The 72,089-nt window shown below is 43.8% G+C and overlaps 1 non-coding gene across 1 annotated transcript; it reads right to left on the bottom strand.

Moving 5' to 3' along the window:
* Positions 1-35,916: 35,916 nt before the first annotated feature.
* On the bottom strand, positions 35,917-35,998 carry trnas-gcu (transfer RNA serine (anticodon GCU)). Its single transcript has one exon. It is a non-coding gene; the product is annotated as a tRNA-Ser (tRNA).
* Between the last annotated feature and the right edge of the window lie 36,091 nt (positions 35,999-72,089).

Raw genomic sequence — 72,089 nt, 5'->3', positions numbered from 1 at the left:
TCCTCTGCACCCGTTCCAGTGCCTCCACATCCTTCCTATAGTATGCCGACCAAAACTGCACACAATACTCCAGATGCGGCCGCACCAGAGACTTAAACAACATGACCTCAGGACTCCGGAACTCAATTCCTCTACCAATAAAAGCCAGTACGCCACATGCCTTCTTCATAGCACTATTTACCTGGGTGGCAACTTTCAGAGATCTGTGTACATGGACACCAAGATCCTTCTGCTCATCCATACTACCTAGTATCCGACCATTAGCCCAGTACCCCATCTTCTTGTCACTCTTACCAAAGTGAATCACTTCACACTTACCTACATTGAACTCCATTTGCCACCTTTCTGCCCTGTTCTGCAGCTTATCTATATCCCGCTATAACCTGCCACATCCTTCCTCACTGTCAACATCTCCACAGACTTTCGTATCATCTGCAAACTTGCTCACCCAACCTTCTAGCCCCTCCTCCAGGTCATTTATAAAAATGACAAACAGCAATGGTCCGAAAACAGATCCTTGCAGAACACCGCTAGTAACTGCATTCCAAGATGAACCTTTACCATCAACTACTACCCTCTGTCTTCTTCCAGCCTGCCAATTCCTAATCCAAACCTCCAACTCACCCTCAATGCCATACCTCCGTATTTTTTGCAGTAGCCTACCATGGGGAACCTTATCAAATGCCTTACTAAAATCCATACACACCACATCTACCGCTTTACCCTCGTTCACCTCCTTAGTCACCTTCTCAAAGAATTCAATAAGGTTTGTGAGGCACGACCTGACCTTCACAAAACCATGCTGACTATCCTTGATCACATTATTCCTATCCAGATGTTCATAAACTCTATTCCTTAAAATTCTCTCTAAGACTTTGCCCACACCAGAAGTGAGACTTACCGGCCTATAGTTACTAAGGTTATCCCTACTCCCCTTCTTCAACAAGGGAATGTTACATTTAACATTTGTTGTGAGCACTGGAGGAGTGGGACTAGAAAAGAAAACAGAGACCCAAAAAGCCAGGCAACTGTAGACCGGTGAGCCTGATGTCAGTGGTGGGTAAGTTGTTGGAGGGGATTCTGAGGGATAGCATTTACATATATTTGGGAAGGCAAGCCCTGATTGGGGTAGACAACGTGTCTTTCTGCATGGGAAATCATGTCTCATTAATTTGGTTAAGTTTTTTGAAGAGGTAACAAAGAAGATTGATGAAGGCAGTTTGGTAGACATTGTCTATATGGACTTCAGCAAGGTGTTCATTTAAAGAACAAACAGCAAAAAATATTTACAGCCCAGGAACAGGCCCTTCGCCCTCCAAGTCTGAGCCGATCCAAATTTACTGTCTAAATCTGTAGCCCAATTCCTAAGCATCTGTCTTCCTCTGCTCCCCACCTACTTATGCATCTGTCCAGACGCATCTTAAATTAATCTACCATGCCTGCCTCTACCACCTCTGCTAGCAGCACGTTCCAAACGCCCACCACCCTCTGTGTGAAGTACTTACCGCGTGTATCCCTCTCACTTTGAAAGCACGACCATCCGTTACTGAATCCTTCACCCTGGGAAAAAGCCCCTCTCTATCCACCCTGTCTATACCCTTCATGATTTTGTAAACCTCAATCAAGTTCCCCCTCAATCTCCTTTATTTCTACTGAAAATAAACCTAACCTACTCAGCCTCTCTTCATAGCTAGTATTTCATTCTGATTGATAGACAGATTAGTAAGTTTGTTTCAATCACATGGGATACAGAGGAAGCTCGTCACAAGTGGCTTGAAGGAAGAAGGATATTTTTCAGACTGGAGGCTTGCGAGCAGCAGTGTGCTGTAAGAATCAGTACTGAGTTCACTACATTTCATCATTTATGTAAAGGATTTAGATGTGAATATTGGGGCCATAGTTAGTAAGTTTACAGATTACATCAGAAAGGTGGTGTAGTAGATTATCTCAGAGTACAACGAGACCACCATTAGATGGGACAAAGGGGCAAGGAGTGACAGATGAAGTTTAATTTAGATAAATACGAGGTTTTGCATTTTGTGAACACAAACCAGGGCAGAAATTATACTCTTAATGGTAAGGTCCTGGGGAGTGTTGTGGAACAATGGGACCTAGGGATGCAGGTACATTGCTACTTGAAAGTGGAGTCGCAGGTAGACAGAGTGGTGCAGAACACATTTGGCACATTTGCCGTAATCAGTCAGAGCATTGAATATAGGGGTTGTGGTGGCATGTTGTATCTGTACAGGATGTTGGTGAGGCCACTTTAAGAATACTGCGTACAACTCGGGTTTCTGCAGAAATGATTTACACACAGATGTTCCAGGTCTGGTAGTTTGAGCTTCATGGAGAGGTTGATTAGGTTGAGGTGCTTTCTCCTGGAGTGTCAGAGGCTGAGGGGTGACATTATAGAGTTTCATAAAACCATCAGGGGCATGGATATTCTGAATAGCCATGTTCTGCTCCCCAGGACAGGGGAGTCCAGAACAAGAGGGCATAGGCTGAAGACGGGAGGGCGAATGATTTAGAAGGGACCTGTGTTTCACACAGAGAGTGGTGTGTGTACAGAAAGTGCTGTCAGAAGAAGTGCTGAAGGCGGTTACAATCGCACATTTAAAAAACATCGGAAAGAGGAGGGATATTGGCCAAATGCTGGCAAATAGGACTGGATCAGATTTGTTAGCTGATCGGAGTGAACAGATTGGACTAACGCGTCTGTTTCCGTTCTGCATGACTCTCTGATTCTACGAGAAGGATGACGAATAATTCTGAATGGACCATTCAAGTCAGAACTCTCTTCACTGGAAGTTTATCGTGTCTCTATGTTCACATTGATTGAAAGCTGCATTTGTTAAATATTTGAAAGAGAAGTGAGTCATGCATAATGGGATGCAGACAGGAAAGTGGGGCTGACACCCCAACCTGATCAGCCACAATCTTAGTGCCTGGTGGAGAAGGCTCAAAGTATCTAATGACCCACTCCTGCTCCTCAGTCCCATGTTTTTTTGTTCCATTCTGCCCCTCAAACCTGCTGGACAGGAACAGTTGGAGGCCACTTACTGCTATAACCTGGTTCACAGAAACAGAGGAGACAATTCAGCCTCTCAACACTCACGCTTTGAAGTGATTGGGGAAATGTAATTGGAAAATCCAGGCACGGGTATGAAGGAGACCCCTCATCTCTCTTCACAGAGTTTCCCCTCTCTGCAACTGGTGCTTCATTTGTTGGTCATGTTGGAGACCCAGATTCACTGTGAATACAGCCCCCATACCTCACCCAGAGATGGCTCACAAAATCATCTGTTCTTCCTGACTGCAATATTCAATAACATAACATTCATAAAAATAACACCCACTAACTTTCCAAAAACAGAATGGGAGAACATCAGAAACAGGAACAGGTCGTTCACTCCCCAAGCCTTCCTTCACCTTCACTAAGATCATGACTGATCTGCTCTCGGTCTGAAATCCTCTTTAATGCCCAATTCCTTATAGCTCTCACCTCTCTGATGAGTCAATATCTGTCTACCACCTCTTCAAATACTTTCAGTCATCTAGTTCCCCGAACACTCATGAGAAGAGAAATCCTGACATTCAATCCCACCTGTTTGAAGAAAACACTTGCTGCTCCTATATCATGGTTTATTGATATGAACAAAAGAGGTTGACTCAAGGGTTCAGGTAAAAATGACTGGCCCCGATATCAAGGCAGTGGTTGGCTTCTGTTGGCATCAAGGAGCCGAACAAAACTGGACTTAATGGGAATCAGAGTAAACTCTCCAGTGTTTGGAATCAAACATGGCACAAAGGAAGATGCTCATCATCTCAGTTCTGGGTCAGCTCTGTGGGAGATCCTCAGGGTAGCTTCCACTACACAAATAGCTTCAGCGGCTTCATCAATGTATCCCCGCCCCCACCCTCCCCACCATAAGATCAGAAGTGGGGATGGTCACTGAAGATTCCACAATGTTCAGAAAATTTTATGCCCTGTCAGCTCCTGAACTGGTATGTGTACATGAGCAGCAAGACCCAGACTCCATTGAGACTTGTGCTGTTAAAGTGTCATTAACATTCATCTACCAGCACTGCCTGACACTGCACATCGCCACAGTAAAACAAGAGTTCATTCAGCACCTCACGCTGGTTTCACAGGAATATGAGGAAGCTATTCAGCCCATTGACACTATTGGAGAAGAACAGGGACAACCCATTCAGTGCCTCCAGCCTATTACTCAGGAAGAGAAGGAGTATAGTGTGATGGGGCACACCAGAGCCCCTCGAAAATATTGGAAGGCGGTAACCTAGACTCTATTTTTTTATTTTAAAGGGAATATAAAGTGGCTGTTCAGATGCAATGTGACACTTCAAACTACTTGGTGTGAAGCTAAACACTATTTATTTAATCACGGAAGATAAAATGAAAGCAAAGAAAGAGGAATTTAGAATAACGTAATTCTATTAGACAAGTTGACAGAATAATAGATCTAGGAACTATTACTAGTGAACTGAACCAATATAGGAAAATCCCATAAACACAGCCCCTGGCAGAAAGGAAAATTCAGACACAGATTGTCACAAAGATTTCTCTCATCCAGGAATTAAACACAGCACCAAGAGAAAATTCAGAGAGAGTAGCAGCCAGGACATAGTCACTGAAGCTTCCAACTCTATGGAGACCCCAATAGTTTCTGATGTTGCCAAGAAACCAAAACCCAGAGATCGTAATTTGTGAGAGCTGGCCACACCCATTCAGGCTGCATTAAAATAAAGGCCTCCCTCTCTGTTTATCCAAGTGACCTGAACTAGCCAGCTTGGTAATAATCGTTCAATATCTCTCTTCAAATTAACCAGGACAAAATAACCCCTTAAAGCTGCAACATCATCACACTTGTCAGTACATCGAGGTGTCAAACAGGAACCAGGGGTAACCCAGTCAGGCCCTTCGCCCTGTCCAATCGGACAAGGAAGAAGCCAGTCAGTCCCTTGAGTCACTTACACAGCAACAGGATGAGGCCATTCAGCCCGTTGCATCACTCCTACAGCAACAATGGGAGGCCATTCATCCCCTTGAGCCATTTAGGCAGGAACAGGAGGAGGCCATTCCCCCCTCAATACACTTACACAGGCACAGAATGAGGTAGTTGATGCTGATTCCTGATGAACTGCTTATGCCCAAAACGTTGATTCTCCTGCTTCTCGGTTGCTGCCTGACCTGCTGTGCTTTTCCAGCAATCGTCTCTCTACTCCAATCTCCAGCATTGGCAGTCCTCACTGTCTCCTAATTGATGCTGTAATATGATGCACAAGTGGAGCAGAGGCTGCACAGACAGACTGGTCCTCGTTGTACCACCTGGCTCCATTGCTTATGATACACACGTGGGAATTTAACGTGGTTTTCTAGTGTTGAGGAGGGAAGCCATATGTCTTGTGCAAAGTCTCAAGAAGGCACCTTCCATCTCCGAGAAAACAGCCTGGTGTTCTCAATGTAGGGCGGAAGTGGGTCCTGGCAACGTCCTTGTAAATTTCTGCTGCACTCTTTCTAATTTAATAGCATCCTCCCTATAACAAGATGACAAAAGTGAACACAATACTCCAAGGGCGGCCTTACCAAAGTCCTGTGTAACTGCAATATAAATTCCCAACTTCTATACTCAATATCCTGCCTGATGAAGGCCAATGTGCCAAAAGACTTCTTCACTGTCCTGTCTACCTGTGACTCCACTCTTTGAGAACCGTGTGCACCTGAACATCAAGGTCTCTCTGCCCACTGCACCCCTTAAGACCCTCCCATTCACCATGAAACTCCTACCTTGATTTGAGTTTCCAAAATGCAAGACCTCACACTTCTATATTAAATTCCATTTGCCATTTCTCGGCCCACGTCCCCACCTGATTAAGGTCCTGCTGCAATTTCTGATAAACTTCCTCACTGATCATGCTCCCACTTACTTTAGTGTCATCTGCAAACTTAGTAATCCCCTTCCCCAGCCTCAACCCAGATCCAACCGTTCAACTTAGCTCTGCCCTCTTGAACTGTGCTAACTGTCCATCTTCCTTCCCACCTATCAACTCCACCCTCCCCTCCAACATATCGCAATCACTCCCATCTATATCTTCCTAACGTCCTCCCAGTGACCCTCCCACCAGCCCAGCTCGTACCCTCCTATTTATCTTTTAGCCCCTTGTCCCCCCGCCACATGCCTGACGATGGGTTTATGCCTGATGTGTCGATTGTCCTGCTCTTCTAATGCTGCCTGATCTGTTGTGCCTTTCCGGCCCCTTACTTCTCAACTATTAGAGACTGAGCAGATCCCGTATCATGGAAAATTATAACTACTTGTCCTCCCCCCACATCCCGGTTTTCCTTATTAAGGTTTATCTACGGAGGCGAATTCTTTATAGAGATCAGGCACTGACTCCATTCCCAGCCCCTGCCTAGTCAGTGCACTCTCCTGCAGCTCCTCGGCTCCACTTGGGGTCTCCTTTACGAGGTTCACCAATGTCACTGGCTTAAACTCCTTTATAACATTTTTTTCCCAAAGTGTCTTCCTTGAATGCCCAGCACTGTGTTTCCCAGCTTACTGCAGTGAAACACCTTTTCATAGTGCCCCTCTTAAACCATCCGTTTTTTTATACGCAATTGTAAGAACACCTGAGGCCTTTCACTTCCTTTCAACTCCTTGGACTTGTTTTTTCACCTGTGGTAAACTATTGCCAGTGTGCCTTTCTCTATGTTTTCTAGCGTAGGATCTCCCCTTCTCCCAATTTCTATCCCTCACAGGATGAAACTCCTCCCAGAAGCTAAATTTCATCACATGCCACAATGCATATTTACCTGCCATTTCTGCCGTGCTTCTCACTTCTTGAACTTTCTGTTCATTCACATGAATTCTTACCTTCTCTGGAAGTGAGTCTTTCAACTCCTCCAGCAGAATAATCTCCCTTCGAGCCTCACAGGTTTTATCCATTTTTAAGGCCTGCACCCATCTATCAAAATGACTGTGTTTAATTCTTTCAAATTCAATATATATCTGACCTGGTTCCGTCTCTATATTTCTGAACCGCTGTCTATATTCTTCTAGTATTAATTCATAAGCACTCAAAATAGCCTGTTTGACATCTGCATAATCTCTTGCTCCCTCATGTGACAGCACTGCACATACCTCTCAAGCTGTACCCACCAGCTTAGTCTGAACTAGCATTACCCACAGGTTCACTGGACATGCCATCTGCGGAGCCAATTTCGCAAATGAAATACAAACGGTTTTGGCATTTTTCACACCGAAATATGGGAATGTATCAACATAGTTGTATACATCCCTACATTCTCCCTTCATCTTCATCCTGCTCATTTAACTTTCTTATCTAATTCCAACTTCTGAATTTCAATTTCTCCCTCTCTTCCTTTTTCCTTTCTTTCTCTTTCTCTAACTTCTCTCTCTTTCAGCCTCTCTCTTTATCTTCTAACTGCAGTTGTCATATTTGCAATTTAAGTTTTGTTTGAACTCGACTGCAGTTGCCTGCTTCTCTGATACACCAAAGTGCTTGACCAACTCCATTATGGTGACAGCTTTCCTTTTGTCTCTGGTGAAACCCAATCCTAATCTACATGTTAATTCTAAAAGTATGCCCTTCCTTTGTCTTTCTACACTTTCTTGGCAAATTTGGGTACCACCTTCAAACCTCAGAACCTGTTTAGTAATTTTAAAAGCCATTTCTTATCAATTAACCAACCACAAGGAAACAAAATTAAATGAATTTTGTCACCTGTTTTATTTGAAGATCTAGGTCACTAACTGCCAATTTATGGAATCTGCTGGGACCTTTTGTACCCCAAATCTGTTCAAATCCCACACGACAAGCCCTCAAACCGTTATGATGTCGATGTTGAACCCCCCTGTTAATTAAAACCACACACCCAGAAAAGCTCACCTCGCCTCATACTCTGTTAAAACATGAGTGACAGAGAAGTTCCAAATTCCACGATTAAGAGAAAAAATAACCATTTATAAGTATGTATGTTAACTCGCTGAGCTTGAAGGTTTGTTTTCAGATGTTTCGTCACCATAACTAGGTAACATCATCAGTGAGAGTCTCTGGTGACGCACTGGTGGTATGTCTCATCTTTCTATTTCTCGGTCTTGGTTTCTTAAGTTGCGTGATGTCATTTCCATTTTTTTGTTCAAGGGAAGGTAGATAGAATCTAAATTGATGTGTTTATTGATGTACTTCTGGTTAGAATGTCATGCTTCTAAGAACTTTCGTGCGTGGCTTTGTCCTTGGAAGTGTGTGTTGTCACAGTCAACGTGGTGTCCTTCTTTGTCTATATGTATGGAAACTAGTGAGAGTGGGTCATGTCTTTTGGTAGCCAGTTGCTGTTCATATATCCTGCTAGCACGACAACAGGACAGGCTGAAATGGAGGAAAAATGTTTTTTCTACACTGTTTAATCAGTGTGTGTTCAGATAACGAAGATTGTTCATATGTGTACAACACATTCTGAATGAACAACAGAGACACAGTTAACGAAAAATGATGCACACGATGTATAAAATTTACAAAGCATTAAAACATTATTTGATCCTCATCTGAAGTGATACCTTCCTTTTTTCTCAACGTTCCCCCTTTTCTGGGATTCCCAACTCTAGTCTCTCATTCTTATCAGGATGTGTGTTATAAATTCTTGGTTCTGGTTTCCCAACTTATTTCAGTTAATCCTCTTTCTACCAGGAATTAAATATGTTGGCCTGCTGGGTTCTTTCCAAAGCTAGTGTCTGTCATATTGTTGGAGAAAAAAGTTATGGCATCAGACCCAGCATTTGAACATATTGCTCTGTTGTACGTGCACTGTACAAAGGACCACAGCACACAGGAATTGCCAAAATGTTGAGGGAAGTATATCTACTTCTTTCGATAATATAGTTTTCTCATTTTCCACATCTCCATATCGATATGCTCTCTCTCTCTCATTCTCCCTTTGTATATAGTTACGAAATCCACCTGTCATTCTTCTTGGCCCATCTCTCAAAACTCCTTCTTTCAGTTTATAGGCAATGCTTTCTTTAAGATGTAATGTGGTTATAATTAAGCAATGTAACTACAAAGACATGCGGGAGGAGCTGGCCAGAGTTAATTGGAAGGGGAGCTGAGCAGGAAAGACCATGGAGCAGCAACAGCAGAAGTTTGTGTGGATAATTCGGAAGATAATACCAGAAATGCAACCCCAAGAAGATGAAATATACTCATGGGAGGACAAGGCAGCCATGAGTTACAAGGTATCAAACTAATAGAGAAAACATACAATGTGGTGAAGATGATTGGGAATTCAGAGAATTCATTGGCTCTGAAACTACATAAGGCTGGCATCACTGACACTACAGAGCTCTTAATCGTGGTCAAGGAGAGAAACAGAGGAAACACATTCACTTCAAACACAGAAGATGGTATTTCTCAAGGAAAAAGATTCAGGTGAATTAAACATTTGAATTAAGATCAGTTAAATTCTTTTGCGGAATGTATCAGATTGGAAGCATGACCCAGGGAGACAGACCCTCAGCAGAATGAGAGTTTGAAAATGGAATTATTTCCACATCAGAAACCAGGTTAGGTCACTGAGTGCAGGGCTGAGGGGTGAATGGGTCTCAGTGAGAATTGGGGAACAGACAGCAGAATTGCATTGCAGATATTGCAGCTCGAACTGCGTATTCATGTAGTGCTGTAGACCACAGCAGCAGGAGAGGCAGAACAGCATTCAACCACAACCTGTAATTTTTTGCCAGGATGACACCTCAGTCTGTCATGACCAGCAACACCATCTATGGCTCGGTGACGAGTGTGGGTGAACATGATAGAGTCAGAATCACATGAACCTTAACCTGATGCTAACTCATTCAAGCTACCGTACTTGACCAACAGATCTGATCGAAGCTCTGCAGTCCTGTCACGTTCAGTCATAAATGGCGATGGACGATTAAACAAATGACTGGAGGCGAGGGCTCCACAAACATCCCCATCATAAATAATGGAACACACATGCACATCAGTGTAAAAGGGAAGGATGTTTTATCTGCACCATTTTCTGCCAGAAGTGTTGAGTCGATGATCCACCTCACCCTCATCATGATGCCTACAAAATCACAGATGCCAGTCTTCAACTAATTCGATTTGCTGCATGTGAGAGGAAGAAACAGCTGAACACAATAGATACGACAAAGGCAATGGGTCCTGACTCCATTCCTGCAACAGGGCTGAAGCCTTGTGCTGCACAACAAGCCGTGTCCCTGGGGAAGCTGTTTCAGTCCAACTCCAAATCTAACATCTCCCTGGCAATGTGGATAATTACTCAGCTATGTCCAGTCCCCTAAGAGGGGAATAATTACAATCTGACCAATTATCACCCCCTCGGTCCCATCACGACAGTCAAATTGGTGGAAGTTCTTTTTGACAGAGATGTCACGCAGCACAGAAACAACCTGCTCAGTGTGGTTTTCGATAGATCCCCATGTGGAGATCGTGTTGTGGAAATTTCACTGGATTCCTGATCCAGACCAGGCTAATGCTCTGGCAGCGGGTGGATGTTAAAAGCAATTAATAAAATATCGAGATCTAAAATCTGGGGTCAGTAACAGTGACCTTGAAGCCAATATCGATTGTAAACAGAATTTCCTTCTCCAATGTACTATTAGGAAGTGAAGCTCCGGTGATTTCCTGGGCTGGCCGAAAACTGACTCCAATGACCCTGACATGTGATGAACATTTTAATGGTCTCTGAAACGGCCAAGCAAGGCACTCATCAAACTACTCCGAAGTCTGAAAGGATGAAACCGGACAGAACATCCGGTCTCAGCATTAGTGACGGAAAAGGGAATGGGAACACAGTCCTGTCGACCCTGCAGAGACCTCCTTCCTAACATCTGAGTGCTTTTGACAACATTTACAGAGCTTTCCCACAGACTGCACAGAAACATTGGGAAAGGAGTAGGTCATACAACACATTGAGCCTCCCCCATTCTAGTTCATGAAAAAAATCTCCTCAATGCACTTACCCGACACGATATACATATCCGTTAATGTGAGTAACCTTGAGAAACTATATAATAGGCGGTGCAGTAGTACGTTTGGTCCATCGAGTTTGCTAACCAATTCAATGAAATGATGGTTGGTCCTTCATTTCCACACCGTACTCCTGCTCTCCTACCATCCCTTTACTGTCTCTAAATCCTTATTTATAATCAGTGTCTTGGTTTCAAGGTGCGAGCGAATTCCCCAGGTTCACCAGTCAATGAGTGCAGCCAGTTATTCTCATTTCAATGCAGAGTGACCTGCTTGTACCTAATACTGTGGCCCCTTGTTTTAGACGTCCCATCCAGGGGAATTATCATCCCTGCTTCCAATCTGTCTCACCCTGTCAGAGTTTTGTATATTCGACTGAGATGTCCAATCATTTCCTAAACTCCATGGAATACTGGCCCAGTCTCCCAAACTCTGCTCCCAAAACAAGCCCGTCATCCCAGAGACGAGTCTGGTCATCCTTCACTGCTCTCCATCAATGTCAGGTTTGTCCTTTATTAGGTAAGGAAACTAAACCTGTGCACAATACTGCACAATTCTCGAGATGGGATCTCTCCAAGGGCTTTACAGCTGCAGAAAGACACCCTTTCTACTGGACTTTCATCCCCCTGAAATGAAGGTTAACACACCATTTATCTTCCTCCCTGCTTTCTGTTTCTGCAATATTGCTTTCAGTGACTGGCGTACAAGGAGATGCAGATCCTTTTCCGTGTTATAGCTCCCCACTTGGTGGGTCTGTGTACACTGGGCAGCGTGTCAATGCCATGCCAAGTATTGACTTCTGGTTACAGAACTCACTGCGCTGCAGGGACCTCAGAGGATCATGCAGAAGGAAACAACAATCAGGCGCATATGTCCCTTTGTAGATCAACATATTTCAACCAATCCCTTTCAAATGGTAGGCTGCCAAGTTATCGTTACCACCAAAGGGCACACCATCACCTCTATCCACATTGTTCTCCCTGTGTCACGTATTTACCCATTCACTCCACTTGTCTTCGTCTTCTCGGTGCTTTTTTACATCCTCCTCACCCACTCACAATCCCACATCCGTTAGTGCTGTCAGCAGGCTGGGATATATTGTATCTGATTCCAGCAACCCAATGTTTAATGAGTATTGTGAACAGCTGGGCCCCAAGCACCGATCCCTGCGACACCTCAGCAACCGTCCTCTGTTAATTTGTATTTATGTATTTCGTGAATCTGGGTGTCACTGCCTGGACCAGCATTTATTGCCTGTCCCTAGTTGCCCTTGAGAAGGTGGTGGTGAGCTGCCTTGTTGAACGCTGCAGTCCACCTGCTGTGGTTGACCTCCAATGCCATTATGGAGGGAATTCCAGGATTCTGATCCAGCGACTGTGAAGGAGCAGTGATATATTTCCAAGTCAGGGTGGTGAATGGTTTGGAGGGGAACCTAAAGATGATGTTTTTTCCATACATCTGCAGACGTTGTCCTTCTAGATAGATGTAGTTGTGATTGGGAAGATGGTCTCTGAGGATCTTTGGTGAATAATTTCATTGCAGCATGCAGAGAGTAAAACACTGCTGCTGCTGAGCGTTGATGGTGGAGCATTGTGGATGAAGGGACAATCAAACTGGTTGCTATGTCCTGGATGGTATAAAGCTTCTTGAGTGTTGTTGGAGCTGCACTCATCCAGGCAAATTGGGAGTCGTCTATCACACTTCTGACTTATGCATTGTAGAAGATGGACAGACTTTTGGAAGTTAAGATGTGAGTTACTCGCCGCAGTATTCCTACCTTCTGATCTGCTCTTGTAGTTACTGTGTTTATGTGGCGAGACCAGTGAGTTTCTCAGCAATGATTACACACTAGGACTTGATACTGGGGGATTCAGTGATAGTAACACAATTGAATGCCAAGGGGCAGGTTAGGTTGTATTTTATTGGTGATGGTCACGATCTGGCATTTGTGTGGCCTGAATATTACTTACCACTTGTTAGCCTGGATACTGTCCAGATCTTGTCGCATTTGAACATGGACTGCTTCAGTATCTGAGGAGCCACAAATGTTGCAGAACATTGTACAATCATTAGCGAACATCCCCACTTCTGACCTTAAAATGGAGGGAAGGTCATTGATGAAGCAGCCCTGAAGAAGTTTTTGGCCACTGCTCGAGGGACTCCGACAGACTTGGAGCTGAGTTGACTGACCTTCATCAACCATGACCGTCTTCCTACGTGTCAGGTATGAATCTAACCAGCGGGGATTTTGCCCCTGATACCCATTGATTCCAGTGTTGCTAAAGCCCCTTGATACCACACTTGGTCGAAGTCTGCCTTGATTTAAAAACTATCACTCTCACCCCACCACTCGAATTCAGCTCTTTTGTCCATGTTTGAACCACGGTAATGACGTCAGGAGCTGAGTGGCCCTGGTGGTGTCCAAACTGGGCGTCATTGACCAGGGTATTGCTGAGCAGGTGCTGATTAAAAGCACTGACACCTTCCACCACTTTACTGATGATCGAGAGTAGACTGATGGGGTGGTAATTGGCCCGATTGGATTTGTTCTGGTTTTTCCATACATGAGATACTTGGTTAATTTTCCACGTAATCGGGAAAAGCCATTGTTGTAACTGTCTTGAAACAGTTTGGCTAGGGGAATGGCAAGTTCTGCAGCACAAGTTTTCAGTACTATTGCCAGAATGCTGTCAGAGTATGGACCCTATGGAGTATCCAGTATCTCCAACCGTTTCTGGATATCGCGTGGACTGAATCAAATTGGTTGATGACTGGTAACTGAATTGCTGAGGACCACTGGAGGAGGCTGAGATGGATCATCCACTCAGCACTTCTGACTGAAGGTTGTTGCGAATGCATCAGCCTTATCTTATACACTGAGGTGCTGGGCTCTTCCATCATGGAGGAAGGGGTTATTTGTGGAATCTCTTCCTCCAGTGAATTGTTTCATTGTCTGCAACATTTCTCAATTAGATGTGGAAGGACTGCAGAGCTTTGATCTGATCCGTTGCTTGTGAGATCACTTAACTCTGTCTATCACTTACTGCTTATGCTGTTCGGTGCACAAGTTGTCCTGTTTGGTGGCTTCATCAGGCTGACACCTCATTTTCAGGTATGCCTGGTGCTGCTCCTGCCAGCCTGCACATCCATTGAACCAAGGTTGATCCTCTGGAATGATGGTAATTGTTGTGAGGGGGATACGCCAGGCCATGAGTTTGTGTGGGTGTACAATTCTGCTCCAAAAGATGAACCAGAGTACCTTATGGACACCCAGACTTGAACTGCTAGATCTGTTCAAAGTCTGTCCTATTTAGCACCGTGATAGTACCACCCAAAATGATGGATGTGATTCTCAATGTGCAGGTGTGACTTTGTCTCCACAATGACTATGCAGTGGTCACTCTTATCGATACTGTCACGGACAGATACTTCTGTAACTGGCATATTAGTAAGGCTGTGGTCAAGTAAGTTATTTCCTCTTGTTGGTTCCTTCACCACCTGCCGCAGAACCAGTCTAGCAGTTATATCCTTTAGGAACCGGCCAGCTCGATCATTAATGCTGTAGCTGAGATACTCTTGGAGGTGGACATTGAAACCCTCCAACCAGACTACATCTTGCGCAGGTGCTACCCTCAGTGCTTCCTACAAGTGTTGGTCAGCATGGAGGAGTATTGCTTCATCAGTTGAAAGAGGCTGGTGCATGGTAATCATCAGGAGGTTTCCTTTCCCATGAACAAACTAATGCCATGAGACTTCATGGGATACAGAGTCACTGTTGAGGAATCCAAGAGCAATTCCCCTCCAAACGTATCTCAATGTGCCGCCTGCTGATGAGACAGGAGATATCCAGGGAAGGTGATGTGGAGTCTGGGATATAGTCTGAAATAGATCATCCACTCAGCAATTCTGACCGAAGATTGTTACAAATGAATCAGCCTTATCTTATACACTGAAGTGCTGGACTCTCCCATCATGGAGGCAGGAGTTATTTGTGGAATCTCTTCCTCCAGTGAATTGTTTAATTGTCCCCAACGTTTCTTGACTAGATGTGGAAGGACTTATACCTTACAGAATCATGCCGTTCAGACAATGTCAGGCTGTTGCTTAACGAGTCTGTTTATTTCTACTCACTGTTTCCTGCCAGCTGTCCTATTCTAGAAACATGGCCATACATTAGCACCAATCCACTCAGATTTGATTTTGTAAACTGGGCTTGGAGCTTGACCAAACTTGTTCTAAAAATCCATATGATTTACATCCATTGCTTCTCTTTCATTTGTCTCCCAGTCTGTTTCTCAAACATAATTCCCATTTCAAAAATCTATGTTAGTGTTGTCTATGAGCATTGCTTTCAGTCCCAATAATTGCTCCTAAACCATTTCCTTACTATGTTCTATGTTCCATGTACTCTACCATTTTCCCACACCAGACTTGGTTTTCCTTGTATTGATAGAACGTTCTGTGAAGACAGAACTGAAATAGTGGCTTCATAGTTCTGCCATTTCCCTGTTCTCCATTCTCCATTCTCTGTTTCAGCCTGTAAGGAAACTGCACTTGTTTTCTCATATTTCTCACATTGACATGATGTATCAAGTTATTACAGTTCACTCTTATAACCCTTGTGAATATACTCTTCAGAAACTCTCAATTCCTGCCTTAAACTGCTCAATAGTTGACCTTCCACACCATACACTCACAGGAGCATAGACTCTGTGCCAACAGAAATTCAGCACGATCTATATTAGCTCCACTTTCCTACAGCAGGCCCATAGCCTGGAATGTTATTACACTTCCAATTGCTCGTCCAAGTACTTTTTAACGATTGTGAGTTTACCCGTGATACTTCCCCTCTCAGGAAGTAATCCCAGAACACAATACCCTCGAGGTGAAAAAAAGTTTAAATCCTCTCTGAACCTCAAAGTTTTCACTTTAAAAGTATCCTGGCTTGTTCTTGACACACTGACTAAAAGGAACAGCTGCTGTCTATCCATCCTGTCCGTGTCGCTCATAATCTTATCCTTCTGAATCATGGCCCCCTCAGCTTTCTCTGCTCCAAAGTAAACAACCCGAGCTTATCCAGCCTCTCTCCATAGCTGATATGCTCCATCCCAGGAAACATCCTGGTGAGTCACCTCTGCACCCTCTCCAATACAATCACATCCTTCCTGGAATGTGGCTCCCAGCACTACATTCAGTACTCCATTTTGGCCGAACCAAAGCCCTGTATTGCTCCTATAATCTACGCCCTGATTAGGAAACACAACACCCAAGATCCAATTCTTAACTAGTCCATTAACCTGTCCAGTCGCATTCAGGGATGTGTGGAGAAGCACACTCTGAGGTTCCCAGTGTGCTGCCATTCATTGAGTCCTCCCTGCCTGGTTCCTTCTCCCAAAGTGCATCACCTAATATTTATCAAGGTTATATTCTATCTGCCATTGGTCTGCCCATCTGACCATTCCATCTGCATCTTCCTGTAACTTAAGGCCTTCCTCCTCACTGTGAACCTCCCAGACAATCTTTATGTCAAACATACACTTACTCATCACTTCTCCCCCAATTCACATCTCGCCCCTCCACATTCACATTGTTTTTTTTATGAATAACACAAATAATAAGGGACACAGCACTGATCCCTGTGGTACGTCAGGGGACACTGATCTCCAGGTACACAAACAGCCTTCTCCCACTACCCTCTGTCTCCTGATACTAAGTCAATGTGCGTTGTAATTTGTCAAGTTATCCATCATATTGTGAGATTTTGCATTATTTTTTCAGTTTCCCAGATGGACGTTTGTCAAAGGCCTTCCTACAAAACTAAACAATTGATCTCCTCAAACTAATTCAATCAAAGCCATTGGATGTGACTTCCTTCTGATAAAGTCATGATAATTATCCCTGATCAAACCTTGCGACTCTGATTGGAGTTCAATTTTCTCCTTCCCTATTGTCTCCAGTAGTTTCCTTAACAGTGATCTAATACTCGCTAAGCTATAGCTACCTGGTCTATCTCTCCCACCCTTACTGTGAAGTGGAATCGTATTAGCAGTTCTCCAGTCCTCTGGCACCTCCCCTATGGTCAGATTCTAATTAAAATATTGAGTCAGGCTCTTTCGTCCCTTGACCTCAACAGCCGCCTGTAATACAACTCATTCAGACATGGAGATTGGTCCAAATTTATACAGAACAAAGCCTCAAATTCTTTCTCGTATTTTACATCAATCTGTTCAAGAGCTTCCCCATCCATCTTCGTGAATTCTGTACCTGCCTCCTCCTTCTCCCAAGTAAAATAGATGTGAAGGTCTCATGTAACAATCCATCAATGTTCTCCAGCTTGACACACAGATTGCCCCTTTGTTTCCTAATGGACACTAACTGCTGATTATTCTGTTCTACTTGTCCGTATAGAATATCGTTGGATTCTCCCTGATCTCTCCGACATGTCTTTCTCCATGTCCCTCTGTTATTCAGTCCCCCCTATGTTTCTAAGATTCACTGCAATCACCTCTCATGTTTTGAAACTCGAGATCACAGGCTGAGTTTCCACATCAGACAATCTTGCCATTTTCGGGATTATTCTGGATGATACCATTTGCAGTTCCTCTGTAGTCAGTACATTCTTTCTTAGATTGGGACTCTGAACGATACACAATACACTAAGTGTAGTCTCATGAACACTCGATTCAACTGGTGCACTACATCCACTACATTCCAATTACATTCACATGAATGTAAACCTAATTTCTACTTTCCCATTTGCATATGTTCTTCTCAATACCTCTTGCTTTAACTTTTCTCACGAGCTTACCTTGTGAGTCCTTTAAAAAAAGCTCATGAATATCCAACTATACGTTACCAATGGTTCTTCTTTGCCTATGTCCACAATAATAATCTTCAAACCATTGAAAACAATGTTTTCCACTTCTGGTTTTCCTTTCATCGATACATTACCATACTCCCCAGTTATATTATTACATTCTATATATCTAGTAGCATATTCCTTGTAATCGAGTCCAACAGACACCCGACTGCGGATAATAAGCTACTGGTCTGTAGTTCTCCACTCTCCATCTTCATCCTTTCTTAAACTGTTGCATAATATTTATAACCTTTGCCTTATCCAGATTGGCTAAATACCTTTCGGGAATGTGTCGGAAAATAAAGTGAAAATCCGCGTTGCAATCAACATGTCTATTGCTGCTTCCCCTGAAATTCTTGTATGAAGTTCATCTAGTCTGTCAGATTTATAAATACTCAATCCAGCTTTCTTTACAAAGATGACCCCAACATTGATAAGAATGATCTTAGACTTTACTTACACAAGTCCCATGGTCACTTGGTATTTCTGGAAGAATTTCTGGACATTCTTCCATGAAGATAGACACAAAGAAACTGTTTCTTTTCCCTGCGATTTCTCTGTTCTCTGCAATATATTATCCTGAACGCGCACCAACTGTTCCACATTTGACCTTGTTTTTATTATTATTTTCATACATTGATAGACGCTTTTTAGCAGTCTTTATCTTTTTCTTTCGTTTGCATGCTTTTTCTCTTTTTGATTTTCTTCTCAGTTTCTTGGTCATCCTTTGTTGGGTCCTACATCTCTCTGAATCCACTGACTTACTACAACACTTGGCATTTTTCTAAGCTGCCTCCTTTCATCTAATAGGAGGATAAAGGTGGATTTGAAAGAGATAGTCAGAGAGGAGGGTGGACCAGATTGATAGGAAGGAAGGTGGACACATAGGAACGTTCAAAAGGGCGGTGCTGACTTGGAAGTTTGGAGTGGGATAAAATGGGATTAGGGGAAATGGGGAAATGGGGAAATCCACTATGATCCCCTGTGGTTGGAGGGTCCCAAGGCAGAAGATGAGGATTTCTTCCTCCACGCTTCTGGTGGCTCCGGTTTGGCGATGGAGCAGGTCTAGGACCCTCATGTCCTTGGCAGAGTGGGAAGGGGAGTTAAAGTGCTCAGCCACAAGGCGATGGAGTTGTTCAATGTGGCTGTCCCAGAGATATTCTCTGAAATGATCCACAAGTTGACCTCCTGCCTCGCCAATGTAGAGAAGATCACATTGGGTTTAATGGATGCAATAGATGAAGAGTTCTGTTTCCCTTCATCACCTATCACTTTCAACTCCACCTTCATCTACCTACCGCATTCCCAGCTACCTACCTCCGCTGCACCCCATTCTCATTTATCTCTCAGCCCCCTTGTCCCATAAGCTTCATTCCTGATGAAGGGTTTATTCCCAAAACATCGGTTTATGTGCCCTTAGTATGCTGCCTGACTGTGCTTTTCCAGCATCGCACTCATCGACTCTGATCTCCAGCATCTGTAGCCCCCACTTTCTCCTCACACCTTCACTGTTCCCAAAAGGTCCGAAAAGGTCCTTTATAGCAAAATTTTCAATTAGGTCTTCTGATCACTCAACACCAATTCCTAAATAACCTGATCTCGATTAGATTACTTACAGTGTGGAAACAGGCCCTTCGGCCCAACAAGTCCACACCGCCCCGCCGAAGCGCAACCCACCCATACCCCTACATTTACCCCTTACCTAACACTACGGGCAATTTTTAGCATGGCCAATTCACCTGACCTGCACATCTTTGGACTGTGGGAGGAAACCGGAGCACCCGGAGGAAACCCACGCAGACACGTGGAGAATGTGCAACCTCCACACAGTCAGTCGCCTGAGGCGGGAATTGAACCCGGGTGTCAGGCGCTGTGAGGCAGCAGTGCTAACCACTGTGCCACCGTGCCGCCCGCGCTTCCCGACATAATGTTAATGTAAACCATCTCACACGTGGTCATGAAATCCATTTTTCCCAGCATTAGCATTCAATTGGGTTAACACAGTTTAGATCTAATTTAAACAGTACATTATTACTGAAGTACCCACAAATGTAAATATCCCATTTCCTGTTTTATAACACGTCCAGTATTTGTATTGCAGTTTTCACTTTGATATATAACTCCCATCATTGTTTGCTCCTCCATGCTGTTTTTGCGCTCCACCTTACTAGATTCTGTGGAATCTGAGCGACGTGGGCTCTGGGGAGATTAATGACAGACATCTCTCACATCATTTATGATCTTCTCCAACTTTAACTTCTCCAGATCTTCCGTTATGCTGATGGAGTAGAGAAGGACAATGATCTTCCAATAATGCTCTGTATTCGCCCAGAGAGCTGAGACAGCTCCAACCTGGTGGGAACTTTACAGCAGGCTGGTAAAGTGTTGTTGCTGCTGTACAGAGTCTTAGTGAGATCTCATCTGGAGTAGTGTGTACAGATTTAATGTCTTCAATGAAGAAAGGATGTTGTTATATTGGAAGCAGCTCAGAGATGGTTCACTCAACTGATTCCTGCAATGAAGATGCTAGCTTATAACAAAAGGATGATCAGGTTGACCCAGTAGCCATTGGAGTTTACAAAGATTAAAGATGATCTTATTTGAACATAGCTGACAGAAGGAGTTAACAAGTGAAGTGAATTACACAGATAATGGAGGAATCCATTCTGTTCACCAGCCTGTTACACAAGAACAACAGGAGGATATTCAGGCCTTCGAACCTGTTACACCAAAACAGAACGAGGCTATTCAACCCCTATACATTTACAGAAGGACGCCAATCAGCCACTCGAGCCTATAACAGTAGACCATGCTGCACCAGTATCCTGTTAAACAGCAACAGGATCAGTCCATTCAGCCTCCTCAAGTCTGTAACATAGGAACTGGATGAGGTCACACAGTGACTGGAGATTGTTACACTGGGATAACAGGAGGCCATTCAGACCCACCGAGCCTATTGCAAGGGAATTGGATAGGATAAAAACTATCTCAGACTTCTTTCATGAGAAAGGAAGAGGTAATTTAGACACGTGTCTGTTGTATGGGAACAAGAGAAGACCAATCAGTCCCTCGGTCCCATCTCCGGGATACATGAGGAGACCGTTCAGTATTTCCACCTGTTATGGAGAAGTATGAGAAGACCCATCAGCCCCTCAAAATGTTACATAGCAACAGGAAGATTCCATAATCTCCCAATCATCTAAAGCATCAACAGGAGGAGGTCATTCTGGCCTTGGAGATGGCAAAATGGGAACACCAGAAAGACGTCAGCCCATCGAGTTTGTACACCAGCAGGATGATGAGTCTATTCAGCCACACATGGCTCTTACTCAGCAATTGGAGCAGATCTCTTAATGCCTTGTGACCATTAAACAGGAATTCAAAGAAAACGTAAAGGTTTTCAAAAGGGAAGAGCTTGTAATAATGGCATACATTAGGGAGTAAAGTGTAACAATAAACTATTGTAATTTAAAGCAAATTTTTAGAGTCCATTGTTCAGGACATTTGCAAACTCAAACCACAATTCGTCAGAGTCAACATGGTTTTACGAAGGCTAAATCGTGTTTGAATTGTTTGATTGAGTTATTTGAAGATGTCACAAACAAGGTGGATAGTGGGAATCCTGGAGATGGAACATATCTAGTCTTCCTGAAGGCATTGGATATGTCGCTTCTCCAAAGAGTAAGTGGTAAGGTCAGACAACATGGGGTTAGGAGTAATTTATTAGCTTGGATGAAGGATTGGTTAACCAACAAAATGGAGTCAGATGCAATAAATGTGTCATTTTCTTTTGGCAAATGCAGTTTGTGCCATTGATTTCAATACTCATGCCTCAAGCATTTGCAATCGATAGCATTACTGTACTCGGTTGATGTGAGAGAAAATAAGATGCCACATTTTCAGATGACACTAACATCGGTGGGAAATCACTTCGGAGTGATGATGTCAGAGATTTTAAAACATATGGATAGGTTGGGAGAATGGGCCAACATTTAGCAAGGAAAATTAAAGTGAATAAATATAGGGCTATTCAAGTTGGCCAGTATAATAGAAAGACAAATTATTATCTAGATGGAGAGAAAGTTCAAAGTGCCTAGTTGCAGAGGGATCGGGGTATATCACAGAAAACCTGCCTGCAGGTACTGCAAGTAATAAGAAATGCAAGCATAATTTCAGTGTTTATTTATAAAAGGATAGAGTAGAAAGGTAGGGAGTGTTGGTGTAGCTATGCAAGACATTAGTGAGGCTGCAACTGGAGTACAGTTTGGGTGTCCTGCAGAATGAGGTTTTCCATTGGAGGCCATTCAGAAGACCTTCATTAGATTGATTCCTTATTTGATGTGTTTGTCTTATGAAGAGTAATTGAGCAGTTTAGGCCTATACTCTCGAGTTTATAACAATGAAAGGAGATCTCATTGCGGTCTGTAAAATGCTAAAAGTAATTGAAAGTGAGATTTGGAGTGGATTTTTTTCATGTGGCACAATCTACAACAAGAGATTAGAGTTTGAGGATGGAGAGATGGCAGGAAAGTGGAACAGAGGCCGCGTTGACATCAGCCTCATTGAGGGGTTGGATACCCCACAGATGCTCCTTGTTCTAATTCAACCCTTCGACTGCGTTGCCCAGGAATGGGGGAGGACTGGGTATCACACAGGAAGCAGGCACTCAAGATAAATCAGTTAGAGAGAACGTAACCAGTAAGGTCACACAGTGACCAGCGCTGGGTTCTCAACTATTTACAGTCTATATTAATGATCAGGAGGATGGAAGAGATATACAGATGCTGAGTTTGGTGATGTCCATAAGACCATGAGGCCATTAGACATAGGAGTGGAAGTAAGGCCATTCTGCCCATCGAGTCCACTCCGTCATTAATCATAGCTGGTGGGCATTTCAACTCCACTTACCCGCATTCTCCCCGTAGCCCTTAATTTTTTGTGACATCAAGAATTTGTCAATCTCTGCCTTGAAGACATTTAGCATCCCGGCCTCCACTGCACTGTGCGGCAATGAATTCCACAGGCCCACTACTCTCTGGCTGAAGAAATGTCTCTGCATTTCTGTTCTGAATTGACCCCCTCTAATTCTGAGGCTGTGCCCACGGGTCCGAGTCTCCTCGCCGAACAGAAACAATTTCCTAGCATCCATCATTTCCAAGCCATGTATTATCTTGTAGGTTTCTATTAGATCTCCCCTTAACCTTCTAAACTCCAATGAATACAATCCCATGATCCTCAGCCGTTCCTCGTATGTTAGACCTACCATTCCAGAGATCATCCATGTGAATCTCCGCTGGACACGCTCCAGTGCCAGTATGTCCTTCCTGAGGTGTGGAGCCCAAAACTGGACACAGTACTCCAAATGGGGCGTAACTAGAGCTTTATAAAGTCTCAGTCGCACATCGCTGCTTTTAAATTCCAACCCTCTTGAGATAATTGACAACATTGCATTCGCTTTCTTAACCATGGACTCAACCTGCATGGTTACCTTTAGAGAATCCTCGACTAGCAATCCCAGATCCCTTTGTACTTTGGCTTTATGAAATTTCTCACCGTTTAGAAAGTAGTCCATGCTTGTATTCTTTTTTCCAAAGTGCAAGACCTCGCATTTGCTCACATTGAATTCCATCAGCCATTTCCTGGACCACTCCCCAAACTGTCTAGATCCTTCTACAGCCTCGCCACTTCTTCAGTCCTACCTGCTTGTCCATCTAACTTCGTATCATCGGCAAACTTCGCTAGAATGCCTCCAGTACTTTCATGCTGATCATTAATATATAACGTGAACAGCTGCGGCCCCAACACTGAACCCTGCGGGACACCGCTCGTCACTGGCTGCCATTCCGAAAAAGAACCTTTTATCCCAACTCTCTGCCTTCTGTCAGACAGCCAATCCTCAATCCATGCCAGTAGCTCACCTCGAACACCATGGGCCCTCACCTTACTCAGCAGCCTTATCAAAGGCCTTTTGGAAGTCTAGATAGACCACATCCACTGGGTTTCCCTGGTCTAACCTACTTGTCACCTCTTCAAAGAATTGTTATGTCGCTGTGATAAGCAAGAGATTAAATTATCAAGAGAGGGTGGAGAGTCTGCAAATAGATTCAGAGAGATAAAGACAATAGATAATAGTTTGGCAGGTAGAATTTAACATGATATTACCTGTCATTTCATATACAGGAATAATGGAAGGCAGTATGTTACTGAAATAGAGAGAGATTACAGGACTTTATGAAACTGTGTACTGGGGGGGTTCACTCAGATCCGTTCAGACATGGGAAGTTTTGCTCCATCCCTGATCGTCAGCTCCCAGACACTCCAAGTGACCCCATTGCTCTCCGTACACATGGAATACTTTGATGTGGTTGATTGGTGGTGGGAATGGTGTTTTGAAACGTGCATCAAGGGGACGGCCTTTATCCAAGATATATTCATTTCTTTCCACGTGGAGACCCGATGACGATGGGAATGGCTGACTGCTTCTGAATGAAGAGGCCGTGACTGCTGCCAGGACAGTGGGTATTCACCAACATGATGTACTGTGCATGGGTACACTGTACCATGAATAGAGAGAGAGCTCCTATAGTTCCTCTACCTCTCCCCATTGACATGAGTACTCTGCAGGTGCTATGTACACCATCGGGAATCCCACTGTACTGGATACACCCGGCAGCTCCCTGCTGTGTGAGAAGCAATCTATTTACCTCATCCACCAAATATATCCTCCATCACCGAATGGTGACATTGATGTTGAGATACTGGCAGATGATGGATATGTCACCTAGTCCTGCCTGGAAAGTTCTGGATCATAGAAGCTGAATAAAACAATGACCCCACTGGCAGCAGCATCCTCCCCTTGGTGTGAAGCTGCAGGTCGTGTTGAAGGAGGTGACACCGCTCTGTTACCAGCTCCTTGTTCAGTCAGGGTCCCCTCACACTCTGCTCCTGGGTTAAGTGAAGCTTGGGAAGCTGTTCCTGGAAAACCCCAATGTGGATACAGCAGATCCCTTTCCCCACACACACTCACTGCGTGGTTTCAGAGCTTCCCCTCTCTGCAGCCTCTCCTTCATTTGTTGTTCATGTTGCAGACCCAGATGTTGTTATTACAGTCCCCAATGTTCCATACAGAGTTGGGTCAACAAATCCTCAGGTCTCCCTGAATGTCTGAGGCAGCTCACAGCACAACCTCCAGAAAAACCATCCCCAGCCCCTCCACTAACTTTTCAATTACAGGAGCCAGTCAGAAACCACTTGGGACCAATGTTGTGGACCAGACCAGATCCCCCCAGAATGTTTTAAGAAGGCCGCTTAGACACAAACCTTTCCTTATTTTGAATATAGATGGGAAGTGTGCCTTACAGGTCCATTATTTATTGCCCATAGAGGAGTTCAGAATCAACCACGATTTTTGGATCTGGAATCGCATCCCAGCCAGACTGGACAATTATGGCAGTTTTCTTCGCTGACAGGCATTAGTGAATCAGATCTACAACAGCTGATTCAACATCATCATTATACTCTTCAGCTCTAGGTATTTATTGAAATAAAATTCCAGCATCTGGCATGCCAGGATTTGAACCCGTGTCCACAGAATTATATCTGGACATTCGTATTAACAATGTAGTAATAATATCACGAGGGCATTATTAAGCCTCAGCAGTTACAGGAGCCGTCAGATGCGACTGTTTTATTTTGGCATGATATTCAGTACGAGCTGGTGAAATGCCCGTTTCCATGCTGTGTGAGTCTATGACTATGAGTCTATGGAAATGGCAGCTGGTTGTGATAAACAGGAGCATTGACAGTTTAGTTCATCTCCTTCTCGGATATGTAATCTTGCTAGTTACTCCGGAGGTTCGTTTGCACACTGAGCCCTTTCCACACACGGGACTGTTGAACAGTCTGTCCCCAGTTTGACTGAATAAATGAGTTTCCACTTCAGCAGTCAATTGAATCTCGCATTTCCCTGGTTTCTCTGTGATATCTACCCAAGGGGGAACGATTGGTTCAAATCATGTCCATGCAGACGCAAGTCCCGTTGTCCATGTTGTGAATGTGTTTTTATTCTTCCTGATATACCCACAGGGTGTGGTTGTCACTGATCAGGACAGCATTTGTTGTTCTTCCTGATTCGCTGCTGTCTTGCTGCATGAGAGACATGGATTTTATCCCAATCTCGTGTGACTGTGTGCAAATTCTCTCTTTGCTTGGGTGAGATTCCTCCCATAGTCTGAAGGTGTGCAGGTTACTGGGATCAGCCATGAGAAATGAAGGGGAAAAGGAATAGGTATACAGTGTGGGTCTGATAGGATGTGCTTCGGAGGGATGGTGTCGACTGGAAGGGCCAAATGGCCTGCTTCGCCACACGATCAGAATTCTCGGATTAAGGGTCAGCTATGTTGTTCAGGTCCTGGAGTCACAAGTAGCCAGGATTGGGTAAAGATGGTAGCATCCCCTTCAAAAGAAACATGCATGAATGGGATTGCAGGAAATTAAAGTCATGTTCTCTGTTCCTGAGGTCAGCCTTTAATTCCAGGTTTTATTCGTCGAACTTTAGCATTACCAGTTTCGTGTCTGAGTCTCCAAGGATGACTAATTTATTATATAACCACAACACTACCTTCTCCAGGTTGCAGCATTTACTGGGAACAAGAAGCTGATTCTGAGCTGATGCGAGCAAAAGCAGCTGCTACTGCCAATGTCAAAAACACTGATCCAAATAGGAAAATGAACTTTCGATACTTGCCACCTCAAAGCTAAAGGCTCAACACGTTTTAGATGCGCCAATCGGCTGTCTCAGCAACATGTACTACTTATGGCTATAATACTATAAATGTTGGCTAGTATTCCTTTCCGTCCCGCTTTTGACCAGGAGAAATCCCACCCTCGGAAATACACGCACCTCTCTCCTGTCATTCCATCCCAATTTCCCATTGGATCTTCGTGGCTGCTTCACACCGTTTCTACGATTCCGGGTCTGGAACTGGGATTATGTGTGATTGCCTGCAGCAGTTGGTAGTGCCTTGTGTGGGCAAAGTGATGGAGTAGCCGATGTTAAACTATAATGCTTCTGAAACATACGTTTCAATAATATCCTGTGCTGTCCCAGGACTTTGGAAAATGTCATTAATCCCATTCTCCAATACTCTCATTCATGGAATCTTCATAGTCTCTGAGGACGTTAAAGTTAAAGATTCAGCCCATTCTGAGTTCCCACACGCCTGTCGCTAAGGCCTGATATTGTACGTTCTCCCTGTGTGGAGTTTTCATGTTCTCCCCGTGTCTGCGTGGGTTTCCTCCGGGTGCTCCAGTTTCCTCCCACAATCCAAAAGATGTGCAGGTCAGGTGAATTGGCCATGCTAAAATTGCCCGTAGTGTTAGGTAAGGGGTAAATGTAGGGGTATGGGTGGGTTGCGCTTCGGTGGGGCGGTGTGGACTTATTGGGCCGAAGGGCCTGTTTCCACATTGTAATTAATCTAATCTAAGTAATCCCTGACATTTCCTCTGCTACAAACTGGTGGCAGTTTGCAAAAGTGCTCTGTTGGAGTGCTGTAACTATTTAGTAATTCGTGTTCTGCGTTGTGATTGCAGCGTCCTCGGCTCTAATCCACGACATGGCTGTTAGTTCTCTCAAAGTTTTACTTTTGGTGAAACACGGTAAGAAATTAATCGTTTTTACATGATAATATTCTCCGAGGTGTTTTCCATCGAATCACCTTCTCCGATGTTTCTGCGTTTCATGTATCAGGATTTAAACCCAAAAGTGCTGGAAGATGTCTCTCCCTCCAACTCTCCCTAACTCTCTTTTCCGTCCCACATCCCATTTTACTGAGGCATTGCACAATCTAACATATACTTTCACGTTGATACCGTCAAGTCTGTGCCGTTGCCCTCACTGTTACTGGTTGCAATAATTAAGAATATGCTAAATGCGTTGTCTGAAAAACCCAACTGTTTCACTACGTCCTTAACTGGTCTGACTCCAGACCGCAAGGCAATAAATGCTGCAGAGCCACCCCGCATGCTGTTACAGATAAGAAAAAAGGTTCATTCGGCTCGACCTAGACTATTGTCTGCAATTCACGTGAGTCCACGAATGTGATCGCAGTGGGAAAGGTGGAGGAGAGATTCACTCGGATAGCGTCGGGAGAGTTTCAGTCATGAAGAGAGACAGGACAGGCTGGGATTGTTTGTCACCGTGCAGGGGAGTTTTTGAGAAGGCATTGTACAGATGTACAAAATAATGAGGGGTATGGATAAAGTAGACTGAAAGAAGCGTTTCCCATCGACGGAGAGATCGATCACAGGGGGCCAGAAATTTAATGTGAAAGACAGAAAGGTTTAAGTAGATGCATGGAAAAGCGGTATAGGCTGGCGGGTGTTGGAATTTGGAACACACTGTCTGTAAGGGTCAGAGAGGCAGAAATATTCAGATGTGAATATGTTCTGCCAATACTTACAAGTCTGTGGGTTAAACGATTCGGGTCGTAAAGCAGATGTTTTTGACAAATGGAGCCACAACGGGCTGAGGAGTCTCCTTTGCAACTTTTGTCCTCGGTAGTACAGTGGTTAGTGTCGAAACATGTTATGCGGGAGATAGAAGCTCAATTCCTCGCTGGGGCAGTGTAAATGTTTTAAAACTATCGCTCCGTTCCCAAGTGAAGCATATTAATGCCTGTCCTTCCATTCTCCATGGGACATTTCACGGTAAGGACAGTGCTATCTGAATCAGCGTGGGGAAGGACTGCAGTTCCCGCTGAGACAGAGTGTCAGTGAAAGTACAAACACATGACTTCTGCAACATGCATCATGTGTCTGTACTGGAATTTAAACCATTTAATAGAAAGAAGAAGGAACTTGAAGAAGAAACAGGGTAAAGTAATTCCGATGCGAGTACAGAAACATTTTCCGCAGCATTTTGAGGAAAACTGACAAACGGCTCTGAGAAAAGGTTTGTCTTTCAGAACTGTTAGTGCACAGAGATGTTTTGTTCCACTTAAGCACTTAAGAAATTGAATAACAATTTAACTGAAGTCTTGGAATGTTAGAACACACCAGGCGATGAGTCACGTACTGGAACCTGTGTTTATAAATTAGATGTTTGATGACTGATACTGATGCAATTGGCTGAAGGGCCACTTGCCACGCTTTTAAAAATTCAATGACTGTCATTTTTCAACTCAACCAAAAAGGCAAAAACAAAGTCACCAAGAAAAGTTGTAAGCATTGCATATGTCTTCCTTGGTGCACAAGTGCTGAAATTCAGCTCTCTCACTGCTATTTCCCAATGTTGATTTCCAGTCAGGGAAACAAGATTTGTTGCTCCTTATGAAAATCTTAAATTGAACATGAATTCCTGACATTACAAAACAGCAAAGATAGCAGTTCTGTCAGAGTCAGTGAGAATTTCATATCGGAGATGAAATCAAATGGGAAGAAACGCTGAAATCAGTTGCTTTTGCCTGCTCAGACTCAGTACTACAAAAAATGATCCTTATTGAATCATACAGTTTTTTTCAAGGATTTAAAAAGTTGGATGCAGAAAGTTTGGTTCTGTAACCAGAGCGCCACGTATCGAATGACTTGGAGAGACCGGTTTTGGACTGGGGTGAGCAAATTTGTAAATCACACAACACCAGGTTACAGTCCAACAGGTTTAATTGGATGTACGAGCTTTCCGACTGGTGCTCATTCGTCAGGTGGTTGTGGAGTACACTGTTATAAAGCACAGAATTTATAGCACAAATTTGCAGTGTGATGTAACTGAAATTATACATTGAAAATTACCATGATAGTTTGCTAAGTCTCCCTTCTGTTAGAATAACCATGTTAGCTTCACTTCACTTCTTTCATTTGTAAAGCGCAAAGCTTTTTATTTTAAAGTTACATTCTCAGGTTAACTTGAACAATTGGTGTCAGCCCCCCGTGTGCTGCTGTCTTTTCCATAAGGTTTAGACTGATTCTAATTTTAATAAATGAGTTAACAGAGGCTGACATGGATTCATGTAGTTTTTGAGCAAAGTACAATGTAACTGTGCAAGTACAAATTCACCCCACAAACGTATGTATGCGTGTGTGTGTGTGTATGTGTGTTTGTGTGTGTGTGTGTGTGTGTGTGTAGGAGGGTCTCTGTGTGTAGATAGTGCAATGGGATCACCTGTACTGTGACATGAATCCAAGGTCCCGGTTGAGGTCATCCTCATGGGTACCGAACTTAGCTATCAGCTTCTGCTCGGGCACTTTTAGATGCTGCCTGCTCCGAATTCCGCCTTGGTGGATTGTCACCCCAAAGGCCGAGGTGAAATGTCCTGGACCATTGATGTGCTCTCCAACGGGGAAGGCGCACACCTGTCTGTTGATAGATGTGTAGTGCCCATTCATCCGTTGCTGTAGCCTCTGCTCGGTTTCACCAATGTACCATGCCTCAAAGCATCCTTGCCTGCAGCATTTTTTTAGATTAGCGTCAGTCTAAACATTATGGCACGGACACAGCACACAGGAACTAACAACGTCAATATATTATCTGGACTGACACTAATTGTTAAAGTTTACCTAAGAATGTAACTACTAAAATAAAGTTTTGTGAATCACATAACAAAGAAGTGAACCTAACATAGTCATCTTAACAGATGGCAGACTTAACAAATAATCAAGGTGTTTTTCAATATATAATTTCAGTTACATCGCACTGTAAGCTTTTGCTATAAATTCTGTTTCTTACAACTGTGAACTCCACAACTACCAGATGAAGGAGCAGCTCTCCAAAAGCTAATGCTTCCAATTAAACCTGTTGGACTATGACCTGGTGTTGTGTGATATTTAACTTCGTATTATAATGCGGATCTCACAATTAAAACAGAGATGAGGAAGCATTTATTCTCTCAGACAGTTCTGGATCCGAGGACTTTCTTGTACAAGAAGGCTGTTGAGGAAGGGTCATTCGGTGTAATGAGGCTGAGATCGGCAGATCTTCAAACAGCAAAGACATCAAGCGTTATGGAGAAAGGCAAGAAAGTGCAGTTCAAGGTTATCAGATCTGACATGAAACCATTCAATACAGGAACAGACTTAATGGTCTGAATGGTGTCTTGCTGTTCCTAAAAACGTTGGCCTAAATATGATGCTGCAAAACCGACCTGAGTAAAATGTGCCAAATTAAAAATGCGTGGACCCCGGAAAACTGAACCGAGGTAAAATGTACAAAGAACATCACACAAAGGGCAGACAATGTGGGTAATTGATCCGGAGTGGTCAGTATATCAAGGTAAACACAAAAACCAATATTCATTATCTACTTTAAACCTGACTCCACTAGGCATACAGTTAACTCTCACAAACCACCATTCCCCTTCCATTTTAGTGACGCCCTCTCCGTTCTTGATTTAAACTGATTGAACGTCAGGCAATTGCAGCTGACATTGCTGATGTGGACCTGTAACATGCAGGGAAGCGATTCGGAATGCTGCACAACATCATTCTGCTTGGAAAGATCAGGCAGTATTTCATATTGATTACTGTAAACGTTAACCTTTAACAAGCCAAGACAGTGAAATTATTGAATCCTCATCACTATACTACCAGGGAGGATTTCTGTTAACATCACCCTGGACACCATGAGATTCGTCATTCTATTCTGCCATCCTTCTGTGCATGATCCCTTCGGCTCTATTCCGGTCTTGTTGGTTGGTTTACAATACTGAGGCTATCTAATCATCTGTTGAATTTCAGTTTCTGATGTACGAGACCTTCTCTAATGAGCTGGCAATGTGCTGGCTCAGTGATGATAACACTGGTCTTGTAAACTAGAAAAGTGCTTGAAATAGCCCATTCCTGTTTTTAATTCCAATAACTTGAGGAAAACAGTTCGCCAGGACAGGGAAAAAACGCGCGTGAGCAGTGATCCAGTTTGCCAGCAAGAACGAGGTGAGACAGTATATACTAGAGAGAGATGGGGAAAGAATGGGCAAGGTACACTGGGACGGGAGGGGCTGAATGCTTCCTTTCTTTGCTAGTGTTGAAGTCTTAAATGGGACAACATCAGTCAAGTGGGTGAAATGTTACTTTCTGCTTGTTTTCTCCCGAGGCCTGTATCACTCTTGGGGAAATGTGTCTGCGTGCTTCAGCCTGTGGGTAAAAATGGGATTCAGTTCCCTGACCGGGTGTGAACGCATTTTTCCCATCTCAAACTTCAATCCAATTTATTGTGTCTTATGAGATTAAAACGTTCCAAAGAAATTAGCATTGAAATGAACACGTGAAACGTCAGAGTGTACAAGGTTGCAGACCAAGTGCTGGGAAGTGAGATGATGGGACCCATTTCTGTGCTGTAAACATTCGATAATTCAATCATTTTTGAGGGCAAATATATCTGCAGTGACATAATTCCAAAAACCGCGTTATGAAGAAACTGTGCAACTGCTTCTGCCCTCATCCCTGGTGGTCTAGTAGTTAGTATTCGGCGCTTTGACTGAGTGGACTGGATTTCATTACCGTTCAGGAAATCAGGACTTCTTGTTCCTGATGCAGAGAGCGCAGCTCTACCAGGAATCTGTTTAATGCCTTAAATCAGTCAATACCCCAGCCCTTGAATGAAGGTAAAAGTGCGTTCCCTCTCTCTACACAGTCGGACAGTTCATCCTTCATTCTCCTCTGATTCCACTTCCCAAAGAGTTTCAAAGAACTGTCAAAACGGAGTCTCAGCTATTTATTTTCTGTGCTTTTCATACACAGGAGCTGCAGCGATTGAGTGGGTTGGTTTCTGAAAATGAAACGTACCTATGAGCAATGTGTGAGGCTATTCCAGGATTGCCTTCTCTGACAGCGCTGCGACATGACTGATGTTCTCTATGATATGGAAGTGCCAGTGTTTGAGTTGGGTAGACAAAATTAAAAATTACACAACATCAGGACATAGTCCAGCAAGTTTATTTGGAAATACTAGCTTTCAGAGAGCCACTCCTTCATCAGGTAGGTGTCTTTCTGCAGAAACTTGATGCGTGTGTCAATATGCGCGATGTTGTGGAAGATCAGCTGGACTTTAACCGACCAATCGTGGTGTCGATAGTACCCATGACTTGGATGTTTTGGTATTGGACTGGGGTGGACAAATTTAAAATTTTCACAAAGCCATATTAGAGTCCAACAGTTCACAACCACCTGATGAAGAAACAGTGCATGGAACACTGGTGCTTCCAAATATGCGAGTTCGATACAATCTGATGCCATGTGATTTTTAACTTTGATAACCCTTGGTAATGTTTAACTGATCATAGACATTAAAATAATTTTCGTTCCTGGAGATGAAAATTTCAAACATTATCCACCTCAGTGTAACAAAAAAGATTAGTTTCGATGTGTGCTGAATCTCCACAATGTATTTGCGCCAAGCAAAAGTCGAATCTACACCCGCCTGATCCGTAGCCAGCTATACGAATGGCTGTACCACTGGCCAGATGCACAGCTGAGATTTTACACGCTACAGAGCTGTGATGCTAACAATGACAGGAGCAATAAAAGTAACAGTCACAAGGTGAGCGAAGAACAAAGAGAATCACCATCAATGATTCACTTCACATTGTCCTAAAAAATTGATCAGCCAATCAATGAGGTCACTGCTGATCAAGGAAATTGCAACTTACTTTGCTTCGTTTTCACCATAATTAGAGATAAAATCCAGCCTAATCACAACATTGCATATTCCCATTAATTTTCAGATTTAGATTATGTTCACTACCTGTCCGTATTTGCAGGAAACTGAATGACATGAAATGAGTGAAAACGAGCTTCTGGTGATGTAATCTAGTGCAGAGTCGGCCAGAAAAGAAAAGTCAAAGACTTGAAACATCATTCCCATTTCTCTCTGTACCAATGCGTTTTCCTGAGTTGAATATTTGCAGGACTTGTCTTTAATATCTAATGAATTGCTTATTTTCCCATGACAGAATCTTCAGAAATCAGTTAACACCTGAGGTGTTGAAACCTATTTTACTTCAGATTAAAATAGTTGAATACCCTTTCCTCCAGCCTAATGTCCCAATACTCCCTCCTCTTCCATGCAAATACAAGCTGCTCCAAGAGAGGTTGGAGCTCCCAACCTGACGTTCCAATGTTCCTTGCTGCTCCATGTCAATACATGCTACTCTAGTTGAAGTTGCAGCTCCCAGTCTGATGTCCCAATGCTCCCTGCTCCATGTCAATAGAAAACGTCCAGTTGTTGTTGGCTCTACCAGTCTGATGTCCCAATGTTCCCTGCTGCGTCATGTCATTAAAATCAGCTCAAGGTGAGAGTGGAGCTCCCAGACTGATCTCGCAAAGCGCCCTGCTCCATGTCAACTGAAGCTGCTCCAAACGAGGTTGGATCTCGCAGTTTGATGTCCCAATGCTCCCTGCTGCTTCATGTCAATAGAAGCTGCTCCAGGTGAGGTTCGAACTCCCAGCCTGCTGCCCCAATGCTCCCTGCTGCTCCATGTCAATAAAAGCTGCTCCAGGTGTGGTTGGAACTCCCAGTCTGATGTCACAATGCTCCCTGGTCCATGTCAACAGACGCTGCTCCAGATGAAATAGGAGCTCCCATCCCAGGCTCTCGTTGACGTTGTAGCTCCCAGTCTGATGTCTCAATGCTCCCTGCTCCATGTCAATAGAAGCGGTCCAGTTGAAGTTGGATCTACCAGTCTGATGTCCCAATGCTCCCTGCTGCTCCATGTCAATAAAAGCTGCTCCAGGTGTGGTTGGAACTCCCAGTCTGATGTCACAATGCTCCCTGCTCCATGTCAACAGACGCTGCTCCAGATGAGATGGGAGCTCCCATCCCTGGCAGATCACATACCTCTATACCATCATAGAAATACTGCCGACTGACCATTTCCACCACTGGAGCCATTGGTGCAATATCCACATCATGAGAACCTAATCTTACTTTTAATCACCACCGACTCATTATTTCCAAAGGACTTCTTTCTTAAAACTTATTTTGCATGTGCATATTGCAGTCAATCAGAAGTAAGATACTCGTGCTAATTGACGTATGCTCACGAGAAATCACATTCTATTTTTCATGTTGAGTAACTGCTACTTAGCAAGGACAATGTTTGTAATGGAATCACTCTTTTATTTCACGTGAGGGAATTTGGTTTGTATTATTTAAATTAAACTTGGTCACTGTGTCAAATTATCAAATAGATCTCAATTTCTGAACAAAATTGGTAATGTTGTCATCCAACTTGAAATGTGGTGTCGATGTCTTTCAGCCACACGGGTATTAGAACGAACCCGTCTGTTAATGACATGCGTATAAAGACATTTCAAATCAGTTTTCTTGTTTATACTGCATAAATCTGCGGTTATTGATACACAGTTTAGATTCAGTCCCTGCAGTTAACTTGCTGACTTCTCCAGTTGTTCATAGTTCAATATGATGCATCAAGTGTGTGCATAACGAGAGGGAGCTTGCTTCCCACATCTTGTGTTGAGATGTGTCTTATGTCCAGAATTCATCAATGGCGAGAACAAGGGGGAAAGGATAAGACCAATGTGTAAGTCTGTCCGTGCCCATGCACGGCACCCACATCGGTAATTCTCTACTGTGCATTTACAGCCAGTTCTCGGGTGCCCCTACACCCAGCCCCTGCCACTTTTGAAATATCTACATTGTTTCGTGCTGTTTCTCTGTGCTCTTTTCACCAAGATGAATCACTTCTACCCAACTGCTACAAATTTCATCTGACAAAACACTCATTCAGAATCGCATGCATCAACATGCACTTCGCATTTCTCGTTATTTGTTTCTTCTGGATCTCTTTCATACGATAAAAGTTCACAGCAACTTGACTTGGAAAAGACAATCGCGTTCCTTTTCATTGTCCCAATTCAATCTACATTTCAATGCAGTTCAGGCAACAGACTCAAATTATTCTTTGAGATTTTATTATAGCGTCGATGCATATAAACAGACCATTGGACAGCTGTGATCACCCAAAAATAGCAAAATTGAAAATCATTGATAACAACGACGAGAGTGGGATTCGAACCCACGCGTGCAGAACACAATGGATTAGCAGTCCATCGTCTCAACCTCTCGGCCACCTCGTCACATAAATCATGGGCACATTTCACATTATGAATAAGTGAATTGTGTAAATTATGCTGAGCAGCAGATATTTCTCCCTGGTATTGGTGAAATGATAAATAGTACAGGACGGTTCCAAGAGTATTGTCTTACCTCTGAGTTGTGCGGCAAACACACTCCCACTGTGACACTCTGCTCACAGTGATCTCAACAAAAATGAAGAAATGACGATGTAACAAGGTCAGTTGAATTCTGTTAAGATTTGAAGTCAACGGAATGAAGAGCCCGTGTCAGCAGGAGGTGTAAAGTTGTCTGTGAGGAATTGTTTTCCAGACTGGAGGAGAGTGCATAGTGCTCAATGTCATTATTCAGAACACCTTTCTTCCACTCAGATAATTTTGACACGCATCTGTGTACACAACAGACAATTTCAAAATCCGAAATAAGGCTAAACTGACAATTGAATTCAACAATGCAAAAACCTTGATCTGTATCATTTTCCTGGCTGTGTGACACCAAGTCACTGTATGATCACAGCAACACAGTGAGCAAGTGTCAGAAGGAAAATGAGTGCAGTGCCAGAGCGAATGCTGGGAGCAGCAGTTGAGACACTGGCAAGTGCATTCCCCTGAACAGGAAAACTTCCCAAACAGTGGACTGCGGTGGAAGAATTCAGAGGGGGTTTACATTTTGAATTTGATGCCAGAGACACAATGGAGATCTGTTATTGAGTTTGTTCAAGATGAAGGTTTTAAGATTTCTACAGATGAAAACCAAAATAAAAGGCTCATGGGTTAGTGAAGGCAAAAGTTGAAGTTGCACATTTTTACATCTTTGCAATGAGTAACTCACCACTTGCCTCACACAGGGTCAGAACCACTAGTGAAGATGATCGTATAATCGCAGTGACCAGCCAGGGAATCAGAGAAACTCGGTTTCCCAACCGTTAATGTACAACCAGGAATGTGCAGGTAAGCATTAATGTGTTGCTCCAGTGCTGCAGGTGACCAGTGCACGGCATCTCTGTGCCAGTATAGTGGGCTGCGCTCTGCCGAAGTTTTAAGTTTGAGCCTCACATGGAGCAGCTTCAATTTGTCGTGTTGAGGGGTACGGATAGAAGGTGATATTGAGCAATGTCACGTTTATGGGAAAGTACCACTTTTTGTGGATTGAGAAACGACCTTTTCAGGATAATGACACCTTGATCAACAAACATACTGCAAACACTTAAAACGTGAAGAGACATTTGTGGAGGGCTAGCCGAACGTGATTTTTCAGCAGACGGGTGAAGTTTCCCATGGGAACTGCGTTAAATTCCGGGAAAATAGATGTTGATCTGTTTTCATGTTATGCAGTTTGTTGCAAACTCGCAATGGCCATTGTAATAATAATAAAAAAGGAGACTGATCGCATAGGACCGTCTGAATATTGTATTCACTTTTAGTCTGAGCATCTTTCAGCTGGAATGGTGTGCTGCAGAGCAGCACAGACGGTTAAAATACAAAAAAGACAGAGTAGACTTGGTGGTGGATATAAGAAAGCGTGAAATGCACCTAATGTCATGTGAATGTGGTCAAATCTTTAAAGTAGGTGTTGCGTCTCCAAATGACGATTCAATTGCCACTCATTAGGATGTAACTTCTGTCTGCAGTTATTTTACGACATCAGCCCCATTTACAATGCTTCACCTTGAATAATACGCTTTTTCTTTCAAATCCAGGAACTTTTTATACTCAATTTTATTCAGCTGAACGTGTTCATGAAGTGTCTTTGTGTCTGAAAACAACCAAATCGAAATTAATCCACACCCACACTTTTCCTTTCTTTCAATGGTAAATTCCCTCCTTGTATGTTTGTTCGTGTGTTTTTTAAAACAGTATGAAATCAGAAATCTACGTTTTATTTCCAGAAAGTCATTCAGGAATTCAGCAACTTTATTGAGTGGAAGAAACTCTTATCCAATCTTTTCTTAATCATTCACTGATGGTTTTGAAGCTCCAACTAAAGTTGTTGATTCACTCGAAAGACGGAATTTCCCCGATTTAGTCACTTCAAACCACACGTTATGAGAAAATCCTCTTTTGTTTACTTTTAAACTTGAATGTTTCTGGTCCAGCATTTCCACATTTCGTGAATAAACTCCGACATTCTGTCCATAATGCAGATGAAATCATTTCTATCCTTTCTGATGTTTTTATGTCTCAGTAAACCCTGTCGCTGGGCTTCCTAATATCTTGCTATACAGCGTCTGTGCCCTTCCTAACCTCTTCACATGTCTTTGTTGGAGAATAAGGACAAGGATTACACACAATGCTCCCACTGAGGATGACCTAAAGATTTCACAGTTACAAGATGAACTATTTGCTTTAAATATGATTTCTCTAAATCTCCATGATCTGAGTGAGTGTCAGCTATTTCTAAAGGTAGCTGAAGTTCAAATACATCACAGTAGGGCTCGAGTCATTCCAGTGTAGACTGGTTCTGGACAGTAAATATCATTACCAAAAGCCACCGTGGGTCTGAAATCAACACTTTGCACATAGAAATTGTCGTAGCTATTGTGTATCATATTTCCGTGTTCTTGCCCACCTTGGTTATCACTTCATGTGTCCTTGTATTGAGTTCTACTGAATGATTAATTTGTGAATGGAGACATTCCCTTCACCTCTTATTTGAAACTCCATGGAGCATTGAATAATTGTACTCATATGCTTCCAGAGGACAGTCTTGCCATTACTGGGATGAATCAGCGAACATTCCGCACGTATCCTCGAAGGCAAGGATTTCCTTCTACAGTTTATGAGATCATTACAGCACTGAAACCCATGCGTGCATTCATTAAACCTAAAACTGATGCTGCAAAACTTTCAGACTAGGATTTTGCAATCTGCTTGTTTTGCTTGTCCTGAAAGTTACATTCCACATTGTGGTATGTTTGTGAATGCTAGCATTTTCTGAATCTTGAGCAATGACATTTAAATTTTGCCAGAACACTATCTTTCACTGTTCTCTCTTTCCCTTATGGTTCCCCATTTAATATACTCTATTTTATCAGTATATCTTACTTTTTCAACACGTCAAACCATCTCGCTCCTGGTTACCAATTCGAGAGAATGCCATAATTTTGTTAATTTATCTGCAGTGCAGCTGTAGGGAGCAGTGATCAAGTGGAAAGGCATTGGTCACGTGAACCACGTAGCAGTAGCGGGCTTTTGAAATCTCGCTGTTCTATCGCAGTCATATTCAAAATATTCAAGATAATCTTAAGCCAAATCATATTGATAGAAAATAAGAAAAAAAAAAGAAAGATCCGCCGATGTTGAAAATCAAACAAATACAGAAGTTGCTGGAAAAGTTCAGTATTTCTGACAGATCTGTGGAGGAACGGACCAATGGATCAGAAACTGGATTCGTGATGGAAGAGCACAGCAGTTCAAGCAGCATCCAAGGAGCAGTAAAATCAACGTTTCGGGCAAAAGCCCTTCATCAGGAATAAAAGCAGAGAGCCTGAAGAGTGGAGAGATAAGCTAGATGAGGGTGAGGATTGGGAGAAAGTAGCATAGAGTACAATAGGAAGTGGGGGAGGGGATGAAGGTGATAGGTCGGGGGAGCGGGGAGGGTGGAGTGGGTAGGTGGAAAAGATGATAGAGAGGTAGGACAAGTCAGGACAAGTTGCGGGGACAGTGCTGAGCTGGAAGTTTGGGACTGGGGTGAGGTGGGGGGAAGGGGAAATGAAGAAATTGTTGAAGTCCACATTGATGCTCTGGGGTTGAAGTGTTCCGAGGCGGAAGATGAGGCGTTCTTTCTCCAGGCGTCTGGTGGTGAGGGAACAGTGGTGAAGGAGGCCCAAGACCTCCATGTCCTCGGCAGAGTGGGAGGGAGAGTTGAAATGTTGGGCCACAGGGCGGTGGGTTGATTGGTGTGGGTGTCCCGGAGATGTTCCCTAAAGCGCTCTGTTAGGAGGCGTCCAGTCTCCCCAATGTAGAGGAGACCGCATCGGGACCAACGGATATAATAAATGATATTAGTGGATGTGCAGGTAAAACTTTGATGGATGTAGAAAACTCCTTTTGGGCCTTGGATAGGGGTGAGGGAGGATGTGTGGGCGCAGGTTTTGCAGTTCCTGCGGTGGCAGGACAAGGTGCCAGGATGGGAGAGTGGGTTGTAGGGGGTCGTGGACCTGACCAGGTTGTCACGAAGTGAACGGTCTTTGCGGAAGGCGGAAAGGGGTGGGGAGGGAAATATATCCCTGGTGGTGGGGTCTGTTTGGAGGTGGCGGAAATGTCGGCGGATGATTTGGTTTATGTGAAGGTTGGTGCGGTGGAAGGTGAGCACCAGGGGCGTTCTGTCCTTGTTACGGTTGGAGGGGTGGGGTCTGAGGGCGGAGGTGCGGGATGTAGACGAGATGCTTTGGAGGGCATCTTTAACCACGTGGGAAGGGAAATTGCAGTCTCAAAAGAAGGAGGCCATCTGGTGTGTTCTGTGGTGGAACTGGTCCTCGTGGGAGCAGATACGGCTGAGGCGTAGGAATTGGGAATACGGGATGGCATTTTTGCAAGAGGTAGGATGGGAAGAGTTCTAATTCAGGTAGCTGTGGGCGTCGTTGGGTTTGTAAAAATATCAGTGTCAAGTCGGTCGTCATTAATGGAGATGGAGAGGTCCAGGAAGGGGAGGGAGGTATCAGAGATGGTCCGGGTAAATTTAAGGTCTGGGTGGAATGCGTTGGTGAAGGTGATGAATTGCTCAACCTTCTCACGGGAGCACGAGGTGGCGCCAAAGCAGTCATCGATGTAGCGGAGGAAGAGGTGGGGAGTGGTGCCGGTGTGATGACGGAAGATCGACTGTTCTCCATAGCCAACAAAGAGACAAGCATGGCTGGGGCCCATACGTGTGCCCATGGCTACCCCTATGATCTGGAGGAAATGGGAGGATTCGAAGGAGAAATTGTTAAGGGTGAGGACCAGTTCGACCAAACGAACGAGAGTGTCGGTGGAAGGGTACTGTTGGAGACGTCAGGAGAGGAAGAACCGGAGGGCTTGGAGGCCCTGGTCATGGTGGAAGGAGGTGTAGAGGGATTGGATATCCATGGTGAGGATGAGGCGTTGGTGGCCGGGGAAACGGAAGTCTTGGAGGAGGTGGAGGGCGTGGGTGGTGTCTCGAACGTATGTGGGGCGTTCCTGGACTGGGGGGATAGGACAGTTTCGAGGCAGGTAGAGATGAGTTCAGTGAGGCAGGAGCATGCTGAGACAATGGGTCGGCCAGGGTGGTCAGGCATGTGGATCTTGGGAAGGAGGTAGAACGGGGCAGTGCGGTGTTCCCGGACAATGATGTTGAAAGATGTGTTTGGGAGATGTCCTGAGGTTATGAGGTTCTGTATGGTCTGGGAGATGATAGTTTGGTGATTGAGGTGGGGTCATGGTCGAGGTGGCAGTAGGAAGAGGTGTTGTCGAGTTGGTATTTGGCTTCAGTGGTGTAGAGGTCAGTGAGCCAGACTACCACTGCGACCCCATATCTGCTGGCTTGATGGTGAGGTTGGGATTGGACCTTCCCCTCACTGAGGACGAACGATCAGTCCTCAGCAAAGGAATCACCTTCATCCCCCTCCGTCCATGCATCAATGAATTTAATACACGCCGTGACGTCGAACCGTTCTTCTGCTGCCTCCACCTCTGAGCTTACTTTCACAATCAGGACTCCCGCCCACCTTCCAAGGACTACTTCGCCCACCTCCAACAAACTGCATAAACCTGGACACCCCGCGCTGGCTTATTACCTGCCCTCGAACTCTTCATTTCCAACTGCCACTGGGGCATTAACCGCCTCAACCTGTCTACCCCCTCCCCCACCTCAACCTCTCACCCTCACAACGTGCAGCACTCCAATTCCCCTGCTCCAATCCCAACCTCACCATCAAGCCAGCAGATATATGGGGCGCAGTGGTAGTCTGGCGCACTGACCTCTACACCGCTGAAGCCAAATACCAACTCGAGGACACCTCTTCCTATCGCCAGATGCTGCCAGATCTGCTTAGGTTTAACAGCAATTTCTCTTTTTGTTTGAGATTGGCAGATGTTGTGCAAGGTTATGAGAACAATGCTTTATAGAGGCAAACAGGCTGCACGCACCTGGCAGTGTGAAATGAAAGCGGAATAATGAATGAGTCGACAGTGTGATGCTGGAGAAGCACAGCAGGTCAGGCAGCATCCGAGAAGCAGGAGAATCGAATTTTCGGGCATAAGCCCTTCATCAGGAATGAGGCATGAGACGGCCTGAGGTACACTGCTGAAGACAGGCGCCAACTCGCTGATACCTCTTCCTACTGCGCCCGATCACAGACACACCTCCCATCATCTCCCAGACAATCACAATCTCATCACCTCTGGGGAATCTCACATCCACTGCCTACAACCTGATTGTCCATGAACCCACCACTGCCCGATTCTACCTCCTTCCTAAGACCTGCTGTCTCAGCCTGCGCCTGCCTGGCACGATTCATCTCTTCCTAGCTCAACACCTTTCTGTCTCCCCAGTCCAGGAAATTCACACCGACGTTTGTGATACCAGCTATGCACTTCATCTCCTCCAATGCTTTTGTTTCCCTGGTCCCCAACGCGTCATCTTCACCTTGGACATCCAGTCCCTGTACACATCCATCTGACATGATGAAAGTCTCCAAACCCTCTGTTTCTTCATCTCACCCCATCCCAACTAGTACCCTTCCATCGACACCCTCATCCACCTGGCTGAACTGGTCCTCACCCTCAACAACTTTTCTGTCCAATCCTCCCACTTCCTCCAAACCAAAGGGATAGCCATAGGCACCCGCAGGTGACCTTGCTATGCCTGCCCGCTTGTCAGATTTCGGGAATTGTCCATCTTTCGCAGTTACAATGGCACCTCTCTCCACTTGTGCCTCCACTACATTGATAAATGCATTGGCGCCACTTCGTGCTCCCACGAGGAGGTTGAACAGTTCAGCAAGGGTTACCAGCATCTTTCACCTCGACCTCAACTTTACCTGGATCATCTTGGCAACTTCTCTCCCCTTCATGGACTTGTCCATCACCTTCTCCAGTGAATCACTAATGATAGACATATACTACAACCCCACCAACTCCCACAGCTATCAATACTACACCTCCTTCCACCTCACCTCGTGTAAAAAAGCAATCCCTTATTCCCAATTCCTCTGCCTCCACCACATCTTTTCCCAGGATGACCAATTCCAGCTCAGAAAGTCCCAGTTGGTCTCCCTCTTCCATAATCGCAAATGCGCTTCCCACGTGGTTGACGATGCCCTCCAGTGCATCTCATCCACTTCACTCACCACCGTCCTTCAACCCCACCCCTCCCCCAACAAGGACAGAAACCCTTGGTCCTCAACTTTCACCCCACCAACCTCCGCATAAAACACATCAGACTCCACCACTTCTGCCATCTCCAAACACACCCCACCATCAGATATATATTTCCCTCCTCATCCCGATCAGCATTCTGAAAAGACCATTCCCTCCACGAAACCCTCGTCAGGTCTACAACCCCAAATAAGCCCACACCCCACTACTGGAATCTTTCCCTCCCACCACAGGAAGGGTAAGGGTAACACGAGCGCCCACACCACTTCACTCATCTCCGTCCAAGGCCCCAAGGGATCCTTCCACATCCGTTAGAAATTCACCTATACCGCTTGCAATGTCATCTACTGCATCCGTTGCACCCAGTGTTGTCTCCTCTGCATCAGGGAGACAGGACACCTTATTGCAGATCATTTCAGAGAACATCTCTGGGACACTCGCAGCCATTAGCTTCACCATCTAGTGACTGAACACTTCAACTCCTCCTCCCATTCCGTCAAAGACGTAAAGGTCCTGGGCCTCGTTCACCACCAAACCACAACCACCCAATGCCTAGTGGAGGAACGCCAAATATTCCGCCTTGGGACTCTTTCACCGCACAGGATAAGTATCAATTTGAACAGTTTCCTCATTTCCCTTCCCCCAAGTTCCAAGCCTCAAATTTGGAACCGCGCTGTGGACCCATTCCATCTCTGCTCCTTCTGAACTATCATCTTCTCCCTCATCTTCATCCAACTATCGCTTTCCCAGTTTCATCCCCCAAACCCCACAACCCTAACATTTATCTCTCAGTCCCGACTCACAAGCATTATTCATGTTGAAGGGTTTATGACTGAAACGTGGATTCTCCTGTTCCTCGGATGCTGACTGACCTGCTGTGTTTTTCCAGCACCACACTCCCGACTCTGATCTCCAGCATCTGCAGTCCCAACTTTCTCCTAGGAATAATCAATGACCTCGGAGTGAAGATTTACCGGATTGCAGTGATCACAGTGGGACTGAGTTTTGCATTTATTTTGGGTGAGGGTAGGCTGGATCTGAGACGAGCGCTTAACACCTAAACAACGGGAATGGTATCCGATAGCGAAGTTAGGGCAGGTTGAAGTGAAGTGGAAAATTCTGTCAGACGGTCGATCAGTTCGACTGCATCATATCACCCAGACTGGAAAAGACATGCAGAAGGAGCAAATCAACTTCAGTGCAGGCACAAAAACAGGTAACTGGAAAGAAGACAATACAACACAATGAGATGGAATGGACTTGTTTATGAGAAAGGATTAAATATTTAAGCTATTTTACATACAGACTGTCGTCACATTGGAAAAAGGAACTTACAGCAGTTTAACGGTGATATTTGCCTATGACATGACAATTCCAAGAGATATTGACATATTATCTTCTGCTGCAGCGTGGCCAAGTGAAAGTATGATCAGCCCATCAACCAGAATTCAATACTTCAAAGTTCTCCTCTGCGATGTGCAACCTATTTGCTGCTCCTGTAGTCAGATCCTAATCGCTTCACGGTCTATCTTTTTCTGCTTCCTGTCTCACGTAAACACTTGAAACCTGATCAAATCCCGAGTTTCTGCTTTAACCCATATTTTATAACTCCCGAGCTGACGCAGGTACGAGTGACCAATTGGCCTTTTCGAGCGCTCTCACTCTGTATGATCTGAATGATAAAGTGCACTGTATCTGATCCGCAGGACACACTGCAGAAATTATCCCATCCCAGCGGACTGAGCTGCCTCCATTGATAGAGCTGTCTCCATTGCTAGAGTGTCACACAGTCACAGCGAACATCTTTTGATGTCATGCTCGAAGGTACTTGCTACAAAAAAGCTGAAGACGGCTGGAAACTGCTGTTGTCAGTGCGATATACAGAGGCCCAGCGGGAGCCTAGTGGGCCCATAAACCAGAAATCAATAACAAAAGTATTCTTCTTTTTAGAAGAATCCGATTCAGACCATCATCTTAACACTTCCTGGGGAGAAAATGGATATGGGAGAGCGGACAGTCACAATTGGTTCCAGCATTTACAGCCTTGGTCCGTGTGACAACAAAAGCAGAAACCTGGAACTGTTTACCTTGCTTCTGAAAAACATGTTAGTAAATTTTGAAGAGCATAGATATTTCTTCCTGGTGTTCATGAAATGATCAAGAGCAGAGGACCGTTCCCTGAGTATGGTCTGACTTCTGGGTTATGGACTGTGATATTCTGCTCACATGATCTGAACACAAATGACTCAGTGACAAGATCTGCTTAATCGGATTCCGTGAAGACCAGAAGCCGATGTCAAGAAAAGACCAATAAGAGCGGGAATGCAGCAAATTATTTTCCAGTCTCGAGGAGAATGCACAGAGCTGTTTCCAGGGGTCAATATCTGTGCAAGCAGTGTTGGGTGTTATTGTACTGCATCTTTTGTATAATGGTGCAAAAGCACGGAACGTTTGTATAGAGGGGATAACTTCAAAATCCCCAAAGAGGCAAAACACATAAATGAGGTAAACAACAAAGTAACTACACAATATGGTGTTACATCATGCGGTAAACTTCCCTGCTCAAATTCCGTTCAAAATCGCTCTTTGTATAATTCCTAAGACTGATATTCGAACAGTGAATGGTATGTCAATACAAACTGCTCTGATCTCTCAACTTCATATGTCCCCTTGTGTATGTCTGGCAATAGTAATTGATCCATCACTGTGTTACTTCAGCACACGTAGAGAAGAAATAACTATAAGAACAACAGTCAAGTATGTGACTGGGATTTGACACGATTCTGTTGCAAACAATCCATTTAGCTGTAATTGAAATTGCTTCCACCTTTCCTATGTCGGTAATGAGATTGCACAGCTTAGTGGTGAGTTTTTATGCATTAAATTAGACCCAGCATCCTTTCTCAGGTTGAAATATACAGGGATATAAAGACATGATGATAGACACGGGCAGTATTTACTGGACTATAAAGACGTTAGGAATGACACGGCCATGATACCATGTCGTTAGAAACGATGGAAACGAGGTGTACTGGGAGATAAAGCCACTAGAAACGAAAAGAGGGGGTTTAATGGGATGATGGCATAGATAAGGAATAATGCGGGAGAAATCAGGAAAGACTGAGTTGTGTCCGAAAAGAAGTTATCCATCTTATGTGAAGTTGTTAAGAGTAAATGCGAGGGAAATTTCCTCGTTTAGGTGAGTGGAAACTAAAGGTTAGAACTTCAAACCCATCGGGGCACGATAAAGAAGTTTGGAGTAGGCATTTTTTATTCTGAGAGTTATTGAATTCGGAGATGAATTTTCAGAAATAGAATCATTTTAGGAGCGGATTCAAGAATATTTGAAAAGCGAGTGCAGGCAGACAAGGAGTGAATTAGATTGGATTAGATTCGATTAGATTACTTACAGTTTGGAAACAGGCCCTTCAGCCCAACAAGTCCACACCAACCCGCTGAAGCGCAATCCACCCAGACCCATTCCGCTACATTTACCCCTGCCCCTAACACTACGGGCAATTTAGCACAGCCAATTCACCTAACCTGCACATGTTTGGACTGTGGGAGGAAACCGGAGCACCCGGAGGAAACCCACGCAGACACGGGGAGAATTAAACAGCGACAGTCATTCTGTGCTGCCTGGATGGGGATGCAAAATGGAAACGTTCCTGAATTCGTTAACATTCATGTGAAAAAAATTGCATGACACCTGCAACAGAAAATGTAAAGTATAAGAAGAGCTAGTGGAGTTGGAAGGTGCAGCAACTAATTCAACATGAAATATTATATACTGTGAATGCACTGAGCTGTTTGGTTTCGCTTTGCATTGAATGGAAGTCTGTCAGCTCAGTCTGCTGACTAACTGGTTTATGAGAAAAATGAGGCAAACAGTGTGGGACTAATTCTCTCACTGTCTCAGGTTTCCACAAGGATCATCATCTCCCCCGCTCTCCTGATCTGTAATACTGTGGTGCCTCCAGTGAGCAAGATTTGGTCTGTCGATGTAAACATCATTATCATTGCCATGTGTTGTCTTGAAAATTTGATCATAATCAAGGGAAAGGGGAGTGAGTCTATTTAATACACTTTTATCTCCGCTTGAAAAATCCTGCGTCAAGACTCTAACTTATTCCAGTTTGACCCTTTATTCCTCCCAACAGCAAAACTACTTGCCCAGATCCTTTACCAGGTTTACTGACAACAGTCAAACTCTACAAAGAGATAAATCTAATACTTTCGATTGGTTGAATGAACTGTGCAGCTTGCAGGAAATTGAATGATATGAAACGATTTATACAGACTTTCCCAGGATGTAATCCAGCGCTGGGTCAGCGATTTGAGGAAGGTCATCAAGCTAAAACTTCACCTCTGTTTCTCTATCCACCGATGAATATTCACGTGGGGAATATTTGCAGATTTTCTGTTCATAATTGGCATGTTTAACAAATGCAAAACTTTTCCCTCTGTCAGAAACTGGAGTATTCAAATAAATGCTACTTTATTCAACATTGTTTTCAACTGCGCTTCAGTCTGATCTTCAATAATCCCTGGTCAATGTCAGTAACAACATCTTTAGATATGCATTGAACTTACAGCCTTGGCATGTTATGCAGTTTTAAGTATTCAGCGCTGACCAACTGCGTGACGAGAGCCACAGACAGCGAACCTGTCACGTGACCAAAATGTACCTTGGGAACTTTAACTCAACTGCTCTACTTTTGCTGTGATTATTAGATTCCCTACAGTATGGAAACAGACCTTTCGGACCCAAAAGTCCACACCAACCCTCCGAAAAATAACCCAACCAGAACCATTTCCCCTCTGACAAATGCACTATGGGCAATTTCGAGTGACCAACTCATCTGACCTGCACAATCTTTGGACTGTGGGAGGAAACTGGAACACCCGGAGAAAACCCCCGCAGACACGGGGAGAATGTGCAAACTCCACACTGACTGTACACCGAGGCTGGAATCGAACTTTGGACCCCGTTGAGGCAGCAGTACTTACCACTGAACCACAACACTGTGGGATCTTTGGTGGTGATGTGCTGCCCCACTGGTACCTCAGTCACTCAACCTACTTCATTTCCCTGATCCGTCTGGTTCTGAAATTAAAGCTAATGCAGACAAGGTGACACTGCCATGAGCATGTGATTATTGAAGCATCAGGTTCAGGAAAAGGATACAAAAGGGACACAAAAAATGTAAAAAAATAGACGACATTGAAAAATGGGTTTCCGTTGGTTCCTGCGTTGTTTACAGACAATGTTACCTTGCCGCTATCGCAGGGCTTTTCCTTCAATCAGCTTCAATCCGCACAGAATTCGAATCAATGAAACTTCGCCAACTTTCTTCTGAAAGGTCATACAGTTAACATGAAACATTTTGCGTTCATTAATAATCTTCACCATTCCTACATCCAAGAACACGTTGCACAGTTTGCATGAATGTTGAAGATGTAAGAATGTTATGCAATAATAAAAATTCAATTACAGTTTAAATCGTCAAGTAGGTAGAATGCACAGAAAGTCTCAGCATGTCAGAAATTCATGTGACCAGAACTGCAGCCCAGCAGATTTGATACCTGTCCCTGAATCCCAATATCCACACGTTTGCTTGCTCCATGTACCCAGTTGGAAACCTGTGTGAAGGAGCATGTAGTCTGACAGAGCGCCTGAGAGAATCCATCACTATCTGATTTAAATCAGCAATAGGAGCTGTCTGTTTTGGCTGTGAGAGCGGTAGTGTAAAGGGGAGGACTTTGATATTCCGTAGTGTCGATTCACATTGCTCTCATCATGTTAATTTTGAAAACACTCTGTAAGAAACAGCACAGAAAAAGATGAACAGGAGGAGGCTATTCCAAACACCTGTACTACACGCCGTTTGATATCATCATGGCTGTCTAAACACGTCAATGTCTTTCCACAGCTCATCCACAACAACCTGTCACACAACGGGATAAAGACACTTAAGCAATCGAACATTTCTGTGCAACTTTGGGAGGGAAATGTGTTCAGAGACAATGGGTTTCTGCACGGAATTTGCAGGTATGGCGGGTGAGCATCTGATTCTGGTCTGAACATGATTCCGTAAAAACTCACAACCAAGAAGGTAAGGAATTTCCTCTGGTCAGTAGCAGGGACGAGAACTCCAGACGACAGGAATTGGCGATGAATCAGCACAACAATCAATGATTCAGCTGAAAACTGAACTAAACTCCAATTCTGATGCGGTTCAAACTCACAAACTTTGAATAGCAAAGTTACCAAATTTGTAGAAATCTAACACACTTTTCATTGCACCACAGAGCTGCACTCGCCACAATTTTACTGCACCCAAAGTTGCGGTTGTCGTGGAGAAAATGTCAACAATCACCAGGAGATGCGGAGAGTTTTTCAAGGAGTATATCTTTTATTTGCAAACAAAAACAGTGACATTCAGAAAACAAATTCTTGAATCCCCCGAAACTTAAGGTTCTTTATAGAGTCATAGAATCATTGAGATATGCAGCATGGAAACAGAACCTGCTGTCCAACTTGCCCATGCCGACCAGATATCCCAACCCAATCTAGTCCCACCTGCCAGCAACTGGCCCATATTCATCCAAACCCTTCCTATTCACAAGCCTCTTAAATGTTACAATTGTACCAGTCTCCACCACATCACCTGGCAACTCATTCCATTCATGTACCACACTCTGTGTGAAAAAGTTGCCCCTTAGGTCTCTTTTTTATCTTTCCCCTCTCAAACTAAACCTATGCCCGCTAGTTATGAACTCCCCGAACCAGGTAAGGGACTTTGTCTATTTATGATATCCAAGCTCCTCATAATTTTGTAAACCTCAATAAGGTCACCCCTCAGCCTTCGAAGCTCCAGGGAAAACAGCCCCAGCTGTTCAGCCTCTTCCTATAGCTCAAATCCTCTAACCCTGGAAACATTCTTGTAAATCTTTCTGAACCCTTCCAAGTTTCATAACCTCTTTCCGGTAGGAAGGAGACCAGAATTGCACGCAATATTCAAATAGTGGCCTAACCAATGTCCTGTACAGCCGGAACATGGCCTCCCAACTCCTGTACTCAACACTCTGACCAAAAAAGGAAAGCATACCAAACACCTTCTTCACTAACTTATCTACCTGCGACTCCACTTACAAGGAGCTTTGAACCTGCACTCCGAGGTCTCTTTGTTCAGCCACACTGCCTCGGACCTTTCCATTCAGTCTATAAGTCCTGCTAAGATTTGCCTTCCCAAAGTGCAGCACGTCGTATATATCTGAATTAAACTCCATCACTTTATACCTTGTATTTAATCGTGTTTTTTAGCTTATCAGAATGCCCAACTGTGTTAGTCAGAATTACCTCACTCCAGCTATACAATAAACCAATGGTGTTAGTTCCCATTGTCGTTCTACTTCTGCCACTATGGTTTTTCATAATTCTACTTAATATTATTCTACTGTCACTACTAGGTATTCTACTGCCACCTGTGCTACAATGACCTTCCATCCCAGACTAACCTGTCATGATTAGATATTTAGCTACCCCATCTATCACAATGTTTTCCTGTCCCAAGGTGACTCGACTAACTACTGATTAGATATTTAGTGTCATATCTTTCCATCTACAAGCGTCTCAAGCAGGCTGACTGTACTATATATTATTTATTTAAAGTCATGTCCTAAGTATGTATTATCACGACTTGTCCCAAAGTGCCATGATGATATTGAGTAGGCAAGGGTGACTTTACTAATTGCTTTTATCTCCGTCTGCCATTGTAACCTTTCAGCCCAGTCTGACTCTGCTATTTGGTGTAGGAGCATTCCACTATTCTTTTCCTATCCTGCCACACTGGCCCCATCCTGCCCCAGTGACCCTGTGACGAATGTAGCATTTCGCAGACCCCTTGTAACAGATCGCCAGTAGTTTCCATGTCTTTACCCTTCCCATGCTTTCATGCTCTGTACTTTCTGTACAGTGTTCGGTTCTTTCATCAGACATCGGTTTAACTTCACCCCACTTTCCAGTTCCTGGGCCTTATCCATGTGTGCTCTAACTTGTCAAGTATTCGGTAAATACTCCTGACGCATAGTTTTACCACACGTTCAAACAGTGAATTCCAAATAAACAACATTCCCAGAGTGAAAACGTTCTTCCGATATCTCCTCTGAACATCCTCTTACTTGCGTTTGACGGAGATCCCTGGTTGTTAACTCTTCCCATTAGAAGTTTATTCCCATCACACCTATCTATCCCCTTAATGTGCACCTTAATCACTTCCTCACTCAGCCTTCTCCGCTCTCAAATAACGAGCCTGAGCTGAGATCGTCTATCTTCGACATGGCGATAGTGTCATGCTGGAAGAGAACAGCAGGTCAGGCAGCATCCGAGGAGCGTGAGAAATGCGTTTCTGGCATAAGTCTTTCATCAGGACTGAGTCTGGTGGGTGGGGGCTGAGAAATAAATGTGTGGGGGTTAGAGTTGGGTGCAAGGTGGCTGGGAAAGCGAATGGTGGGTCGAGTCACGGGAGGAGGTGATATGTCAGAGGGGGAGAGATGTATGGGTCAGGAGGGTGATGCTGAGTTGGATGCTTCAGACTCTAATAATGTGGGGGGAAGGGAAATGAGGAAGCCGTTGAAATCCGCATTTATCCCGTGTGGTTGCAGGGTGCCAAGGCAGAATATGAGGAGTTCATCTTCCAGGCGTCAGGTGGTAATGGTTTGTTGGTAGCTTATCCCCGATACATCGATTGTCCTGCTCTGCACTTCACATGACAGGAGAGATGTGAAAAACAAAGACTAAAAAAAGGACAAAGACTTATAGATACAGAGTTAATGGAATTAGACACAGTGCATACAGAAACCATTTGGCCAGTTGTGCCTGCACTGTGCCGTGGAAGAGATTCACACTCCCCGACTCAATCTTTTTAAATCGCATTTATGATCCACCTACAAAAATAGAAATTGTTCCAAAAGCTCAGCGAGTCAGGCAGCATCAGTGTAGAGAAATCAGAGTTAACATTGCGAATAAAAAACAGTTCCGAGGAAGGGTCTGTTGACCCGAAATGGTCATTCTGTTCTCCTAGAGCTGAAATTCTGACTTTTGTCTCTGACTTACAACACTTACAGTCCATTCAGATTTTGTTTGCCATTGACCTGAATTGCACACCTTTGCACTGTGGGAAGTAATCGGAGCAGCCAGAGGAAACTCACAAGGGAGAGAGAGAGAGAGAGAGAGAGAGAGAGAGAGAGAGAGAGAGAGAGAGAGAGAGAGAGAGAGAGAGAGAGAGAGAGAGAGCGAGAGAGCAGGAGTGTGCAAATTCCACACAGTCAGTCACACAAGTCTGGAATAGAATGCGGGTTTCTGGCGTGGAAAGGTTCAGTTCTACCGACTGAGCCCTCCCTATATTCAAGCATACGTCCTGGAAGCGAATTGAACCGGATCTCACGCAGCGACGCGGTAGTACTATCCAGGAATTTTATGTAAAAATAAGCCTATTTGGTATTACTGGAAATTAACATTCGCTTAACTATCCGAACACTTTTTTAAATCACTTGGCCTATAACCTCATCTGTGTTGACATCACAAAATTCACATCTGAATACTTCTGAAAGTTATGATGATTTCTGCCTCTCCAACTTTTGCATGCACTGATATCCAGAATTCAACTAACCGCTGTTTTAAAACATTTGTCTTTGCGTTCACTCAAATATTTCCTCTTCTATCCTTAAGTCTATGCCAGCCTCCCCTCCCCCCGTGATCGATCTCACCATCAAAGAGAGTCTACACCATCCATAGTTCTGATTATTTTGTACATCTCAAACATGTCTCCTCTCAATTTCTTCTGCTGTAAGAAAAACATCTCCAGACTATCGAATTTTTATTCATAACTAAAACTCTTCTACCCAGACATTATCCTGGTAAATCTGTCCTGCATCATTTCCAGTGCTATCATATCCGTGGTATCATGCGAATTACAGAACTGCACACAATAGACTAGATAGAGCCAAATGAGCAAGTGAAATAAATGATGTAGAAGTCCACAGAAAGAGGTAATTTAAATAAATTTTTCTTTTCCTCACTGCTACCTGTGTCCTTTTCCTGAGCCTGATGTTTCAATAATCTATGGTCCATGTTGTAAAAGCTGCTACATGAGAAATGATCTCACAACCACGGTATCGAAATGGAATGATTGGTTTGAAAGTGAGGACGTGGTTCTTCTCTGATGGTACAGAGGCGCATGAAATGCCAAAGCCGGGAGTGCTCCTGGTCAAAGGCGGGGCGGAAGGGCATATTTATCTCCGTGTATTAGATTATTAAGATACAATAGCAGCATTAACCCGCACTGCAGATTGGCTCAGCAGACGCATGCTGGAGCCTTAAGCAAGAGGTCGATTAATTGAAAGCATTCTCTGGAATTTTCCTTAACAATGTGCTGTTTTCTTACTTTGACAGTAAGAGCTGTTTTTGATCACATCGACTCCACATCAGCCTCTTGCTCCCAGTAAACACTCCAGACCAGCATACATCACTTTCATTCCAACACAGCCACATTTCATATTCTCATTCCCTCTGTGATAATTGGAATTGACAATGTCATTCTCTGAGATGTAGCAATGTAGCATGAAGTTCGTAGTGTAGTGAACAAAGAAGAACAAAGAACACAGAAAACTTACAGCCCAAGAACAGACCCTTTGGACGCCGACGCCTGAGCTGATCCACTGTCTAAACCTATTACCCAATTCCAAACCATCTGTATCCTTTTGCACCCCACATACTCATGCATCTGTCCAGACGCACCTGAAATGAATCTACCGTGCTTGCCTCTACTCCCTCTGCGGGCAACTCTATCCAGGTACCAAGCACCTTCTGTGTAAAATACTTCCAACGTTGCGCTCTCTTAAACTTTTCATCTCTCACCTTGAAAGCGTGACATCTCATTACTGAATCCCTCACCTTGGGAAAAAAGCTTATCTCTATCCTCCCTGGCTATACCCTTCATGATTTTGCAGACGTCAATCAGGTCCGCCTCAATCTCGTTTTTTTTTTAGTTAAAACAAACGTGACCTACTTAACCTCTCTTCAGAGCTAGCACCTTCTATACCAGGCAACATCCTCATAAACCTTCCCTGCACTCTTTCATAAACGTGCACATTGTTTTGGTAATTTGGCGACCAGAACAGTATACAGCATTCTAAATGCGGTTGAACCAAAATCTTTTACAATTTTAGCATGACCTGCCAGCTCTTATACTCAATGCCCCGTCCGGTGAAGGCAAGCACGCCATATGCCTTCTTGCCCACTCGATCTACCTGTGCAGCTACATTCAGGGTACAAAGGACCTGAACTCGCAGATCTCTCTGCTCATCAACTTTACCCAAGGCTCTTCCGTTTACAATATACTTAGCTGGAGAATTCGACTTCCCAAAATGCATTACCTCATATTTGCTTGGATTCAACTCCATCTGCCAATTCTCCGCTCAACTCTCCTGTCAATCTATATTATCCTTCATTCTTTGACAGTCCCCTATGATTTCTGCTACTCCACCAATCTTCCTGTCATCTGCAAATGTAATGGCGATATTTGGGCTAGCAACCCTTGGAGAATGGAGCATGGCAGCTGCAGGTAATTAGATTGATGAATAAAATCTGGAATATAAACCCGCTCAGAGGAAGAGTGACAAAAAGTTTTAATTTGCTGAAAAACCATTCATACATTTCCCTTCAAAAGGGAAATCTGCCATCCTTAACGAGACCTGCCAATATATGACTCCAGCCGCACAATAGTACGGTTCACCCATAAATTCCCTCTGACTCAGGTCAAGGAGAGTTAAGGATGAACAGCAAATGCTGTTCAGACTATGATGGTCACACTCCGTGGGAGAATAAGGAAGGATATAAAAAGATGCATGGATGACGGGGATAATTGGGAGTCGTCTCAGCGTGGACTCAAATTCAACTGCTTATCCAATCTAAACAGACACAAGGATACCCACGCCGCAATGAAGTCAGGTCCAATGGGGCGGGGTCTGCAGGAAGGGATTCAATTACTCGTTGAAGTGTAAACTCACTTGCTCAGTCACAAAGTGGACAGGTCATTCACCACTCCCATATTTGAGAAAGAATCAGTCAGGAGACCAACCTGCAGAGTCACCATCAGTTTTACAAATGACAGCAAGGGTCTGATTCTGCTGTTATTTCAGGTATTCATCCCATCCAAAAATGAAGCATGTTTGGATGCCTGTTTCCAGTGGAGTACCACTGTTTCCTGATATTGATCAATAATTCAAACTTAGTTGTCAGAGTCATGATTTAGAAGTTGTGTAGTTGACTATGATGAATAATGTCAGGGACTGCAGGGATATAACATTCAGGTAGAAACGGAAAATGGAGAATGTAATTGAATCCAGACCGATGAGTGATAATGAATTTGGGGAGTTGAAACAATAACAGTGAGGATTCTGAGTGGTGTACTGGAACAAAGAGATATTGGAGTGGACATTCACAGATCTCTGAAGATTGTTGGACAGGGAGATCAGTTGTCGAGAGGGTTTTTGACTATTTTCTATTGTTGACCAATGCAAGCGCCAGTTTAGGAAACAACTAAAGGAATGTGTACAAGTCTGGTCAATGCAATAATCATTTTTTTAAAAAATGTATGATAAAAGAGGGAGGGCTGAAGTATAACACTTTGCCCATCAAGACCGCATCACCACTCAATGCATTTACCACTGGTTCCTCTCCAAGTCATGCTGGTATGTTCCTTGGAGGGTAATTTGCAAACGGTGACGTTTCAGTGCATCTTCAACCTTGTATTATAGTCGGTAAAGTTTTTGAACATTGAAGGTTCTGTCAATAAAACCTGGATAAGTTACTCCAGTGAATCTTCTCGGTGGTGCACTCTCTGCAATTGTGCTTTAGCAGTTAAGGGAATAAATATTCAGGTATTGAAGAATGTACAGTTAAGTGATGCATTGTCGTGGAGGATGCCCAGTTCCTTCAGTGGTTTTGAAGCTGCACCCACCTAGGCAAATGGAGAGAGTTCTGTTAAACATCTAATTTGTGCGTTGCGGACAACGTAGGCTTCACGGAGACAAGAGTTGAGTTAATAATCAAACAGAGTCGACCGACGGACATGTTATTGTAGTCAACTTCTTTATATGGGAGAGCAGGTTCCATTTCTCCGAAATACTAGCTCCCAGGACGATCACACTGAGGAATTCAGTTAACAATGAAGCCATTGAATGTCAATCGAATATGATTAGATTCTCATTTGTCAGAGTTATCATTGCTGCATTTGGTCCTTCTGTGGATCAATCCGATTCCAATCGCTTTCTGATTTCAAGTTCCAATTCCCATCTGCGCCTGAAATTTCAACCCGTTTCCTCGCCGAAATTTCTTCACCTGCCTTAATAATATGTAAGGACGCTGTAAGGGACAGCAGAGATTTACGAATGTGTTGCTAACTCTGTACAAAATGGAGCTTCGTGGAATGATTTGTTAGGCTGGGATTATTCTCCCTGAAACAAAGGAGGTGGAGGGGAGCTCTATAATCACATAATAATATTTATAAACGTTCACTATTCACTGGATCTTGACAGGGTCGATACAAACTGGTGTGAGGAGAGCACCAATGACATGAACACAGAATTAGATATTGTCTATTTAATTCAGAAATGATGAGTAATTTCTTTGCTCAGGGGTCAGAATGTCTGTGGCATTTTTGCGGCACCCACTGCTGAGGTTGAGTTGTTGGGTATTTTCAAACTCTGCCAGATAGTTAATCAGAACGATGATGGAACTTTGTCGAGGTAAGTAAGCAGAATCGAGTTGAAGATTATCAGATCAACCATGAGTTCATTGAATGTTGTGGCAGACTCGATGGGCTGAGGGGCATACTTCCATTTTGTTTAAAATTTGGTCTAACGCCTTATTTTAAGCATAAGTTCAGAATTGTGAGGGGATGGGCTGAAGTGATAGGAAACATTTATGAAAAAGATCAGACAGATCAGGAACAAGGCTCATAAACTCAGGAAGAAGAAATGTGCTGTGGCCTGGGTGCAATAAATGACACTGGGCACAGCACAGGTGGCTGTGTCCAGAAGCTGTGATTGCTGAAGAAAGTTGGTCGACTTTATACAGTTGGCAAGTCAGTGATCACGCTGGATGATGGATCGTTGTATGATTCACACACAGCAGAAATTTGTGGAAAAATGAAAGCATAATCGCTCGGTCTCCTCAGCACATTTTGTAAAGCGGTGACATGTGACCTCATCACGGTTACATGCAGTGAAAGTCTTGGATGAGAAATTTCCAGAGCGGAACCGAATCCACGCCAATGTGTTTCTGCTTTCACCAGAATTATAAAGACTGCAAATTCCAATAAATAGCCATGCTGGTCAGAATGAATAGCTGTCAGTGATACATTCTGAGTCAGAACTATGTCAGAATCAAACAGAGAACAAGACTTTTACGTCATATTCTCATCTTCATTTGACTCATAATTTCTTCAGTGACTTTCTCTCTCACGTGAAGAAGCAGCCATGGAGAGGGAAATAAAGGCGATGTTGTGGCTCAATGGCCTTTCTCATATGGCTGAACCTGAATTGGATTAAACCGCAAGAAACGCTGTTTGTTCGTTTCATTTTAATTTTGCTGCAACCTGACAATGTTCATTGTAGTATCGCAAGTGAATTAGATTTATCTCATTGGAACGATTAATGTTGTATTCAAATTTGCTCCGACTTTATTTCAGCTTAAGGAGAATACTTCTTAGAAAAGCAGAGGCTTAAAGTAGAGTTTTGTTGCTCGTTACTTTGGCAGATTTCACCGAGTACTAAAAGGAACAAAAATCATGGTGTTTGTCCTCACATCTTTAACGCATGTGATTAAAGCACGAAGTCGATCTCCAAGCAACTGGTCACTTCCTATTCATTATGTAATATCTTCCCAACGCAATAAAAAAAATCCGCTCAGCTCCATTTACAATGCTTTAAGTGGAATATTATGCCAAAGCTTTCAAAATTTAGAGTTTTGGAATCGAATCTTATTCAGCTGCACATCTTCACGAAATGTCTTTACATTTAAAGTCAACCAAATTAGACATTGTTTCCCCGCAACTCCGAACGACGATACCCCACCCCTATCCTTTACCTCGCCACACGCTGTCGCTCTCCTTGTGAAATTTATTCCTTGTATGTCACCAAATATGCCTTTTCAAATATTTTGAAAAACAGATTCTCGGAGTGACACCGATTCTGTTCTCATCATTTCTTTGCCCTTCAAAGGTTTTATCAATGCCTGACATCTAGATATTTACTTACTTGAAAGAGGGAATTTTCCACCCATTTACTCTGTCCAAACATGTCATAACCGGAAAAAAACCCACTAAGTCTTCCTTGTTTCAGGAATAACTGTTCTCAATTTTCCAAGAAGACAAGTGAATGAAATCTCATCCTCAGTACACCTCGCCAGTATCGTCTCTATCGCTTTACACCCCAGTAAATACCGTCATTATCCTCTCCGATAGAATCACAGAATCCTACAGTGTAGAAAGAGCATTTCGGTCAATCGAGCCGGTGTCGACTCTCTGAAGGTCATCTCACTCAGACCAAGCTCTCCTCCCTATTCCCGTATATTTCACCTGAGGAAGAGTGAGCCCTCCCCCTTATGATTTCAAATAAACCTGTTGGACTATAATCTGTCATCCTGTGACTTCTGACATTGTCCCCGCGTTCCCCATGGCTAATTCACCTAACTTACTTAATTCAATCCCTGGACACAAGAGGGCAATTCAACTTTACCAATCAACCTAACACTCCGACCGAACAGCAGTGCGAATTACTGACACAATGTTCCATCATAGTGAGCAATTGCTGTATCATTTTTAATGGCTTTATACCCTGGTAACTCAGCCTCATCAAAGCAAATCAACCCAAATTCAATGTATCGAAACACTACTCTGTCCATTACAATTTCATTCGTGCTGAGGGAAATGTTTCTGCAATCATATTTGAATGTTTTTATGCTATTTCTTCCTCACCGTCCTGCTTCCAGTAAACACTTCAATCCAGTACAAGTCTGTCAAATTCTTTTCATTCCAACACAGATACAATGCACAGTTTGCTGAAGTCACGTGTTTGCACCCTCACTGACACTCTGCCTCCCTGAGAGCTGTAGCCCCTCCCCACACTGATTCAGGCAGCACTGTCCTTCCTGTGACATGCATCATCGAGATGGAAGGAAAGGTATCAATGCCCGAACTTGGGATTGGAGTGACAGTTTTAAAAAAAAACGCACTGTCCCCAGCGGAGAATTGATCCCGGAGACAGGCGGGGACACTAACCATTATACGACAGAGGACAGGAGTGTCAAAGGAGGCCCTTCAGCCAATTATGGCCACACTTGTCAAAAACAACTGCCTAATGAACTGAATAGCATTTCTCAATGTTTATCCCACAGCCTTATATGTCTTGGCATCACAAGTTCACATCTGTATATTTATTCATGTTATAAGGGTTTTTGCTGCTCTGAACAATGCAGGCAGTGTATTCTAAATTACAACCACCCATTGGCTGATAAAGTTTTTTGCACATCTTCTCAAACCTTTCTGCCTTTCTCCTTAAGTCTCTGGTGCCTGCTGATCGATCCCTCCATCAATGGGAAACTCGTTCAGTCAAATCTGTCCATACCCGAACTCATTCATGACTTATCTACATCTCCTTTGCAATGCGACAAACAGTCCACTCTGTCCTGTCTTTCTTCACAACTGAAACTCTTCATCCCAAACAACATCCCGGTAAATATCTCCTGCAATGTTCTCAGTGTGATGACATCCCTACTATAATGTGATTCGCAAAACTGTACACAACACTCTTGCTTGAGCCTAATGAACATTTGTTTTAAAATTTCTGGATTAGTATGAGGGCGATTCTGGCTAAGCAGAATTTATTATCCATTCCGAATTGCCCAGAGGGCAGTTGAGAGTCAACAATATTGCTATGAGTCTGAAGTCACATGCAGGCCAGAAAAAAAGTAAGGATAGTAGATTCCATCCTGAAATGACATCAGTAAACCAGATATATATTTTTCAACAATTGTCAATGGATCTATAGTAGTCATTGGATACTTCATTGCAGATTTCTGCTGCATCCAAATTTTACAATCTCGCATGGAAGGACTCAAGCCCGATTACCCAGACAATTACCTGGGTCTCTCGATTATCAGTGTGGAGTTTGCACGTTCTCCCCGTGTCTGCGTGGGTTTCCTCCGGGTGCTCCGGTTTCCTCCCACAGTCCAAAGATGTGCAGGGTCAGGTGAACTGGCCATACTAAATTGCCCGTAGTGTTAGGTAAGGGGTAAATGTAGGGTTATGGGTGGGTTTCGCTTCGGCGGGTCGGTGTGGACTTGTTGGGCCGAAGGGCCTGTTTCCACACTGTAATCTAATCTAATCTAATCCATTCAGTCCTATGAAATTATTACAAGACCAACGCAGAAAGCCATGAAAGCTGATCTTTTCCAATAAAATGTCTTTTCACCAAAACTGCCCTGGGTATTTTCCATGAGCCTGACGCTTCAATTGTCTCTGGCCTATGTCAGTAAAAGCTGCTACATGGGGTTTGATTTCACAACCGCGGTATCCAAATGGATCGACATGTTTGGAGGTCCCGATGGTGGTATTGGGGCACGTTCGCCCAGCAACAGTGACCGCAGCAGCAGCACAGACAGATCAGTATGATTGTGAAAGAGTGTGATAGATTGTGCATTGCCTCAGAGAAATGGGAGGAGGGACGGAAAGGAGGTTTAATGATCGTGGGAAGGAGAGAAATCTCCGACAACGGCTGTGTTTGAATCCTGATATATGAAACGCAGAGATGTGAGAGAGCGGAATTTGAAGGTAAAACAATTAATTTCTTAGCATGTGTCACAAAAAGGACAACGGAGAGAAGACTTAGTGCCGTGATTTGCTTTCAAATCGAGGTTGCTGTGGTCACAATGCAAAACACCGACAACCACGATCACAGTAACCACAGAACAGGATGCTTGCAAGCAGCAATAAGTGTACTAGCAGAGAACATGTTCGGAAGAACAGCAAATGTGCAATATCAGTACTCAGCGAACAGTGACAGACATGTGGGAACTGAGAATGAACTGAATCTTTCAGTTCGATGTCCTCAGAGGCTATGGAGATCCTTTGAATGAGAATGTTGAAAACTGAGATTGACCGATTTCGACAAAACATCAAAGATTCGGGGGGCAGTACGGGATATTGTTGAAATGTATGCTTCAATAGCATTTTAGCTTAACATCGGCACAGCCGCCCAGATCCAAACGGAAATGGGGATGGGAATGAGTGCATGGAGTTACTCTCTGGCTCCAGTGATGCAACAGGTGAGCGTCCTGTCCATCTGTGATGGTATTTAGGCGGATGAAATTCCTCGGTTGAGTGTGCTACTGCTCAAGGGAATGGTTGTCCCCGTTTATACTATCATAGCGATTTCCGGTGCATCTTTCTAAGACAGCTGAGTGGCACATGTGGAGCGTGTTGAGCCCTTTACTTTGCAGTGGTGGGTTTAAAAGATGATTTTGCTATTTGGATCTGTGTTTCTGACTCTGACTGTGGCAGCTACATTTGCTCGCATCAGCTCAGTATCAGTTTCTTCCACCCAGTCAAGACTTCAACCTGGAGAAGGTGGTGTTGGGGTGATATTTTAAACTATCCGTCTTTGGCGACTGGAAAACGGAAATGGTGATGTTTATGTTCGACGAATAAAACCTGAAATGCAAGCCTGACCTCAGAAAAAGAGATACTGACTTTAATTTCCTGCAATCTCATTCATTCATGTCCCTTATGCAGGGGATTCTACCATATTCACCCAGTCCTGCCTGCGAGAGACTCCAGGACCAGAAAAAAAAAAACATGAGCTGACCCTTAATTCAGGAATCCCCATCATGTGGGGAAGCAGGCTAGTCGGGCCTTCCAGTCCACATGATACATCAGAAGCGCATCCCACCAGACCCCAGGGTATTCCCTGTCCCATAATCCTGCATTTCCCATTGTTGATCCCTGTAACTGGCACATCTTTGGCCAGGGGGAGAAATAAAAACGCAAGCACACAGAGAATGTGCAGACTGCCCACAGACAGAGACCCGAGGCTGGGATCGCACCCGGTTTTGTGGTGTAGCCAGACAGCAACAAACGAGGGGCGAATAACAAATGGTGTCCTGACTAGTCACACTCACACCCTGTGGGTGAATGAGAAACAATGAAAACACATTCACAACATGGAAAACGGGATTTGTATCTGTGTGGACACAATGTGAAAGGATCGTTCACCCTGTGTAGAAAAAAAGACACTGATACCACAGAAAAAGCAGGGCAAAGTGGGAAGTGCTGGAAGGGATTCAACTAACCACAGAAATGGAAACTCATTTAATCAGTAACACTGGTGACAAGCCGTTCACCAGTCCCGTGTGTGGGAAGGGGTCACTGAGCAAAACAAAATCTGGACACTCCAGCAGAATTACATATCCCATCAGGTGTTCGATTATGCTGTCAATGCTGCTGTTAATCCCAACCAGATATTTGTTCCATAGCGTCAATCATAGAGTCATACAGCATGAAAACAGGCCCGTCAGTCCAACCAATCCATGCTGAACATACTGCCAAAATAATCTAGTCCCATCTGCCTCCTCCTGTCGCCGTTAAGTGGTTATAATGCCCTTGTAGTTTTATTACTGTGTTGTTAATCCAAAAAACAGATAATATTTTGGGGACAAAGGGTTCAGGTCCTGGCATGACAGATAGTGGAGTTTGAATTCAATAAGCACCTGGAATTGAAGAGTCTCGTGATGACCTGAATCAGTTGTGTGGAAAGTCCCATCTGATTCATTCATGCCAGTTCGGGAAGCAAACTGTCATATACATCTTCTCTGACCCACAGGAGATTCCAGATGGATAATACCGTGGTTGACTCTTTTAATTTATTTTAAAAATCCCACTTTCCCATTCATGTTTGGAATCAATTGTCCATTAAATGTTGCAAACGTACCCTCATGCATCACTTCCTCAGCAAGTTAATTGCACACGTAAAACACCTTGCTTAAAAAATGCCTCACATGACCTTTTCAAAAAAAGTCTCTCTCTTTTCATCTAAAACAGATGCCCTCTCGCCTTGAAATCCCCATCCTGGGAAAAGGCAGCTATCGTTAACTCTCACTTGCCTCTCAATAATTCATAAACGTCTGTCAGGTCACCGTTCAAACCCCTAACCTAGAGTGAAATCAGTCTCAACTAGGAGACAGTGAGAACTGCAGATAAGAGATCAGAGTCGAGAGTGTTGTGCTGGGAAAGGACAGCAGGTCAGGCAGCATTTGAGGAGCTGGAGCATCGACGTTTCGGGGAAGAACTTGATGAACGTCACTTGCGCGAAAAAAATATTCTCCTGCTCCTGGGATGCTGCCTTACCTGTTGTGGTTTCCCAGCACCCCGATCTCGAATCTGAAAATAGTCTCAGCCTATCCAGCCTTTCATTATAACACAAACCTTCCACACACGGCAACATACGTGCATACTTTTCTGAACCTGCTCCAGCTGAATAATATCATTCCTACAACTGGGCGACCAGAACTGGACATAATATTCCAGAAGAGGCCTCATCAATGTCCTGCAAAGCTTCAACATAACGTCCCAACTCCTATACACAAAGGACTGAACAATGAAGGGAAGTATGTTAAATGCCTTTGAACCACCTTGTCTGTAGGTGATGCAAACTACAAGGAATTATGCACCTGCACCCTAGCTTCCGTGTTCTCCAACACTACGCAACTTGTTGTTGTACCTTTCATTTATCCAGATTGAACTCCATGTTACATTTTTTGTGTCCAACGACTCATTGGATTAAGATCCTTTTGAAACTTAGATAATCTTCCTCATTGTCTACAATTCTGGCGTCGCCTGCAAACCGACAAAGCATGCCTGCAGTGAGTTCCACTGTTTTCTCATATAGATCAATGATTCATATTTACTTGTAGTGGCCGTGATTTAGCAGTGTACAGAAAATATAACAGTTAGTAATGCAATTAACCATGAGGAAGAAAGTTGCAGACTGCAGGGAGATATTAAACAATTGGAAATGAAAATGGTTAAAGCAATTCATTCCAGGGAAGTGGGTGATAATGAAGCAAGTTCAAACTTCAAACCAGACGCCCTCGCTCCAGTTGTGGCACTCAGCTGTCTCAGCAAACTGCACTATAGATTGCTATAAACGGGAAAAAAATTCCCTTTTGCTCCGCCTTTGACCCGGAGCACTCCCAACCTCGGAATTACTTGCGCCTCTAAACCGTCATAGAAATGCCGTGCATTGACCGGTTGTGTCACTGCAGTCCTCGAGTATCTGTGCGACCGCATTCCTATCCCAACTTCCAGTTGGATCTTCGCGACTGCGCCACTCAATTCCTCTGATTCTGGGGCTGGGATTTGGGACTATGTGGCAGCAGTGGTTACTGCCTTGTGGGGTGGGGGAACCTGGTAAAGTAGCCGATGTTAAACTGCATTACTATTGAATTATACATTTCAACAACACCGCGCTGTCCCCGGAGTTTTTGATGTTTTGGAGAAATCTATTTATCTCAGCCTTCCCCATATTAATGATGGAATCACCACAGCCACTGGGGGAACCGATAATAAACGGTCAGCCCATTCCTAGTTCCCACGTATCTGCCATTGTTGGCTTAGCACTAATATTGTGCATTTGGTGCTCTGTCTAACATTTCCTATGATACTGTACTTATTGCATGCAGTCACTGTGCGCGTCTGTGGAATGCCGTGATCATGTAGTAGTTAGTACTCTGTGTTGTGGCCGCAGTAACCTCCGTTCGAATCCGAGTCACGGCAGTAATTGCTCTATCTACCCCAGTTTTTGTGAAACACAAAGGAATCAGTTGTTTGAACATGGTAATTTTCTCCAAAGGTGATTATCTTTTTCCTTCAAATTCTGCTCGCTCACATCTCTGTGTTTCATATGTCCGAATTCAAATTAACCCGTTCTCAGAGATTTCTCTCCCTCCTTCGATCGCTAACCGAACTTTCCGTCCCACAACCCCATTTCATTAATTTAGAGATGCCGGTGTTGGACTATGGTGTACAAAGTTAAAAATCACACAACACCAGGTTCGAGTCTAACAGGTTTAACTGGGCATTAGTTTTGGGGGCGCTGCTCTTTCATCATGTGGTTGTGGAGTGATTTCCTATTTCATTAAGGCAATGCAGAATCTAACACTGACTCGCACATTTATACTGTCCACTCTGTGCTGCTGCGGTCACTGTTGCTGGGTGAACGTGCCTCAACCCCACCATAGGGACCTGCAGAACAATTGCTTCATTTGCTTACCGCTGTTGTGAGGCCAATCCTCAGGTAGCAGTTTTTACTGATATGGACTTGCGATTATTGGGAGTCAAGCTCAGGAAAATAACACAGGACAATATCGAGGAAAAGTGACTTCATTGAAAAAGATGAGTTTCACGGGTTTTCTGCAATGGCTGAGCACTATTACCACTGGACTGTTAACTCAGACACCAAGCAAATGAACCAGGGACCCGGGTTTGATTCCAACCATGCCAGGTGTTAGAATTGAGATTCAATAAATATCTGGAATTACGAATCTAATAACACCTTTCAATCCATGGTCAACTGTTGAAAAAACAAAACCATCGGGTTCAATGACGTCCTTTGAGGAAGGAACCTACCATTCTTACTTGCTCGGGCCTCAATGTGACTCCAGACGCACTGCAATACGGTTGAGTCTCAACTGCCGCTGTGCAATTAGGGATCGCAATCAATACTGCCGAGCCAGCGACGCCCTCATACTGTAACAGAATAGGGAGAAAAAAAACGTTAATTCGGCTCTAGCTAGATTACTGTGTGCAGTTCTGCAATTCACAGTATAGCAATGATGTGATCGCACTGGGAACGTTGCAGGAGAGATTCAATGGGATATTGTCTGGGCTGAAGAGTTTCAGTTATGAGGAGAGATTGGACAGACTGGGGTTGTTTGTCGCCTAGCAGAGGAGATTGGAGAAGACACGACTGAAATGTACAAAATAATGAGGGATATGGATAGGATAGACTGAAAAAAGCGTTTCTTATTGATGGAGGGATCGAACACTGGGGCCAAGAGATTTCGGGAAAAGGCAGAACGTTTTGAGTAGATGTGCGGAAAGGGGCAGAGAGGTGGAAACATTGTGTTTGTGTTGCAATGAAAACCATTATATAGAGTTGTTCCTGACTGATGTGTTTACTTAATTAAAGCAGGAATCTGAGTAAGAAAAAAAGAGTACACACATTCAGATCCGAGTGCAGAAACATTTCCAGCAGCACTAATGAGGTTGTACAGCGTAGAACCGCGTTTGGATGCATTGAATTCGGGTTGAAGGGAGCAGCTTGCTTTCACTAGGCGGAGTTACCAGTGTGTAAAACCATTACACAAGATACAGATAGTGTTCAATGTGATGATACATTTGCTCAGTGGTTCGCACTGCTGTTCAGTCTATAGGTTAGGTGGATTGGCAATGCTAAATTGCGCTGATGTGTTCAGGGAGTGAATTCCATAAGTTAAGTGAATTAGCCATGGGTAACGCAGTGATAAGGTCAGCAGTCACACGATGCCAGGTTTTATTGCAGCAGGTTTATTTGAAATCACAAGCCAGACGCCTGCGGTGATAGAGAGGGGAGCTAGGTCTGGTTGAGATACTGTTCAGATTGTCCCTACAGACTCGATTGGCTGAATTGTACTTTCTGCCTTGTAGGGAATCTGTGATTCTATCAGAGAGGACACTGCTAGCTTTTACTGGGGAGCTAAGGCATTAGAGATGATGCTGACGGCGTTGAGTGGGGATGGCATTTTAGTTATTTGTGTTTTGGAAAACTTGAAACTGAACCAAGGAAAACCGAATGCAAGTTTTCCAGGGTATGTGAGGTTTGGAGAGAGTAAATAGGTGGTAAATTCACTATTTCAAGTTCGCAAATTACTGAACGTCAAGGTTTCAAAACCATCGATGTAGGACAAAGAAATGATGGGAGCAGAATTTCTGTCACTCAGAGAATCCGTTTCCAAAATATTTGGTAAGGCATATTTAGAGACACACAAGCAGTGAGTTTTACCAGGAGAGAGACAACCTGTGGCTGGGTAAAAGTGTAAAAGTGGGATGTGGGGGGTGGAAGGTGCGAGGAAACAATGTCTAATTTGGACGACTTCAGATGCAAAGAAATATCGCAAACGTATGCAGCTGAGTATGATTCAGCAAAAAAGAAACCTCAGAGTTTTGAAAGATTTCTAGTAATATTTCACATGAAGCATTACAAATGGAACTGAGCAGATTTTGTATATTGTCAAGGAAACAAATTCCATAATGAATAGGAAGTGACCCGTCTCTAAGAGATCGATTTCGTGCTTTAATCCCATGGTTTAAAGGTGGGAGGACAATCGCCATGATATTGGGTTCATTTGATACACACTGAAATCTGCCAAAGTAACTGAGCATCAAAACTGGCATCTTGTTTTGTAATTTAACCTTCTGTTTTCTCATCGGTATTTTCTTTAAGCTGGAATGAATTCGGAGCAAAATTCAATACAACATTAAACATTTCAATCATATAAATGCAATTCACTTCCGATCATTGTCGTGAACAAAGTAAAGTTGCAGCAAAATTAATAAAATGAAACGAACAACACCGCATTTCCGGGAATTTTATCCACTTCAGGTTCATCCATTTGAGAAAGTCCATCGATCTAAAACATCACCTTCACTTCTCCCTCCGTATATACTTCTTCACGTGAGAGAGAAACTGTCTGAAGAAATTATGTGTCAAGACTAAATGTATGAATGTGACGGGAATTACATGTTTGCTGGTTCATTCTGAGACAGTACCGACTCGGAATATATCAAGGATAGGGTATTCCTTCCAAGGACGAGGTCAATTCCTTGGATTTTGCCGATATTACTATTCCGCTGAAAGAAGAAACATAATGGTGTGGATTCTATTCTGATCAGGGAATGTCTTATCCCCGAGGTGCACCATAGGTAATCTTGATGTGGTTGTATGTGAGCCCCTTTTCCATGTACTTAAGTGGCCCAGAGTTTAACGCGACAGGTTGCTCTTTCATTGTGCATGTGTGGATTTGAATCCTACTCTGGCTGTTACTTCTATCAAACGCAGCTGTGGTTTCCCTTTGTACCTCGCATCTTTAGGATACACTTGATGGAGAATCTTGCTCTTGTCCTTCATTGTATTGGAGATTTGTGATAAATTGATACCTCGTCAAAGTTGAAATAAAGCAATTTGATTCTGATGTAAGTTAAATTGGGATAATGAAAAGGAGTGCAAACGTTTCTTTCCACCTTTCATTCCATCTTGACTTTCTATGAATTTACTTCGAATGAAAGTGAAACAAATAAGGAGAGATTGGGTGCAATAGTTTATCCAGTGGGATTGTGAATTTTAATGTAACATTCCACACAATTTTCTGATCAGTATTTCAAACAGTCAATTGGAATTGGAACCACAGAAAACCTTTCCAATGAAACAAAACTTTCATTCTTTCACAACCTTTTGCTGTGTGAGTCATACCGCGATCCATCATCCAGCATGACGCCAAGTTGGCAACAATATAAGATCCACCAATTTTCTTTAGCAATCACAGCGTCTGCACATACCCATCTGCAGTGTGCCCAGTGCCATTTGTTGTTTTCAGGCCACAGCACATTTCTTGGTCATGAGCTTATGAGCCTAGTTCCTGATCTGTCTGAGCAGTTTTGAAACCTTTTCTATCACTTCATCCCATCCCCTCAGAATTCTAAATTTATCAATAAAGTAAGGCGTTAGACAAAATGATGTAGGATTGGAAGTGGGCCATTCAGGCCATCGAGTCTGCTCCACCATTCAATGAACTCATGGCTGATCTGATAATCCTCAACTCCATTCTCCTGCATTGCCCCAACAAAGCTTCATCGCCTTTCTGGTTAAATATCTATCTGTCACAGTTGAAAATACACAGCAACACAGCCTCAACAACAGTTTTGGTCAGGAGTTCCACGGATTCACTGCCCCTGAGCAAAGAAATTACTCTCCATTTCTGAAATAAATTGGCAATATCTAATTCTGAGTTCATGTCCTCTGGTGCTCTCCTCGCACCAGAGAGTAAACCACCTGCCCGTAACTACCCTGTCAAGATTCCATGAATATTGAACGTGTATAAATGTGATTAGGTGATTATAGAGCTGCACTCAGCCTCCTTTGTTTCAAGGAGAATAATCCCAGCCTAACCAATCATTCCACGAAGCTCCATTTTCTCCAGTGTTGACAACATGTTCATTAATCTCTGCTGTCCCCTGCAGAATCCTTACATATTATTAAGGCAGGTGGAGACATTTATGCGAAGAAATGTTTGAAATTTCAAGCACGGACGGGAATTCGAACTTGAAATCAGACAGCGACTGGAATCAGATTGGTCTACACAAGGAGGAAATAGAGTAATGATAAGTCTGGCAAATGAGGATCTAATCATATCCCACTGATATTCAATGGCTTTACTTTAACCAAATTATCCCGTGTAATTGTCCACAGAGCTCGTATTTAGAAAAATAAACAGATCGAAACTGGCTATATAAACAATTTGACAACAAAAACATGTCCTTTGGTAGTCATGTTTTGATTGTAAACTCAACTTGTGTCTCCGTGAATCGTACATCGTTTGCAAGGCACAAATGAGACGTGGCACATAACTCTCTGCACTTGCTTCAATGGGGGTAACTTCAGTAACACTTAAGGAACTGGACACGGTCCACGACAATGCAGTCACTTGATTGTACCCTCTTCAATACTTGCAATATTCATTCTCTTCATTCGAGGCACAATTGCCACAGAGTGCACCAACTACAGGATGCACTGGAGTAAGTCACTTGGGCATATTTGACAGAACCTTCAAAGCTCAACAGCTCTACTGACTATAAGCACAAGGTTGGAAGATGCAACGAAACGCCACCATTTGCAAGTTCCCCACCAAGGCCCATAGCACTCTGACCTGGAAAGGAATCAGTGATAAACTCATTGGTGAAACAGTCTTGATGGGCAAAGTTGCATACTTCAGCCTTCCATGTTTTATCTTACAATTTAAAAAAAAAATATTTATTTGGTGACCTGACTTGTGCTCAGTCCTTTAGCTGTTCCCGAAACTGGTAGTTGCTAAAGTGGTCAACAATAGAAAATATCTGAAAACCCTCTCAATCAACTGATTCCCCTCAAGGTTAGAATGGTGTTGGAGAAGCGCAGCAGGTCCGGCAGCAACTGAGGAGCACAAAAAATGAACATTTCAAGCAAAAGCCCTTAATCAGGAATGAGACTGAAAGCATATTGGATGGAGAGATAAATGGGAGTGGGGCGGGGCTGGGGAGAAGGTAGCTGAGAGTGGAGTAAGTGGATGGAGGTGGAGGGTGAACATGATATTTCAGAGATAAATGTGTAGTGGATAGGTGGGAATGAAGAAGCACAGGTGTGACAGGTCAGAAGGACGGTGATGAACTGGAAGGTGGGAACTGGGGTAAGGTAGGGGGAGGGGAAATGAGGAAACTGGTGATGTCCCAATTGATGCCATGGGGTTGAAGAGTCCCGAGGCGGAAGAGGAGGATTTCTTCCTCCTAGCATCGGGTGGTGAGACAGTGGCAATGGAGGAGGCCCAAGACCTGCATGCCCTCTGGAGAGTGGGAGGGGGAGATGAAATGTTTGGCCATGAGGCCACTGGGATTGATTCTTGTGGGTGTCCTGTAGATATTCTCTGAAGTGCTCTGTGAGAAGACATCCGGTCTCCCCAATTTAGAGTAGACCGCATCGGGAGCAACGCACACAAGAAATGACATGTGTGGAAGTGCAGGTGAAACCTTGATGGATGTTGGAGCCTTGGAAAGAGATGAGGGGGTAGATGTGGGCGCAGATTTTGCAATTCCTGCGGTGGCAGAGGAAGGTGCCGGGAGGGAAGGTTGGGAAATTGGAGGGCGTGGACTTGACGAGGTAGTGACAGAGCGAATGGTCTTGGCAGAAAGTGGATAGGGCTGGGGAGGAGAAACTATCCCTGGTGGTGGAATCTGTTTCGAGATGGCGAAAATGCCAGCGGATGATGTGATTTATGCAGAGGTTGGTGGGAGAGAAGATGAGGACCTGGGGGTTCTGTCATTGTTAAGGTTGGAGGTTTGGGGTTCATGAGTGGAGGTACGGAACATGGATGAGATGCGTTGGAGGGCATCTTCAACCACATAGATTGGGAAGTTCCGGTCTTTAAAGACGGAGGCCATCTGGTGTGTTCTGTGGTGGAACTATTCCTTTGGGAGCAGAGGGTAAAAACAATGACTGCAGATGCTGGAAACCAGAATTTAGATTAGAATGGTGCTGGAAATGCACAGCAGTTCATGCAGAATCCGAGGAGTAGAAAAATCGAAGTTTCGGACAAAGCCCTTCATCAGGAATACAGGCAGAGTGCCTGAAGAATGGAGAGATAAATGAGAGTAGGGTGGGGGTGGGAAGAAAGTAGCATAGATGTCCTCCTTGTTAAGAGACCGCAATTTCCCTTGTTACGTGGTTAAAGATGCCCTCCATTGCATCTCGTCCACATCCTGAACCTCCGCACTTCCACAAAGACTGTTCCCTCCGTGACTACCTGGTCAGGTCCACGCCCCCAACAACCCATCCTCCCATCCTGGTACCTTCC

Source organism: Chiloscyllium plagiosum, unplaced genomic scaffold, assembly GCF_037043375.1.
Source record: "Chiloscyllium plagiosum isolate Xiang-an unplaced genomic scaffold, Cpla_swu_hap1 HiC_scaffold_51, whole genome shotgun sequence".
Lineage (NCBI taxonomy): Eukaryota > Metazoa > Chordata > Chondrichthyes > Orectolobiformes > Hemiscylliidae > Chiloscyllium > Chiloscyllium plagiosum.
The sequence above is the reverse complement of the archived record's forward strand: the minus strand, read 5'-3'. Positions and strand labels throughout refer to the sequence as shown.